Source organism: Cherax quadricarinatus, chromosome 52, assembly GCF_038502225.1.
Source record: "Cherax quadricarinatus isolate ZL_2023a chromosome 52, ASM3850222v1, whole genome shotgun sequence".
Taxonomy (NCBI): Eukaryota; Metazoa; Arthropoda; class Malacostraca; order Decapoda; family Parastacidae; genus Cherax; species Cherax quadricarinatus.
The window spans coordinates 6216059-6288147 of NC_091343.1; positions in this window are offsets into that span (position 1 = coordinate 6216059).

Sequence of the window (72089 nt, forward strand, 5' to 3'; positions counted from 1 at the left end):
CCCAGGCGACCATCCCATTTTAAAATTAGTCCGTAGTATGCAACGCCTCTGGCGACCATCCCAGTCTGAACTTTGTCCATACCAAGGTGGTCCAACTTCTTCAACACCGTGGGCCACTTCAGCATTAAATTTAAAAGCCGAGGGCCACATGCAGGGGACTTTCTGTTGGCTGTTCCCAACTCAAGCCTTGGCACACGCCTCGACCCACAGACCATCCGCATCGGTGTTGCCCTTCGACTTGCCGCCCCTGTTCTTGCCGAACACAGGTGTATTTGTGGCAGTGAAGCAGCAGACTGATTCAGGTACCATGGTCTTGTGTGCCGTAAATCCGAGGGAAAGATTGCAAGACATGAGGTTAATGACATCAAGAGGAGCTCACAGCAGCTGGATGCTCAGCAGTAAGGGAGCCACCCCAGTTATGCAGATCTGATGGCAGCCAGAAGCGTCCAGATGGTATCACCCTTTAAGCCTGGACAGACGGGAAGCAGGTGGTGTGGGACTATACATGTGCATCTACCTTGGCTGATACCTATCTCCAATACACCAGGGAGGAAGGAGGGGCAGTTGCCAGCTTCAGGGAGTCCCAGAAGTCTAAGAAAATATGAAGAACTTGCCCATCACTATATGTTTGTTCCCATAGGCTCAGAGACCCTTGGCTCATGGGGAAAGAATGCATCTAAATTCCTTAAGGAGCTGGGAAAAAGACTCATCAGGGTAACTAGGGATCCCAGGGCAGCTAGTTTTCTGTTCCAGCGGCTCAGTGCGGCTGTTCAAAGGGGTAATGCCTGCTGTATTTTGAGCACACGCCCCAGCTCTGAGGAGCTGGTTGAGATTTTCGCCTTATAATCAGTGATACACACGTAACAACATGTACCGTATATGCCACCTTTATATCAACAATGTATTTCTTAAATCTTTTTGTACCATATTATATAATAAAATATTCCTATTGGTAAAAAAAAAAGAATGAAAAGATGGGGTGGTAGGGGAAGTGCAATATTCAAACGGCTTCAGGAAGAAATCCAAGTGTTCTTCCTTGAAGCCTTTTTATCCACTTCTCCGAGGCTATGGGTCCCACAATTTACACCAGAGGTGGACCCCATCCTATATATATATATATAATTATATATATATATATCTATATATATATATATATATATATATATATATATATATATATATATATATATATATATATATATATATGCAAGGAATTCGCAAGAGCAGGCGAAATATACACAAACACTGATCTCTGGCCGAAGGAGACTGGAACCTACGAACCTTGAAACAAGGTACGCAGTGCCTTACCATTCTCACCACACTGGACCAATACCTTGGCGTCCAGCTTGCACTAGACGTTTGATCCAAGGCAACCAGCTTTCAGGGAGAAGGCTTACAGCTTTTCATCTCATCCCCAAGGTTCGTAGGTTCGAGTCTCCTTCGGCCAGAGATCAGTGTTTGTGTGTGTGTATGTATATATATATATAAATCTATATATATATATATATATATATATATATATATATATATATATATATATATATATATATATATATATATATATATATGCAAGAAGATCACAGTAAACAGGTGATTTCAGAATATGCAAAGCAACCACTGTGAAAGAAAAATGAAATTCCAAGCGCTTTCGTGACTGGTTGGTTTGCTTTCGTGACTACTCACATTATAATGTGAGTAGTCACGAAATCGCTTGGAATTTCATTTTTCTCTGACAATGGTTGTTTTGCGCATATATATATATATATATATATATATATATATATATATATATATATATATATATATATATATATATATATATATATATATATATATATATATAGGGAGGTACCACCTCTAGAACTGTTATAGGGACCCTCATCCTCAGAGAAAAGAATAAACTTGCTTCAGGGAAAACTCAAGGTTCTCCCTGAAGCTGTTTGAGAATTTTGTCCTACCACCCCCTATATTTTATGTATATTTTATTTAAAGACAAAATACATTGACAAAACATTCACAAAAATACGATAGAAAGTAAAACAACATAGGTAACTCAGAGCTACATCTTGAATACTTCGTCCAGCTCCCCGGCGGTGGGCCGCGTGCCCAGAATGCTGCAAGCATTTCCTCTCTGGATTGCAACACTGAGTTTCTGAAAGAGGAAGCTGGTCGCCCTGTGGTCCTTGGTTTCTATGATGAGCTTTTCACCCAGCTCTATTAGGAACTTTAGAGCACACTTGCCCTATGCTCCAAGGGTCTCCGACCCTATTGGGATGAAGTTATAGCAAGGGGAAAGGTCTTCATATTTGCGCATCTTCTGGGTCTCCCTGTGGCTGGCAGCTCCACCCCCTTCCACTATGGAGTATGGCAAGTAGGTGTCTGCCAATGTGGCGGCACATGTGTACTCCCAGGCAATCTGCTTTCCATCCTTCCAAGGTAGCATAGTGGTTCCATCAGGACGCTTTTGACTTCCGTCCGACCTCTGCACTTGGGGTTCCCGTTGAGCTGGGCAACGGGCTGTGGCGAGGCTTCTCTTTATGATGTCATTGACCTCCTCATGCCTGGCATACTTCCCTTCTGCTGTGTGACACACAAGACCATGAAGTCCGAATTGATCAGCTGTCGCCCTGCCGCAAATACACCTATGTTCGGTGAGGATGGGGGCAGCTAGGCGAAGAGCAACACCAATCCGAATGGCCTGTGGGTCTAGTCGAGTGCCCAAGGAGGAATTGGGAACAGCTAACAGGAAATCTGAGCGTGGTGCCTTCACTGCCAGGAGACGAGCTTTGTCCTTTCCTGAGGCATTGGAGAGCATTGTGTTGGCGATTTTTTCCATGATCGGTTTGTCCCAGTGGGACTGTTTGTGTTCTTTGGGAGGAGCTGGTGTACTGGAGGAATCTGTAAGGGTGTCCCACCGAATCGCTGCTTCAGTAAACCTGGGGTTTTGAGCTCCTACCACGTCTCTCAAGCGTTCGGGAACAATCTTCTTGACTAATGCGCTGGAAGCCAAACACGAAGACAGAAAAGCAGGTAAAGCAACATGCGTTGCTTTGCGCGTCCCTATACCTCCCAGTCGCACTGGGAGGGTTGACTGATCCCATTGCTGATCCTCTAGTGACAGGTTCAGTGCCTTCTTAAGGGTTGACCTCAGGTGTGCGTCATATTCGTCGAGTGTTGGGTTGTCAAAAGAGGGTGCACACCTCAGGAAGTAAGTGAGTCTTGGAATAGTAAGGCACCTTGTGAGGAGATACAGAGCATCATGGGCATCAAGATTGCTTATTCTCTCCTCCATTCTCATCAGGTCATTCAATTTGTCCTTGAGGACTGTGTCGATGGCCTGGTGACCCAGCGGTGCTCCCAGGAGGGTACTGTTGGATGGAGTGGTAGTAGAGACTTCTGGGAGGATTCTTCGCACAGCAATGACTATTTCCTGGTTCAATGTGATTTCACACTTGGAGGGATTGAGGATGAGTCCCAAGTCTTCTCCCTGTGTTTTCACCAGTTGTAGGTCCCCTACCAGGGACTCTTCAGTACCTGCCAGAGTGCCATCATCCAGGTACCAGATGTTGAGCTCGCTGCGTAGGCTGGAAGTTAGTTCTCTTACTGCCAAGCAGAAGAGAAGCGGAGCTAGTGGGTCACCCTGCTGAACACCTTCTGATGATTGAATTTCATGTTCTCCAAACAAAAGAATTGAGGGTTTGCTATAGCCAGCTGAGATGAAGGGAAAAAGACTGGGGAAGCGATCCCGAACAGCTGGCAAGACAGCATCTCTCTTTACCATATTAAAGGCATTTCTAAAATCAAGTTTGACTACAGCCTTGTCTTCTGGTAGGTCCCTGATGTAGGCCCTTGCCACATGAGCTGCAGCTTCACTGCCTTGAGGGACCCCAAAGCTCAGTTGGTGTGGCTGGAGTAAACTGGCAGCTTCTAGGCGAATGTTTCTTACTGCTGCTTTGGCAACGAGACGGCGAAGAGTGTTTCCAACCGCAATGGGTCTGATTCCCCCATCCTTCTTCTTCAACGCACACAGTGAGGCTCTGAAAAAGAAAGGTTTAATTTCTTCTGGGATTCGCCCAGCCAGGCAGTTGTTGACGAAAGTTGTTAACTCGGTGAGAAGAAGTGATGCAGATTCACCAAGTACTGGATTTGTTAGGTAAGACACATATGCAACAGTTAGGTATCTTTATTTCGAAACGTTTCGCCTACACAGTAGGCTTCTTCAGTCGAGTACAGAAAAGTTGATAGAAGCAGAAGATACTTGAAGACGATGTAATCAGTCCATCACCCTTAAAGTTTTGAGGTGGTCAGTCCCTCAGTCTGGAGAAGAGCATTGTTCCATAGTATGAAACAATATGGAGATGAAGTGACAGGATGGAGCCTTATATAGCGCCAGGAGGTGAGATGTAGGTCACTAGAAGAGGTAAGAACGCAGATGTTGGGAGGTCAGGTCCCTCTCAAATCCAGCCGTTCTCACTAGTACAGGTTGTCGAAGTTGATTGCAGGTCTATACCAAGATACCCTTGTGTTGCAGTGTCTGACAGATTGAACATCAAAATGGCATAAAATACCGACAGGTTGTTAGGTAAGACATATGCAACAGTTAGGTATCTTTCGAAACGTTTCGCCTACACAGTAGGCTTCTTCAGTCGAGTACAGAAAAGTTGATAGAAGCAGAAGATACTTGAAGACGATGTAATCAGTCCATCACCCTTAAAGTTTTGAGGTGGTCAGTCCCTCAGTCTGGAGAAGAGCATTGTTCCATAGTATGAAACAATATGGAGATGAAGTGACAGGATGGAGCCTTATATAGCGCCAGGAGGTGAGACGTAGGTCACTAGAAGAGGTAAGAACGCAGATGTTGGGAGGTCAGGTCCCTCTCAAATCCAGCCCCTCTCACTAGTAGAGGTTGTCGAAGTTGATTGCAGGTCTGTACCAAGATACCCTTGTGTTGCAGTGTCTGACAGATTGAACATCAAAATGGCATAAAATACCGACAGGTTGTTAGGTAAGACACATATGCAACAGTTAGGTATCTTTATTTCGAAACGTTTCGCCTACACAGTAGGCTTCAGTCGAGTACAGAAAAGTTGATAGAAGCAGAAGATACTTGAAGACGATGTAATCAGTCCGTCACCCTTAAAGTTTTGAGGTGGTCAGTCCCTCAGTCTGGAGAAGAGCATTGTTCCATAGTATGAAACAATATGGAGATGAAGTGACAGGATGGAGCCTTATATAGCGCCAGGAGGTGAGACGTAGGTCACTAGAAGAGGTAAGAATGCAGATGTTGGGAGGTCAGGTCCCTCTCAAATCCAGCCCCTCTCACTAGTAGAGGTTGTCGAAGATGATTGCAGGTCTGTACCAAGATACCCTTGTGTTGCAGTGTCTGACAAATTGAACATCAAAATGGCATAAAATACCGACAGGTTGTTAGGTAAGACACATATGCAACAGTTAGGTATCTTTATTTCGAAACGTTTCGCCTACACAGTAGGCTTCTTCAGTCGAGTACAGAAAAGTTGATAGAAGCAGAAGATGCTTGAAGACGATGTAATCAGTCCATCACCCTTAAAGTTTTGAGGTAGTCAGTCCCTCAGTCTGGAGAAGAGCATTGTTCCATAGTATGAAACAATATGGAGATGAAGTGACAGGATGGAGCCTTATATAGCGCCAGGAGGTGAGACGTAGGTCACTAGAAGAGGTAAGAACGCAGATGTTGGGAGGTCAGGTCCCTCTCAAATCCAGCCGTTCTCACTAGTAGAGGTTGTCGAAGTTGATTGCAGGTCTGTACCAAGATACCCTTGTGTTGTAGTGTCTGACAGATTGAACATCAAAATGGCATAAAATACCGACAGGTTGTTAGGTAAGACACATGTGCAACAGTTAGGTATCTTTATTTCGAAACGTTTCGCCTACACAGTAGGCTTCTTCAGTCGAGTACAGAAAAGTTGATAGAAGCAGAAGATACTTGAAGACGATGTAATCAGTCCATCACCCTTAAAGTTTTGAGGTGGTCAGTCCCTCAGTCTGGAGAAGAGCATTGTTCCATAGTATGAAACAATATGGAGATGAAGTGACAGGATGGAGCCTTATATAGCGCCAGGAGGTGAGACGTAGGTCACTAGAAGAGGTAAGAATGCAGATGTTGGGAGGTCAGGTCCCTCTCAAATCCAGCCGTTCTCACTAGTAGAGGTTGTCGAAGTTGATTGCAGGTCTGTACCAAGATACCCTTGTGTTGCAGTGTCTGACAGATTGAACATCAAAATGGCATAAAATACCGACAGGTTGTTAGGTAAGACACATATGCAACAGTTAGGTATCTTTATTTCGAAACGTTTCGCCTACACAGTAGGCTTCTTCAGTCGAGTACAGAAAAGTTGATAGAAGCAGAAGATACTTGAAGACGATGTAATCAGTCCATCACCCTTAAAGTTTTGAGGTGGTCAGTCCCTCAGTCTGGAGAAGAGCATTGTTCCATAGTATGAAACAATATGGAGATGAAGTGACAGGATGGAGCCTTATATAGCGCCAGGAGGTGAGACGTAGGTCACTAGAAGAGGTAAGAACGCAGATGTTGGGAGAAGCCTACTGTGTAGGCAAAACGTTTAGAAATAAAGATACCTAACTGTTGCATATGTGTCTTACCTAACAACCTGTCGGTATTTTATGCCATTTTGATGTTCAATCTGTCAGACACTGCAACACAAGGGTATCTTGGTACAGACCTGCAATCAACTTCGACAACCTCTACTAGTGAGAACGCGCTGGATTTGAGAGGGACCTGACCTCCCAACATCTGCGTTCTTACCTCTTCTAGTGACCTACGTCTCACCTCCTGGCGCTATATAAGGCTCCATCCTGTCACTTCATCTCCATATTGTTTCATACTATGGAACAATGCTCTTCTCCAGACTGAGGGACTGACCACCTCAAAACTTTAAGGGTGATGGACTGATTACATCGTCTTCAAGTATCTTCTGCTTCTATCAACTTTTCTGTACTCGACTGAAGAAGCTTACTGTGTAGGCGAAACGTTTCGAAATAAAGATACCTAACTGTTGCATATGTGTCTTACCTAACAACCTGTCGGTATTTTATGCCATTTTGATATTCAAGTACTGGATTTACCATCTCCTTGAGGTGCTGAGGTCGAATTCCAGTGTAACCTCCTGCAGATCCTGCAGGAAATGACACGATCGCCTCATAGACTTCCGATTCAGGCAAAATTAGTTGTTCAGTGATGGGGTCTTCCTCAGGGTTGTTGTTGATGGTTATGGTGTCCCTGGTTGGATGCTTGTCTCTTAGTGCTTGGGCTGTGGTCTCATCTTTGGAGGCTACAGTGTCGTCACTTGTAATTATTCGGATTGCTCCCACTGTGTTACCTTCTTCAATTTTTTTGCTAACCCGTGCGCAAATTTTCTCGTTTTCAGTAGGGCTTTTCTTGGGTCTACCTTTGTGATTCCTGCGATGATGGGGCAGAGGGACACAATTATCCGCTCTTGGGTAGTTGCGCACTGCCTTGATAACTGACGTGGTTAGCAGTTTGCCTCGTCTCTCAGGAACTGCAAGACAGACATTGCCGAACAGGAGCAGGTTGCGCCATGTTTAGATGGTGCCTCGGGCTTCTAAGTTGGTGGAACCTCCATTCACCTGCTTAAGAAGGTCTGTGAATTTCCCTGCTGCATATGGGCGAGCCGCTTTAGGGATGTGGGATAGGGTACTGTTAGCAGTGGATATATAGATATATATATATATATATATATATATATATATATATATATATATATATATATATATATATATATATATATATATATGTCGTGCCGAATAAGTAAAACTGGTCAATTAGCAAGAACTCATTTAAAATTAAGTCCTTCCTAAAATTTTCTCTTGTACGTTTAAAGATACATTTTTTCCATTAATGTTAATGTAAAAAATTTTAATTTTGCACCAAAAGAATCTTAGAAAACTTACCTAACGTTATTACAACAAGAACAATTTATTTTAGCCTAACCCAACTATATATATTTTAGATTTGTTTACAATAGTTTAATTCTAAACAAACACAGTGAAATATATTTTTTTTCGTTACGTTCAGAATGATTTTGGCGAAATTATTGCATACACAAATTTTCACTTGTCTTATATGGCAAGATGAGCGTTGCTATTTAAGCCAAGATCGCAAGTTCTGCCTATTCGGCACGACATATATATATATATATATATATATATATATATATATATATATATATATATATATATATATATATATATATATATATGTCGTGCCGAATAAGTAAAACTGGTCAATTAGCAAGAACTCATTTAAAATTAAGTCCTTCCTAAAATTTTCTCTTGTACGTTTAAAGATACATTTTTTCCATTAATGTTAATGTAAAAAATTTTAATTTTGCACCAAAAGAATCTTAGAAAACTTACCTAACGTTATTACAACAAGAACAATTTATTTTAGCCTAACCCAACTATATATATTTTAGATTTGTTTACAATAGTTTAATTCTAAACAAACACAGTGAAATATATTTTTTTTCGTTACGTTCAGAATGATTTTGGCGAAATTATTGCATACACAAATTTTCACTTGTCTTATATGGCAAGATGAGCGTTGCTATTTAAGCCAAGATCGCAAGTTCTGCCTATTCGGCACGACATATATATATATATATATATATATATATATATATATATATATATATATATATATATATATATATATATATATATATATATATATATATATGCGCAGAACAACCATGGGAGGAGTTGAATGATATTTAAGATCTAAGTCCTATACTAAGATGAGAGTAAGACACTTGTGCAACATCTGGGTATCTTGTTCGTACACAACTTGTCAGACACTGCAACATCATGGAATCTTAATTCTGAGGACATGTACATAACCTTCACGACTACGACAACTACTACTACAACTAACCCATCTCTTTGGGAAGGACCTACTTCCACTGGGGAATCCCGCCTACCAGTGAATTTGTCCTCGTCTGCTTCACCTGACGTTACTATATAAGCGCCAGGATTCTTTCTTCTGCTTCAGAATCTCCACGACTATGGTGCTGTTCGCACCTACTCCTAGGTTGAGGGACTGATTACCTCATCTTCTGTACATAGTTCTACTGTCTTCAAGTTATGTCCTAGAATTTGTATTGATAAAGCCACTGGATGGCGAAACGTCTACAATAAAGATACCCAGATGTTGCACAAGTGTCTTACTCTCATCTTGTCGGTATTATATACCATTCGTACACAACTTGTCAGACACTGCAACATCATGGAATCTTAATTCTGAGGACATGTACATAACCTTCACGACTACGACAACTACTACTACAACTAACCCATCTCTTTGGGAAGGACCTACTTCCACTGGGGAATCCCGCCTACCAGTGAATTTGTCCTCGTCTGCTTCACCTGACGTTACTATATAAGCGCCAGGATTCTTTCTTCTGCTTCAGAATCTCCACGACTATGGTGCTGTTCGCACCTACTCCTAGGTTGAGGGACTGATTACCTCATCTTCTGTACATAGTTCTACTGTCTTCAAGTTATGTCCTAGAATTTGTATTGATAAAGCCACTGGATGGCGAAACGTCTACAATAAAGATACCCAGATGTTGCACAAGTGTCTTACTCTCATCTTGTCGGTATTATATACCATTCGTACCTATACTAAGATAAAAGAAAATATTGTATGATCTTTTATTGATACAGAGGTTCTGTGTAGGACCTGCAAGTAAAAAAACAAAAAAAAGTTTTTTTAAAGGCTCTGAATTTATACAAAAATATTCTTACCTGTAGATGAATGGTTCAGAGAACCGACATGTTGATAAATTAGACACATGTGCAACTCTTGGGTATCTTTATGGAGGAAACGTTTCGCCACACAGTGGCTTCATCAGTCCATACGTAGGAGAAACTTGAAGAACAGGAGGAGAATGAGGTAATCAGTCCCTCAACCTTGAGTCGATGTGTTCAGTCCATCAATCTTGAATAGAATACGGCAGATGAGCGGAGAAGCAGCTATAAACCGTATGGCAGGAGAGGTGCAGCAGTCATAGGTGGTGTTACATTTGTTCAATGTGGAAGTAGGTCGTGCCCAAGAATTAGGCAAGCGAAGAATTCCTAAGTATTAAGATCCCAAGAAGTTGAAGTGTCTGACAGGTTTGTGGATGAATGGTTCAGAGAACCGACATGTTGATAAATTAGACACATGTGCAACTCTGGTTGCACATGTGGATGGTTTATGTCTGCGTGTATTCTATGTATGTAGTAGGCACATGAATAAGTATGGATGTTCTTAATGGTGAGCAGATTTAGACTTTTGAATATTGGTGGAATATGCTGTCGGGAGTGGGAATTTGATATTCTGACTGCTGCCTTTTGCTGGGTTATTAGTGGTCTTAGGTGATCCCCATGCACAAATTCTGTATGTGAAATAAAGGTAGATGAGCGAATGATACAGTGCAAGGAGAGCTGACTGTGGAACATAGTATCGTATCTTTGATAGTATACTTACAGTCTTAGAGATTTTCTTGGTAATTTGTTGTATATGTGTCTGGAACTTGAGGCTAATGTCAAGGTGGATTCCCAGGAGTTTTCCCTCCGCGAGTCTTGTGACAGGTGATCCGTTTATCTTCAATGTGTCCAACTAGTTGAGAAATATTTTGTTGTTTGTCTTGTAAGCTCAGATTCGGCATATTTAAGTAGACTTTTGTCTGTTAGGAATGTTATGGTGCAAAGAAAGTCTATCTTGCAACTGAGTTTGGTACACCTGTGTATTGCCCAGATGTTCATTTTGAAGACATGAATGGCTATCTTTCCGAAGAGCAAAGATATGTTGGAGCATTTTTCCAGCACTCATCCACCTGATACTTGAGTGCAGTGGTAGGTCATAGAATTCTACATTCAGTTCTTCAAGGAAAGATATGAATTTTCTCTGTCTGTGACTTATTACCGCATTTTATTAAATTTACTATGCTGACAACAGTGTATGACATCCCTCGTCTGTAATACCTTGTCCCATAATGCTTCTTGGTGGATAATGCAGCGTAGTGTGATACAATTAACTGTATTTTCCTTCAGCAAGTCAACTGACCCCACACTGCACCATCTATTACAATACAGGAACACTTTTCAAATCCTCCATATTCATTGACAACTGACGTGAGAGCAATATAAGTATCTGAAGCTCTTGTACCACCACTCAAGGGTTGTATCTTGACTAGTTCTTCATGTACGAAGAAATTACATCTACAGTACGGGTGATTATAAGCAACTGGCTTGTGTCACTGATGTCTCTACTCTCGTCTTAAGCCAATGAAAAGTATTTGCAGTGTTTTATTATATATTTCAGTCTTAAAGAAATATTTACATTAAGTTCATTTACTCTTCTTGCAAATGTTTGATGAGATAATAACACGGTGGTCTGGTGGGTGGCCCGGTGGTCTGGTGGCTAAAGCTCCCGCTTCACACACGGAGGGCCCGGGTTCGATTCCCGGCGGGTGGAAATTCCGACACGTTTCCTTACACCTATTGTCCTGTTCACCTAGCAGCAAATAGGTACCTGGGTGTTAGTCGACTGGTGTGGGTCGCATCCTGGGGGACAAGATTAAGGACCCCAATGGAAATAAGTTAGACAGTCCTCGATGACGCACTGACTTTCTTGGGTTATCCTGGGTGGCTAACCCTCCGGGGTTAAAAATCCGAACGAAATCTCTCTCTCTCTCTTTCAAATTTTCTGGCGACATTTTCTTCCCCAAATATCTGTGCCACTTTCACTGCACACTGTTTTAAAAATTGTTCAATCTTAACTGACTTGTTGTTTGTCACAATTATTATAACAACTTTATATGATGCTGTAAGACTCGCTGTTTGAGGTTTCCCAAAGTTACTTAGCACTTCTTTCTGTTTACGTTTACTCTATACGTTCTCTGTATTATAACTGCAGCATTATCCCACATACTGGACATAGTGTGTGCTGTACAGTGTCTCATAATGCCGCATGACATTATATTCTTTCATCACAGAAACTGTCTGTTGACACACAAGATACAATGGTTTTCCATTATTTTCTATGAAAAGAAATTCTTCCTCCCATTTCTTATTAAACTCTCTTCACCTCAAGAAACTTTCTTGTCTGTGCTCATTGTGAAGGATAGTGTTAAGACGCAGTATGACGCAACTATAGCCTAGAGGCAGACTGACGCATCCCGTCCAGTGGAGCTGGCCGTGGGGCACAACTTGTACAGGTCACGTTCCTACTCTGTACTAATCATGGTCATGGAGTGGGATTTTCACTCTACTGTCGGGTTGTCATTCTAGTAACTTAGTATTATTTCACATAACTTTATCGTCACATATATTTTAATGGTTTTTACAGAAGAAAATTCAATAAATCAATATATTAATAAAAGTGCTCGTGAGCCTCAAAAAATCAACCTGTGGCCCATGGGCCTCTAGTTGGACCACCTTGGTCCAGAGTAACTGTTCAGGCGTTATATACTATGAGCAAAATATATACAATCATAACTATCGTTTCTATCAAACTACAGTTGAGGTTCTGGCCATCTTCCAAGCACTGTTGAGTTACAGAGCTTTCATGTTTATACACAAATTACTGAATTACTGGGAACACCTTAAAGTCTTGAGCATGTACTCATTGGAGCGGAGGAGAGAGAGATACATGATATTATATACCTGTAAAGTACTCGAGGGCCTGGTCCCAAATCTGCACACTGCCATAACATATTGGAGTGAGCGATATGGGAGGAAATGAAAAAAAAAAACGTTAGTGGTGCGGTGGACACCCCAGACTATTCAACATCTTACCAAAAGATATCAGAAACACGACCGGAACAAGTGCAGAAGCATTCAAGAGGAAACTGGACAAGTATCTTCACCAAGTACCAGATCAACCAGGTTGTGATGGATGGATATGTGGGGCAGTGGGCCTCCAGTAGCAACAGCTTGGTTACCAGGCAAGCACCAGACGAACTTGGCCCATGGGCGGGCTCCGAGAGTATTGAGACTCTCGAAACTCATCAAAGATATATCAAAGGTAAAGGTACATATCGGAGACATGCGACTCACCCAGGGATTCCACACACAGGTACGAACAGTACCACTCTCCAGAGACTGTTAAGTCACACTTATTGCCATATCTTAATGAAGACGCTCTGTTTATCAGCAAGCTCGCAGAATTCACTTCCGATGTCTACACCGCCCAACACATTCATGTTTACTGTCTGTCCACATTATGTAAGTGCTCTTGCAGTACTGTATGACCCTAGTGGGTTTAGCGCTTAGTTATGATTGTAATAATAACAATAATAATAATATGTAACTTCTCAACAGACCCTCCCAGTCTGAACTTTGTCCATATGTAACTGCTTGGGATGTCTGAGAGGTTATAACAACGCTTAACGTGTTTCATGAACATGGCCTCCCTGTTCGTGGCTTGGACCTGGCTGTCTCTCATCCCTCAAGTGCTATATTACCCCTATGGATTTAGCACTCCTCTTTATTAAAATTAGTGATGAAACACAGAAGATCTAAGAGCCTCAAACAACTCGTGCTAATGCATCCTATGCTTGCTTAGCATTGCAATGCTGAGACATAAGTGATTGGTTGACAGAAACCCCTATGCTGCTGCTGCTGCTGCTGCTGCTGCTGCTGCTGCTGCTGCTGCTGCTGCTGCTGCTGCTGCTGCTGCTGCTGCTGCTGCTGCTGCTGCTGCTGCTGCTGCTGCTGCTGCTGCTGCTGCTGCTGCTGCTGCTGCTGCTGCTGCTGCTGCTGCTGCTGCTGCTGCTGCTGCTGCTGCTGCTGCTGCTGCTGCTGCTGCTGCTGCTGCTGCTGCTGCTGCTGCTGCTGCTGCTGCTGCTGCTGCTGCTGCTGCTGCTGCTGCTGCTGCTGCTGCTGCTGCTGCTGCTGCTGCTGCTGCTGCTGCTGCTGCTGCTGCTGCTGCTGCTGCTGCTGCTGCTGCTGCTGCTGCTGCTGCTGCTGCTGCTGCTGCTGCTGCTGCTGCTGCTGCTGCTGCTGCTGCTGCTGCTGAAGAAGAAGAAGAAGAAGAAGAAGAAGAAGAAGAAATTAAGACACATGTGCAACATCTGGGTATCTTTATTGTAGACGTTTCGCCATCCAGTGGCTTTATCAATACAAATTCCAGGACCATTTTCACCTGACGTTAGTATATAAGCGTCAGGCTCCTTGCTTCTGCTTCAGAATCTCCACGACTACGGTGCTCTTCGCACCTACTCCAAGGTTGAGGGACTGATTACCTCATCTTCTGTACATAGTTCTACTGTCTTCAAGTTATGTCCTGGAATTTGTATTGATAAAGCCACTGGATGGCGAAACGTCTACAATAAAGATACCCAGATGTTGCACATGTGTCTTAATTTCACTGATGCTGTTGCCTCTGCCTTTGCCGCCGCCGCCAGCGCCTCGACATGCCAGTAATAAATGTCTTTAGAAAAGCCAAGAAGTTGATAAATGAGACATTTGTGCAAAATTTGGGTATCTTTATTCGGTTCTAAACAAAAATAGAGAATATTTTTGTCAGATTACCACCCAAAAGAATCTTCAGTCGATTTTTTTTATAAATATTTTTGTCTGCTGGCTCCGGGGAACACGTCTTGAGGACTTAAGAACCACGTAAGTTGCACTCTCTTTTAATAACATATTCATTTTTCCATTATAATCTACCTTGTCCATAATTACTATCGCATTTGCTTTGTTTCGTAAGGTGAAGTTTAGGATCCTTCCTAAATTCATGGTATAACTTAACAAATCTTTGAGGACAATTGTGTTGTAGAGGTCTGAGCGTCACTCAGACCTCTCTATAACACAATTGTGCTGGTGAAAGGCTCTTAATCCATGGAATTTGAGATCTCCCTTTGCCTAGAACCAAACCTTATTATCCTTCTCCCACTCACCCCTCCCCTCCCCCAGTCCTTACAAGTTTAGTGGTTCCTGTGAAAATGAAACAATTGCTGTTATGATTGTTTTAACACGAGTCAAACGTTTAGTGGTAATCTTGATTATGTTAAAACAGCTATTTATGTCAAAGATGTAATTTGATTTGAAAAAGTTTACGGTCATAGGAATATATAAGAACAAAGTTTAAATAGCAAACAGAAAACGGGGACCCACCGAGCACATTATGAAGATAATCACTTCATTATTAAAGCTCGTTTATATGAACCTTAGCCCTGGCTTCGTCTCTGTAGATGCCTTCCTCTCCCACTACACTGCAAAATGCTCCAAACTTCAGAACACCCGTGACTTAACCTAACTCCTTATTTTTTCTTTTTCTTTTTCTTCTTCTCCCTCTTCCCCTTTCCTCTTTCCTTTTCTCCTCTGGGTTGTCTTTCTCTCTTCTGTCTCGTGTTTCTGTTCCTTCTTCATTTATTTCCCACTTCCCCTTTCACGCACCTCTGTGCGCTTGCTCTCCCTCAGTGGGCATCTAGCTCTGGAAATATAAACACATATGCAGTATAATGTGATCCTTTATTGACAACGTTTCACCCACACTGGGCTTTTTCAAGTCACACACAGATCTACCTGGGGTGGAAGGTACGGGAGTATTTATAGTCATGTTCAGAATGTTGAGGTCAGGTGGAGAATGCTGCATCTGATGATCTACCTGGTGGAGTTATAGAGTCTTGGGTAGCTTGGCAGGGGTATTGGACAAGTTGTGAGTAGACCTTCTGCAGTGTTCTATGTTCTTATGTGGGATAGCGACGAAGAAGTTTCTTGGCGAGTGGTTCAGCTATGTTATAGAAGCCGTTGTTCTGGTTGAAATTGTTGGTTATAGAGATAAGCGATGATTCCAGGATTCTTCGGTATTGAGTGTTGTCTTCTGTGGCGATAAGTCTTGAGTTTCTGTAGTTAATGAAATGGTTGTGTGAATTGCGATGTTGTACACAGGCATTCCTTGTATCGTCAGTCCTGGTTGCATATTGGTGTTCTGAAATACGTGTTTGGAGGTCTCTTGATGTTTCGCCCACATATAATTTGTTGCAGTCATTACAAGGGATTATGTATACCCCTGCAGAGGATGGAGGCTTGTCCTGTCTACTACTGGTGATGTCCTTGATGGTCGTGGTTGTGGAGGTAGATACTTGGAATGATGTATTGGAAAAGATGTTGGAAACACGTTTGGCAATGGAGTTGGTGGGGAGGACTATGTATCTCTTCTCGGCAGTGTCTTCTCTGGGTGTGTTGAAGATGTTTAATGCCCGCCGTCTGCAGTCTCTGATGAAGTGACGAGGATAGTGGAGTTTAGAAAATACTTGTTCAATTATAGTGCATTCTTCCTCAAGGAACTCATTGCTGCAGATTATGAGTGCACGCAGAAAGAAGCCTATAATTACACCACGTTTGGTTTTGGTGTCGTGGTGAGAGTGGAAGTGGAGAAGATCGTTTTGGTTGGTGGGTTTTCGATAGACTTTAAAACGAAGTTCGTGGTCAGCTTTGCAGAGCAGAACATCAAGGAAAGGAAGAGTGTTGTCGACTTCTTCTTCAAGTGTGAACTGGATTGAAGGCTCGACCTGGTTGAGCTTGTCTTGGAGAGCTTGAACGTTGAAGCGTTTAGGAGTTATGAGGAGAATGTCGTCAACATAACGGAGCCAGGTGACAGACGAAGGAATAATGGTGGAGAAACGTTCGGCTTCTCCACCAACTCCATTGCCAAACGTGTTTCCAACATCTTTTCCAATACATCATTCCAAGTATCTACCTCCACAACCACGACCATCAAGGACATCACCAGTAGTAGACAGGACAAGCCTCCATCCTCTGCAGGGGTATACATAATCCCTTGTAATGACTGCAACAAATTATATGTGGGCGAAACATCAAGAGACCTCCAAACACGTATTTCAGAACACCAATATGCAACCAGGACTGACGATACAAGGAATGCCTGTGTACAACATCGCAATTCACACAACCATTTCATTAACTACAGAAACTCAAGACTTATCGCCACAGAAGACAACACTCAATACCGAAGAATCCTGGAATCATCGCTTATCTCTATAACCAACAATTTCAACCAGAACAACGGCTTCTATAACATAGCTGAACCACTCGCCAAGAAACTTCTTCGTCGCTATCCCACATAAGAACATAGAACACTGCAGAAGGTCTACTCACAACTTGTCCAATACCCCTGCCAAGCTACCCAAGACTCTATAACTCCACCAGGTAGATCATCAGATGCAGCATTCTCCACCTGACCTCAACATTCTGAACATGACTATAAATACTCCCGTACCTTCCACCCCAGGTAGATCTGTGTGTGACTTGTAAAAGCCCACTGTGTGGGTGAAACGTTGTCAATAAAGGGTCACATTATACTGCATATGTGTTTATATTTTCCACTGTGTCGGTATTTGATACCATTTATTTCCATCGGGCATCTAGCTCTCTTGCAGTGCTCCCCTTCCTTTGTATTCGACTGGCTCGTCCTCCTTATTTCCCACTTCTACCACTACCACTACTACTACCTCTACTACTACTACTACTACTGATGAAATTAAGACACATGTGCGGCGTCTGGTTGTCTTTGTTGTGGACGTTTCGCCATCCAGTGGCTGGCTGGATGGCGAAACGTCTACGATAGGGATGCCCGGGTGTTGCGCATGTGTCTTAATTTCATCTTGTCGGTATTATATACCATTCTTGTACTACTACTACTACCATCACCTCTTCCTGCCTATATATAGCCGTCCTACTCCACTTCTGGTTAGTGTGACTTTGTCAATGGTCCAAGTCGGACCGAAACGTCGTCGTAAGCTTCTCTCTTTTATGTGCGGGTTATTTGTGTATCTCTAGTCTATGAACGTCAAGCTCAAACTTCAGTGATAGTCCCTCCTGCTCACAACTAAGGGACCCTTGTTTAATAATGAAAATCAAGTGTATAAATCAGTTTCCCTTAAATATATGCCTGAATATTAGCTTAGTGTTGTTGATAGAATCGTAGGAAGGAAGGAGGAAGAGCTTTACGACAACAAGTTTTATCCTGTGAACTTAACGATGTAGAAACACATTGTCCCAGCTACTTCATCTTTCAAGGGGTTGCCTTCATGCTGGTGAAGGGCTTTTGATCCAAAGAATTAGAGCTACTCTCCCCTTCCTCGGATCACACCTGATTACCTCCCAATTTTTATGAGCTGTATGATCCTTACGGATTTACCTCTTCCATGTGAATATCATAAATAGTGTAGTTACTGCGGTGAGAGATGTCAGCAGCATCTATCCTAGCACGAGGATCACTGCTTTTTCAAGTCTTGCCTAACATGTATTATTTATTATTATATTTAGAAGGAGACTGCTAAACCCATAGGGGTAATACAGCTCCTGGGGAATGGGAGGCATTCAGAGTTGATCCAAGGAAGAGGAAAGAAGGTTCAATTTTTTGGATCAACAGCCCCTCACCAACTTCCAGGAACCTTGAGGTGATGAACAACCTCTTAATCAACCCGATTTATAAAAAAAACTTAAGGGTTTATTTCCTTCCCAGTGATCTTGATTATTATTGCATTACGACAATCATAATGGATTAACAAACATATCTGAGTACCTAGTATCCTGATGTGGTTCAAGCTACTTGAGTTGTACTCCGTCATCTATTTCTGAGGCTCAGTTGGATTGCTCTCAAGAGGCAGCTGGATAAGATGAGATTTCGTTCGGATTTTTAACCCCGGAGGGTTAGCCACGCAGGATAACCCAAGAAAGTCAGTGCGTCATTGAGGACTGTCTAACTTAATTTTTAATGAGGTCCTCAATCTTGTCCCCCAGGATGCGACCCACACCAGTCGACCAACATCCAGGTACCTATTTGCTGCTAGGTGAACAGGACAACAGGTGTAAGGAAACGTGTCAAAATGTTTCCACCCGCCGGGAATCGAACCCGGGCCCCCCGAGTGTGAAGCGGGAGTTTTAGCCACCAGGATAATTAACTAGTGTGGCTCATTTCCCTTGGCTTTACTCGGCGCTCTTAGACGACTGACTCCTTGGTACCTACTTACTTCTTGGTAACCAGTGACTACAGGCGCAAGGAGACACTCGTCGCTAGTCACTTGGGGATCGATCCTGGGGCATTTCGGTTGTGAGACGAGTTCAGTACCATCGAGCTCAGAGTACAGACTCATCCTAGGTATGGAGAAATAGATCCAGACTCAATACACATAAAAATATGAAACACTGTAGTCCAGACAGAGGGGCTCTTGATCCTAAGGATTGGATTTGCTCTCCTTTTTGGAGCGAACCTGATCGCCCCCCATTCCTCAGGTGCTGTTTTGAGCCGTATGGGTTGAGCTGTTCCCCTAAATAAAAATGATAATAATAAAAATAATTTTAATAATAATAAAATAATAATAATAATAAAGGAGGGGGTCAAGAGCTGGGTATCGACCCCCAGAAACAACACTGGGTATGTACAGTGTCAATGCACTACACCATCTCGCATCCAGCAGCTACACGTAATTTATTTGAACGTAGTTCACCAACATTGATGTCGTAACTGGTGACGATACTTCAATGGGTCTTCATAGGACATTTATACGTCATTATAATATATATATTGAGCCTGAAGGTAAAATTATGAATGAATTTTTAACGCCAGAAAGCCTGGGTGTCATAGCCTGAGGAATTTTGGGTGCGTCTTCCAACATTGCCATTTACTGATTTTTTTCTATTTTTTTTTAAATCTCAATGGAGCTGAAAAAAGTCTTCAAAGAAAATATAAGAAACACACTTTCTAAAATTTATTAATGATGATAAATGTATTTATAATTTAAATTGAGGGATAAGTAATGAAATAAATGTTAATATATGTGTGGTAAGGATAGTCATGGTGTCCACTTGTTGGGTTGCCTGTCAGAAACTCTGGCTTATTTTTATCCTGGAACATTAGTAGCCTCTGGCGCTGGGCACGTGGATTTCCTTCTATATAATATATACGTTTCTTATATATACAAACTAAAAAGCTTTAGCTTCCCAGTTCTTTATCATGGATCTATAAAGAAAACTTGAATTCACAGTTTAAGAATCTTGAGATATATTGTACGGAGTAGTTTAACTTTGTTTTATGGATACGGGCTATATAAAAATGCGTTAATGGACACAAAAGAAAGCAAGTGAAGAACGAAGGAAAGAGTTAAGATGCTCTCATGTCAGGATTTAAGACCAGAGACCCGCCATCAGGAGTTAGTGTTGCTGGTGAAGCCGTGGAGGAAGGTACAGGCTACGTGTGTGCTCTCCCGCTCGCCTACCTTGAGCCTCTCGTGTTTTTCTTACATTCCTATTTCAGTGTTCGTATAACCGCTTGATAATGCGTGCTTTATGAAACGTGAGTTGTTTGTGTTTACCGTGAATGTTCACCTTGTAAGGTGCAGTGTTTAAGTTGACAAGTGCATGGTTATACCTGGAGGCTGTTCAAAGGTAGGTGACGTGAGGCTTTATTGTCCTAGCTAACCTGTTGTTGTATTATATATTAATTACACAAAAATATAAATAAATTACCATTACATCTATTATTGTTGTATGCAAAGGCTTTGTTTATGTATAAACATAACGTCTTACGACTTGATATAAACTCAAATTCCCTTCAAGAAATTTTTAGGATATGTAAGTTGGTTCCCCCACCATCACCTGTCTTATGTTCATAATGTTTGTGTAAAACGAACATGGATGGATAACAACATCCGCTGTGTTGAAGTTAACAGCGGCATTACTAGGAAACATGTCTTAGTACTGGTTTAACAATGTAGTTCACTAACGTTAACAACAGTGCCTTGTAGTTTACAAATCTATTGGATAAGGGGCTGTATAGCCCTTGTGGCTTAGCGCTTCTTTTTGATTATAATAATAATATTGGATAAGGGCGATGAAAATTATGTCAGTGTTAAAACGGAGCTAATAAGGGAAAATATTGTTATTGAAACACGAAACTTAGGACAGCTGCCATGATCAAGATTTTGCAGTCTTGTTATCAGTAGTGTTATGTCTTGGGTATAAAGAAACCATTAGTGATACAGATCTGATGTTTTGCTCCTCTGAAATACATACTTGTAACTGAAAATATTGGTTCATACAAGTTTCTCGCCTTATATAAGCCAGGAGCTTCACGAGAACCCTCTCGAGGGAGGTTCTTTGACACTGGTGAGGGGCTCTTGATCTAGGGAATTGAATCTGTGCTCCGGTTCCCAGAATTGAGCTTGAATGCCTTCCATCCCCTCCCACATGCGCTGTATAATCATACGGGTTTAGCGCTCCCCCATGATTATGATAATTCACGAGAATCAAGATCTGTGATGCCAAATTACAACGTAAACAATAATGTTAACTAAGATAAGATAAGATTTTGTTCGGATTTTTAACCCCGGAGGGTTAGCCACCCAGGATAACCCAAGAAAGTCAGTGCGTCATCGAGGACTGTCTAACTTATTTCCATTGGGGTCCTCAATCTTGTCCCCCAGGATGCGACCCACACCAGTCGACTAACACCCAGGTACCTATTTGCTGCTAGGTGAACAGGACAACAGGTGTAAGGAAACGTGTCGAAATGTTTCCACCCGCCGGGAATCGAACCCGGGCCCTCCGTGTGTGAAGCGGGAGGTTTAGCCACCAGGCCACCGGGCCACCTATATGCAGAGATATTATGTATTTGTTTATCAGCTGTCCAACGTTCAGCCAAGTTACGAAACTAATGTTATTAAACCCGTCTTGAGTTACTGTACACAGTGAGCAAGAAATGAAGATGAGCTGACGTGGGATGTTTTCCCAGAATTGTAGAGTAAATCTGAGTCGTCCAGTTACTGGAAGGAATGCAATGTCCTGGACTTAAGGTAGCAATTAGTGTAGGGTGAAAGGAATCACAATTTAGAAATTTATCACGGTTACTGATTATTAATGGTTAACGAAAATTAGAAGAACATTTTTCAACCTAAAAAATTGTCGCATTATCGGTTAATTAACATTGGCCGTGGACAAGTCGCTTATGAAAAAATATGTAAAGGATAGACCGAAATAAATTAATGACTGATCAACCAAGGACTACAGTGAAATACATAACATTGCTTAAGCAATTCATCAAAGCTTGCAACAGGACTGGTAAGAATGGAGGGCGGGAGGTGGGTGAGCATGGGAACTAGGTACTAGTATATAGTCAGGTTTAAGAGTAGATAAATAGTAGAGGGACGCTAAGTGGCCCATTTATTTTAAATTTGAAGTTTGTAGAGCGATTAGTAAACTGAGGATCGACAAGCCACCACTCCTTACGTTGAGTCACCTGCATGAGTTATAATGTGTGTTAACATGTATACATGTCTTCCTTTCCTTTGACTGGCTTGACAGAAGTTGGTTGCCATACGGCTTATAGCAGAAACTAGTTGACACCCTCTTTGTTCTTTTTGTGGGAGGTGGTGGTGCTGGCAGGTGCTGGGGTGTGAGTGATCCCAAACATCGTGGAATGTGGATTGTTTAAAGTCTTGCAGACAGCTTCTCCAGGAATCATCTTCATCTGTTGTTTCAGCCAAATGCTTTCTCTTTTATGCTGTGCGTTGAGTTTGGTCTTGGGGTCTGATAGGTTTGACGTTGTCATTTCGATTAATAGAAAGTCAACGATATTGGGGTTTTATATTTACCACCAGAGCTCAGTTGTCAGTGGCAATCTGACCTCCAAATGGGACGGGCGTTTTCATACACATTGCATTTTCGTTGATTCCTTCTTTATCTTCAACATCTGTAACAATTAAATATTTCTTATTCCAGATTAGGTTAAGGTAACCTGAATAAGCCTGTATTTACTTATACTGTGAAATTACACAAACGGGCAGGTTACGTTTGGCAGCGAGGGACATAGAGCTCCTTAGAGCGTCAATATTCCCACGCACACTAAGTCTAGGACGAGCAGTTATCAGTCTGGTAGAATACGCTAAGGGATTCATATATGGGGGAGGGGGGCATTTTTAAGAACACATGAATGACATGAACATCGGAGTAGCAATAATAATATCGTTATTTCTACAAGTACATGTACATGGTATACAGTCCTAGCTGACATCAATGACATACTGCTATATAGAAAGCCGCTTGTTATGCAGAGCATTTCGGGCAAATTAGGTCAGTTTTGTCCCAGGATGCGACCCACACCAGTCGACTAACACCCAGGTATCCATTTTATACTGATGGGTGAACATGGACAGCAGGTGTCTTATGGAAACACGTCCTAGTGTTTTGCAGCTGTACCGGGGATTCGAACTCCGGACCTCAGTGTGGGGGCCGAGTGCGCTAGCGATCGAGCTACGGGACCTACACTTGCTGGCCCATGCTAGACAGGTTCAACTTTATTTTTGGCGTCTATCACTCAGTCCTCCGTGCTTGGTTCTTATGTTTGTGTATAAATGTTATGAGTTTTTTTGTTAGTGACGTCCTGCGAGTTTTGTGAGGGGGGAGGCGAGGAGGGGGTGGTTGTTGGCTTTCATAGTAGTATTGTATCTAGTGATGTATAGCACTACTGTATCTCTCTCCAGGAGCTGATGCAATCTTGTATTCGTGAGCTCTTTAAGCTGTGGTTGTGTCCTATTATCATCATTCTCTTTTTTTTACTATGGCGTGTTATAATAGGTTTTCTTGAGAGGGTTGGTGTGCAGAGAGGACTAGAGAGCTGAGAGGACTAGTGAGCTGAGAGGACTGGTGAGCTGAGGGGGCTGGTGTGCTAAGAGGGCTGGTGGGCTAAGAGGGCTGGTGGGTTGCACTGTACTCTTGGGAGGTATCTTCCTCTTAAAGCACTTCACTAATATTCATCTGAAGATGTGGGAGTAATTACAAGAGTGCTGAGAAACTCCCAGGTAATTCACTCGTGGCTGATAAAATTCAACTGTCTTATGCCGTCTTCATATAATTGTTATATATATTTGTTAGCGTAAATGATTTAGCTTGTGTTAAGTAAATTTATTTAGGCACGGGTACACATACATACAATTATCATACATAGTGTAAAGCACTCATAATTTTTTTTTTCTATTGGTTGACTGGGAAACGCAGCTAAGTTACTACTGATTGTAACGAGATTGGTGAAGTGTCCAGAAATACTCATCAAGGGAGGTTCCTTGATGCTGATGAAGTTCTGTTCTGTTCTAGATTCGCCGGTATAATCGCCCGGCTCAGGCCTTTTCCAAAAGGTGGCCGGGCCTTGGCTCTCTGTCGAGGGAGTGTCTTAGACCAATGTCTGCCACGGGAGGAGGTACAAGTACCTCCTCGTCTTCTGGGACCAACTGTCCCAAGGCCTAACCCCATTCCCCGACCCCACGGAGCTCGGAGGGAGAAGCTATGCACCTTGGGCTGTCACAAACCCCGCCCACACTGGGCTCGAAGGGTGCGGCAACTGCATAGCAGCAGACGATGCCAGGAGGTGCAAAGGAAGCAAATACTACAGGATTTTGGAGTCACACCCCAGCTTTAGGCATTAAGCCCGAGCACTGGGGAAGCTCAAGAATACCTCTTGTGTGTGTGTGTGTGTGTGTGTACACTCACCTAGTTGTACTCACCTAGTTGAGGTTGCGGGGGTCGAGTCCGAGCTCCTGGCCCCGCCTCTTCACTGATCGCTACTAGGTCACTCTCCCTGAGCCGTGAGCTTTATCATACCTCTGCTTAAAGCTATGTATGGATCCTGTGTGTGTGTGTGCGTTTCTGCTGCTTCTCCTACACTTGTCCGTTGCACTCTGCTGATGAAGTGATTATGATTTAAAGAATTGCCCAGAAATAACAAAATTAGTAAAATAAAATAAAGACGAGCTGCAAATTTATTTTTTATTCGTTCTGTTGATCTGAATTCTGAGAAATTGCGATAAATTTTGGGATTCGTGATAGAACTTAAGTATCTTTTAGTATCAGTCAAGCACATGGAGCTTAATAATGTTGGTGTTTTTGCTTTAATAGTTCAGCAGTAATAAAACTGTTGTGGGATAATTGCAGGATGTTCTCCGTTTTTTATTTTTTTTAGTTTAACCGATATAAATTAACACAGTTTCTAAGGTTACAACAAAATTGAAAGACGCTTTAGAACACGTTTTATTTTTTTTAATAGGTTTTGAAGCAGTGAGGTTTAATTCCTTGTCATTGAAATTATGTTAAAGCCTCGCACCTGCTGCCTCTCAGGCGAGCCTCGCACCTGCTGCCTCTCAGGCGAGCCTCGCACCTGCTGCCTCTCAAACGAGCCTCGCACCTGCTGCCTCTCAGGCGAGCCTCGCACCTGCTGCCTCTCAGGCGAGCCTCGCACCTGCTGCCTCTCAGGCGAGCCTCGCACCTGTTGCCTCTCAACCTAGATTCGCTCCTGCTGCCTCTCAGGCGAGCCTCGCACCTGTTGCCTCCCAACCTAGATTCGCTCCTGCTGCCTCTCAGGCGAGCCTCGCACCTGTTGCCTCCCAACCTAGATCCACACCTGCTGCCTCTCAGGCGAGCCTCCCACCTGCTGCCTCTCAGGCGAGCCTCGCACCTGTTGCTTCTCAACCTAGATTCGCACCTGCTGCCTCTCAGACGAGCCTCGCACCTGCTGCCTCTCAGGCGAGCCTCGTAATTGCTGCCTCTCAGCCGAGCCTCTCACCTACTGCCTCTCAAACGAGCCTCGCACCTGCTGCCTCTCATACGAGCCTCGCACCTGTTGCCTCTCGGGCGAGCCTCGCACCTGCTGCCTCTCAGCCGAGCCTATCACCTGCTGCCTCTCAGACGAGCCTCGTACCTGCTGCCTCTCAAACGAGTCTCGCACCTGCTGCCTCTCAAACGAGCCTCGCACCTGCTGCCTCATGCGAGCCTCGCACCTGCTGCCTCATGCGAGATTAGCATCTGCTGCCTCTCAGGCGAGTCTCACACCTGCTGCCTCTCAGGCGAGCCTCGCACATGCTGCCTCTCAATCGAGATTCGCACCTGCTACTTCTCAGGCGAGCCTCGCACCTGCTGCCTCTCAAACGAGCCTCGCACCTGCTGCCTCTCAAACGAGCCTGGCACCTGCTGCCTCTCATGCGAGCCTCGCACATGCTGCCTCTCAATCGAGATTCGCACCTGCTACTTCTCAGGCGAGCCTCGCACCTGCTGCCTCTCAAACGAGCCTCGCACCTGCTGCCTCTCAAACGAGCCTGGCACCTGCTGCCTCTCATGCGAGCCTCGCACCTGCTGCCTCTCAATCGAGATTCGCATCTGCTGCCTCTCAGGCGAGCCTCACACCTGTTGCCTCTCAACCTAGATTCGCACCTGCTGCCTCTCAGGCGAGCCTCGCACCTGCTGCCTCTCAGGCGAGCCTCGCACCTGCTGCCTCTCAGCCGAGTCTCGCACCTGCTGCCTCTCAGGCGAGCCTCGCACCTGCTGCCTCTCAGGCGAGCCTCTCACCTGCTGCCTCTCAAACGAGCCCCGCACCTGCTGCCTCTCATGCGAGCCTCGCACCTGCTGCCTCTCAATCGAGATTCGCATCTGCTGCCTCTCAGGCGAGCCTCGCACCTGTTGCCTCCCAACCTAGATCCGCACCTGCTGCCTCTCAGGCGAGCCTCCCACCTGCTGCCTCTCAGACGAGCCTCGCACCTGCTGCCTCTCAAACGAGCCTCCCACCTGTTGCCTCGGGCGAGCCTCGCAACTGCTGTCTCTCAGCCGAGCCTCTCACCTACTGCCTCTCAAACGAGCCTCGCACCTGCTGCCTCTCATGCGAGCCTCGCACCTGTTGCCTCTCGGGCGAGCCTCGCACCTGCTGCCTCTCAGCCGAGCCTATCACCTACTGCCTCTCAGACGAGCCTCGCACCTGCTGCCTCTCAAACGAATCTCGCACCTGCTGCCTCTCAGACGAGCCTCGCACCTGCTGCCTCATGCGAGCCTCGCATCTGCTGCCTCTCATGCGAGATTCGCATCTGCTGCCTCTCAGGCGAGTCTCACACCTGCTGCCTCTCAGGCGAGCCTCGCACATGCTGCCTCTCAATCGAGATTCGCACCTGCTGTTTCTCAGGCGAGCCTCGCACCTGCTGCCTCTCAAACGAGCCTCGCACCTGCTGCCTCTCAAACGAGCCTCGCACCTTCTGCCTCTCAAACGAGCCTGGCACCTGCTGCCTCTCATGCGAGATTCGCATCTGCTGCCTCTCAGGCGAGCCTCGCACCTGCTACCTCTCAGGCGAGCCTCGCACCTGCTACCTCTCAGGCGAGCCTCGCACCTGCTGCCTCTCAGCCGAGTCTCGCACCTGCTGCCTCTCAGGCGAGCCTCGCACCTGCTGCCTCTCAGGCGAGCCTCGCACCTGTTGCCTCTCAACCTAGATTCGCACCTGCTGCCTCTTAGGCGAGCCTCGCACCTGCTGCCTCTCAGACCAGCCTCGCACCTGCTGCCTCAGACGGGTACTACACTAAAGACGTGGGCGAGGCAGTTACAGTATTAGCTACACTTGTGAATCGTTTCAAGACAGCCATTCTCCTGGGTCCTGGGAAAGTGGCTCAGCTGGTTTTGATGTTAATAGTTGACAACACTTGTGCTTGTATAGTGTTAGTTGACAACACTTGTGCGTTTATGGTGTTAGTTGACAACACTTGTACTCACCTAGTTGTACTGACCTAGTTGAGGTTGCAGGGGTCGAGTCTAAGCTCCTGGCCCCGCCTCTTCACTGGTCGCTACTAGGTCACTCTCCCTGAACCGTGAGCTTTATCATACATCTGCTTAAAGCTATGTATGTATGTTGTTTCTTTATGGTGTTGATAACACTTATGCCATTATGATGTTAGTTGACAACCCTTGTGCCGCTATGATTCTCGTGGATTCTGATTCCTCCAAGTAGCCAGAGTCGCGGGTACACTGACTGTACTGGCGCTTGCTGACAGGTGAACTTATTTAAGCACTGACTGATGCAGACTGAAGCACTTGCTAAGGTACTTACTGAAGCACTGTTACGAACACAGGTAATTTCAGAAGGCCCGTTGTTCCTGGCCGTGAAAAACACTATCGTAAACGCAATTTATTGAGCAGTCAGGAATTTGTTGAATATACTGTAGTTGTTTGCTTCTGAGCACCTGTATATTCCAACCACTAAAACTTACATAAAAATGTGTACACTGGAAAAATTGACACAAATGCACTCTAATGCGATCTTTGATTGACAACGTTTCGCCCACAGTGATTTTTATCAAGTCACAAACAGATCTGTGACTTGATAAAGTCCACTATGTGGGCGAAACGTTGTCAGTAAAGGATCGGATCATACTACATTTGTCTTTTTCCATCTTGTCGGCATTTTATACCACTTCTCTCCATTATGTACACTGCGCTAGGTTTGACTAGTACGAGTACGTTTTTGACAAGGGAGAGAAATAAGTAGAACTCTGAGGAGTTACTGCTCACCCATACAAAGAACTGAACTCTAGTATGGTGCAAATATGCCACAAGCACTGACTGGTGCATGGACTAATTAAAGGACTGACTGACTTTCTAAAGGACTGATTTACATTGACTGATACATTGATGCATTTACTGAAGCACTGAGCAAAACACTGATTCATACCTGATGCATTGATTGATGCGCTTTCTGTTGCAGTGACTGATGCAATGATTGATGCACTGATTGATATATTGCTGAATCAGTGATTAATGCACTGATGCAATGACTGCGTTTACTGAAGCACTAACTAAAGTACTGACTGATACGCTACCTGGAGCATTGACTGATGCACTGCTTGATGCGTTGTGTGAAGCATTGACTAATGCACTGACTGATGTTCTGCCTGAATCATTGATTGATGCACTGACTGATGTGCTGCTTGAAGCATTGACTGACGTTTTGTCTAAAGCATTGACTGATGCGCTGTCTGAAGCATTGACTTATGCAATGACTGATGCGCTGAAGCATTTACTGATGTGCTGCTTGAAGCATTGACTGATGTACTGACTGATGCAATGACTGATGTACTGACTGATGCAATGACTGATGTACTGACTGATGCGGTCACTGGTGCGCTGCCTAAAGTATTGGCTAATGCACTGATTGATGCACTGACTGATGCAGTCATTGATATGCTGCGTGAAGCATTGACAGATGCACTTACTGAAGGGCTAACGCACTGACTGATACACTGACAGGTGCACTGACTGAACCACTGATGCACTGACTGATGTAATTGATGCACCGACGGGTGCACTGAAAAATTAACTTGTACAGTTACCGATGCATTATCTTAGTATGCACTGATTGACACGTTTACTGAAGTACTGAATAAAACCCTGACTGAAGCACCGAGGCACTGAAGCATAGGCCGATGCCATCTCCAGGGTTACCTGGAGGTTACCTGGAGGTTATTCCGGGGATCAACGCCCCCGCGGCCCGGTCCATGACCAGGTCTCCCGATGGATCAGGGCCTGATCAACTAGGCTGTTACTGCTGGCCGCACGCAGTCCGACGTACGAGCCACAGCCCGGCTGATCCGGCACCGACTTTAGGTATCTGTCCAGCTCTCTCTTGAAGGCAGCCAGGGGTTTATTGGCAATTCCCCTAATGCTTGATGGGAGGCTGTTGAACAGTTTTGGGCCCCGGACACTTATGGTGTTTTCTCTTAGTGTACCAATGGCGCCCCTACTTTTTATTGGCGGCATTTTGCATCGCCTGCCCAGTCTTTTACTTTCGTAGGGAGTGATTTCTGTGTGCAGATTTGGGACCATTCCTTCCAAGATTTTCCAAGTGTAGATTATGATATATCTCTCCCTCCTGCGTTCCAACGAGTACAAGTCAAGTGCTTCCAAGCGTTCCCAGTAGTTAAGGTGCTTGACAGGGTTGTCGACACTTCTTCAGGATAGGCTTCAAGGCTGTTACAAGGTTAAGGCAGACAGCAAGGAAATAATTCTTAAGATCTCAAGGCGGTTAGAAAATGGAATGACTTGCATGAGGCAGCAGTGGAGGCAAACTCGATACACAGCTTCAAGAGTAGATATGGCAAGGTTAAAGAGGTCAGAATTCTATGTTGAATTAAGTAGTCAAGGAGGTTGGATCACAGGCTGAGTGTCGACTCTCGCGAACAAATCGTCGAGTACAAACCAGTGAGTATAAATCAGTGAGTACAACTCTGAATACATCACCTTGCCTATAAGAACCTGGTAGTTAACGAGTCTTGGGACGCAACGGATGCACTGTGCATACTGGCTTATGTATGACGATTTTATTATTTAAATTAAATAAGTGAATCTTGACAACTGACCAAGACTTAAAAAAGTGCTTTTGTATACTTTATAACGCTTCGGTTAGGGCGACAAGTGTCCACATCTGTGTAATCTTCGAAGTTGAAGAACACAGGTGTTGAGACGCAACACATGAGAGAGGGTAACCATTGTGTGGTGATGGGTGTTAAGTAAACACAGTTGTTGATTCAACCTTGTAAGATATCATACTGATCAGGAGAGCCACAATGTGGTGTATCTTATTAGCGCAATATATATTATGCTAAAACCTTTGTAGTTGAATATTTCCTGGTGGGGTCCATAAACTGTTGGTCGTGTACCGTGTTATACTTAAGACTCGTCAGTGTTGTGTTACTAACTATAGTGTTACACTCAGGACCCTCGTTTGTATTGTGTTACTAAAGTGTTACACTCAAGACTCTTAGTGTTTTGTTAATAACAAAAACTGAATCTTCAGAGGTTTTTCCATATTTTTAGTGCAGATTTAATCATCGTGGATAAAATAAATAAATGTTTCAAAACTACTTAGGATTGTTTTATTATGTAAATTCTTGCATGAGTCGTATACACATGTCTGTCTTGTACACACATGTCTGTCTTGTACACACATGTCTGTCTTGTACATACGTGTCTGTTTCTTACTTGTGTCTTGTCTCATGTATGAGTATCGTACACACATACCTGTGCATTTTATATAGGCACCTATGTCTTAAACACATGTCTATGTCATTTACACACGTGTTTGTGTGTATTACATACATACTTTCCTGTGTCTGGTACATAAAGCTCTGCATAAATGAATATGTATAGGCAGTATACTGGGCCAGTTACATATAAAAATAAAAATAAATAAATTGTAGGGATGAATATTTGTTTTGTGGGAGAGAATGAACTGGTACGTAGGCAACACTGTTTCCACAGTGAGATATGTTGCCGAGTCGACAAGGTTATATACACAGAGAGGTGTACATCTCGATGTATATATGCTGAGAGTTACTTTAAGAATTAAGGTGTCCATGGCTGGTGGTGTGCAGGTGACATGCAGCCATAATAACCCTCATGCAGACAAAAGACAAGTTTTGCTTTGTCGACAAAGCTGTTGACTTAGTTTAACTAAGTTTGCGAAGCATTTCGGTACACATGGAAGAGATAAGGAAGGGGGGAGGGTCTTCTCTGTAAGCTTCTAACTTAGTGGTATTGGTCGACTCTCAGTCTAGAAACGAAGGTATAATCCTGGGAGCGAGCAAGAAGTATGGGCAGTTTTCCTAACATTTACTGCTTATTACGTACACAGGTATAGTATGGCCTGCGACCTGGTCGTAATGGGTTTCAAAGTGGCGCAAACAAACTCAGCAGTAGTATATAACTTGTATTTCCTTCAGATATAATTTGCCAGTTAAATACATATACACTATGTACAGAGGTTGAATAGTAAGTGTACCACACGATGGCAAAAGCAGAAGCCAGAGAGTGCACCATATCAACCAGCAGCTCAGGCAAGTCTGTCATTGTTTGTGTACGAATGGTATATAATACCGACAAGATGAGATTAAGACACATGTGCAACATCTGGGTATCTTTATTGTAGACGTTTCGCCATCCAGTGGCTTTATCAATACAAATTCTAGGACATAACTTGAAGACAGTAGAACTATGTACAGAAGATGAGGTAATCAGTCCCTCAACCTTGGAGTAGGTGCGAAGAGCACCATAGTCGTAGAGATTCAGAATCTCCACGACTATGGTGCTCTTCGCACCTACTCCTAGGTTGAGGGACTGATTACCTCATCTTCTGTACATAGTTCTACTGTCTTCAAGTTATGTCCTAGAATTTGTATTGATAAAGCCACTGGATGGCGAAACGTCTACAATAAAGATACCCAGATGTTGCACATGTGTCTTAATCTCATCCTGTCATTGTTTATCACAAGTGAACCACGTTGCTTCAGCATTGGCGGGTATGCCTGTGATTGGTCAGTGAACCGAGGTACTAATTTAACGACGGGTACCCTATTGATCTTCAAACCCTTAGCACCCAGTTTGCTAGTTAGGAGGCAGCCTATATGAGAGTGCGACATACGCCGAATAAAATGTAACGCACTCTTAGCATGCTACACTGGCCCTTCTTACCTAGTAGCAAATAAATAGGAACTTGAATATTAATAGACTGTAGTGGGTTGTATCCTGGAGTAAAGTACCTAAGAATCCCAGTGAAAAAAAAAGAAGTTGCTTGGGTTATCAACCTTTAGGGGTTGATAACTCAAGTATTATCAACTCTCAGAGGTTGATAATATGAGTAGTCTTATCTGTCCAGAGAGTGCAACGGACAAGTGTACTAGTAGCAGCAGCAACACATAACTTCCCCAGCACTCGGGCCTAATGCCCAAAGCTGAGGTGTGATTCCAAAACGATCCTGTAGTGCTTGCTTCCTTTGCACTTCCTGACATCATCTGCTGCTATGCAGCTGCCACACCCTTCGAGCCCAGTGTGGGTGGGGTTTGTGACATCCCAAAGGTGCCTAGCTTCTCCCTCTGAGCCCTTTGGGGGCGAGGAATAGGGCTAGACCTAGGGACAGCTGGTCCTAGAAGATGAGGTGGTACTTGTACCTCCTCCCATGGCAGACATTGGTCTGAGACACTCCCTCGACAAGGAGCCAAGGCCGGGCCACCTCTTGTAAAAGGCCTGGGCCGGGGGATTATACTGGAGAATCTACAACAGAGCAACAGAAATTCATCTATCCATTTATTTGGGAAGACAAGAGAGATCAAGATTCAACTTGAACTCTTTGCACTGCTGGACCTGGTCACTTGCAGGTCTACTTGACCTGGTCACTTGTAGATCTGCATGACCTGGTTGCTCTCTCTGCTTCTTCTCGGGTTGTATCTGCTGGAAATCCCAGCCAGGTGTGTCTGGACCACCAGGGCTGAGAGAACTGGATCATCGTCTGTGTTGTGATGGCAGTCAAGAACGTTTGTCAGTCAAGTTTTGCCTATATCATGTGTGTCTAAATTCCTGTCGGTCATTTAATATTAACTCTGAACAGAGTGACGAAAATCTTAGCTTCTTTTTTTGTTTTACTCTTCATGCTGTTGAAGGACTCTGGTGTTCCGGGGAATGGGGAGTGACCGCCTAGCTTCGGCTAGGCGCCCTTACTTATCTGGGATCTGGCTGAGTGGCTAGAGTACTGTGTACTTTGATGTATGCAGTTTCGAATCCTGCTGTGGACTGAGAGATAATGTTTGTAAATAATTTCCCCCGTTTGCGAGTTGTTAAGCATTTCAAAATCTCTTTCCAGCCCCAGGAAGCTAGAACTTCAATCCCCCTTCCTTGGAAGAGATTTAAAGGATAACTCAGCTTTTTTTTTCTTGAAGAGCTTTTATTCTCTTGTCATAGTAAAAATGCTGTTTGTTACTCTGTCCAACACACACACACACACACACAAGCTTATTCATCATATGTATCAGGTTTAACTGATCTTGATTACTGGGAGTGTACTCGTTTGTACAAAATTTTAGTGCCTCGTAATTTATCTCATCTTGAATGAGCACGAGAGAGGAAATAAAAAGCAGTTTTGCGATTTAATAATGTAAATATAATGTGATTCATCGAGCTGGCTTGAGCAGGAGGTATTATGGTACGTACACAATACATTGTATGCATCGTCAGACACTCTAGTACTTCCCGCTGCTTCCAGGCCGCCTCTAACAACCACCAAGACTTGTTTTTTTTATTCTTTTTAAATATCCATTGCGCATAAAGTAAATAAAAAGTAAGAGCGACATGTGTTTCGTCAGATAGGCCTTCTATTTCCATGTTTTTGCGTCTTCAAGTTGCTGAGTGACCTGGTAAGTTGCAGTGATGGGTCTCCCGACTGGCTAGGGTGTCGCCTAAGAAATTCAAGTTGCGGTATCAAAGGCCTGAGATCAGAGGTCCTGATTCCAGTAGTATTTGGTAATTGTCATATCTGCCACCGAACTTATCATGCCCACTTAAAGAGAAATAGTCAATTACGTTACGTAATTGTCTATTCGCAAATATTTTCCTGAGTGACGTACCTTATAATGTTTTCTTATTCATTTCTTATTCATTCGTTTACTTTGGACAGACTTGAAAACCATTGCAAAGTGCTGAAAATGAGAAAAAGGAATGAAAAGAAAGAAGCTGAAGAAAAAGTAGGAGAATGGTCTGGGACTAAACATTGCACCGAGTATATCACCAGCAGTACATATCAGTCGGTATGTACTGCAGAGCACACTATTGGGTCACCTTAGTACGTGGTGAGGTATGAGTGGTTTATGCCTAGTAGTTACAGCTGCTTCTCTGGGAGGGTTTCCACTCTTCACATAGGGTGCTTGCTTGACTAAGAATCCAGCATATCTTTCGGCATAAATGGTGGAGATATTTCCCAGTGTGTCTAAATTTGCTGACATGTAACGAATTATGGATATTAGTTGCAGAATGTGAAGAACTTTTTAAACATTTTTGCTTATTTAGTGATGATGATTTCAACAGTGTGAGAGTAAATTAATCACAATAATAGCAATGTCTTAAAGATAGTGTAAATTTAACATTTTTATAAACAATATGTTTTGAGGTGCTGAATAACCTAGCAGTTCTAGTACTTTGCTTTATAAATAAACAAAGATACCAGTCATATAATTTCAGGAGCATATGCAAGGCTAGCTGACGTAAGAAATGTTTTCAGGACATAAACAAAAGATTCAGGTAGGGCATTATAAACAACGTAAGTTATACACATCTTGGAGTATGTGGCGCCAGCATGGAACTGTCATCTGATCAAACATATGAAGAAACTAAAGGAGTTGCCAAGGTCTGAAGGGAGTTGGGGCCGAATCTGAATGAATGGACAACGAGGAGACTTTATGAACTTAAACAACACTAGAACAATGGAGAATCAGTGAGAACATTACCATGACATACAAAATACTCCCAGGATTAGAATGATAAAAGGGATAGGAACAGTCTGAGATGGTGGGAGAGGGAGCCGGGGGACACAGATGGCAGTCAAGACACTTGACAGTCCACAAGGACGTTACGAGGTACTTTTTTAAGGTTTTGGTTGCAAGTAATTCTTATTCATTAGATTCAAAGAGTAGACTTGATTCATCCCTGGAGGCCAGGAATCAGTAAAATCAGTCGATAAGAGTTAGCATGTGGGGCCAGGAACTATAACTCGATCTCTACAAGGACCACTAGACGAGTGCAAAAGGTCGCTCATATATGAACATCAGTGCTCATCTATTTCAACACATGAAAAACAGTCATGAAATTCACTGGGAGAGTTATACAAATATTTATTCTCTAAAGAATAGTCATTAAAAGAATATTATAGGATATACTTTTGCAAATAATGATGTAAATTATATCATTTAGCCTGGATAGTTAACACAGCTGTGCTGAGACTATTACCTCAAGACTACCCTGACTACCTCCCCCGCTAGGGGAGAGGTAGTCAGACAGCCACCTCCTTCCTCTCACTCTTATGAAGACCCAAATATTTATTTCATCTTATTTTTCCAAATAATGAGTTTATAATGAGCAGTGCATTGCTGTGTAGGGGTCACAGGCACAGTCATCCCTCATGGAGATGGTCAAACATACGCAGGTGAGTACTCTACTGTATATATTGATCTCGCTCTGAGGTCCTCGTCAGCAGAAATGAACAAGCTACAGGACGTTGTATATACAAGACTGGTCATGTGACCTAAAGGTGGACCATAAAGTCTGGCTGTGGACATAGAAAGAAACTTAAGCGGAGTCCTTGAGTGAACTATCTTACTATCTGAAGAACTAAAAACACGAAACAAATAACTCTCACATAGAAAAGTTTGCGACGACGTTTCTGTCCCACTTGGACCATTTAGAAAGTCACACTAACACAAAAGAGTGAGGGAATCAGTATATATAGGCTAGGGGGACAGCAACGGGATCGTCCCTGTTTCCCTAGCCTATGTATACTGGCTCCCTCACTCTTTTGTGTTAAACGGAAGACCTTGGTCAGATGACCAAAAACTCCAGCTGCGGGTCGTCAAATGACTAAGACTTGCGTCAGGAAAGACTTGTCCTGTTTCCTGACAAATCTTAACTAACGTATCTTTTGTTTTAATGTGACTTTGTAAATTGTCAAAGTCGGACTGAAACGTCGTCACAAGATTTTCCCTCTCCTATGTGCGGGTTATTTGTGTATTGTTCCAGTCACGATATTGTGCCTTTTTGTTCTAAAAAGCACGAAGCTTAATATAGAATCATTTACAGTTTTATACTCCAGTATACGTGTGATCCCTCTTAGAGAAAGCTGCACCTGCATTCAACTTACACCTCATTAAGTATGCTAAGACACTCTAGAAGATACAAAGGTTCGTGATGAAACTGTGTATTGACTGAAAGTCGTTCGTTACCGCCTATTTTGGGTTTATGCGTTATATGGCTTTTAGGGTTATGAGAATAGATGTTTCGTGAAAGCTTGAGCTGTAGGAAGAGACAGTATGGTGACAGTTAGTGCTGTTGATACAACTATCGTAATTTCAGACATATAAGGCGGGTTTTTTTCCCCACAAGTCTTGAAAAATCAGCCTGCGCCTTATATGCTCAAGGTCAGGGTCACGAGTATGCTTTGGGTTACGCTTTAGCATTTGTTTACTGACGTTACGTTACAACTGCTTGCGAACATCGTTTTATATATCTCACATGATCGTGCGTCTTGTATGCAGGAAAACACGGTAAATCACAGAAGTGGTGGTTGTTAAACCATCCTGTTGTAAGCTCTGTGGTTGAGTGCTTCGTTGTGTGTGCTATGTGCATGGACCACCACTCAAGTCTTAATCCATTCTTCAGGTTATACAGTGAAAGTCTTATATTACTACCTCTTTTTACGTTTATTAACTGAGTGAGTATTTAATCAGTGGACTTTAAGACGTAAACTTGTATTGTCTTGGGACTGTGTCGTGAAAGACTACAACTTGGAAGCATCAGCGATGTTAAATCCATGTTTTTATGTTATATAGATATTATGTAACCTAATATGTAATATAGTAGTGTATGGGAGTACATGGACATGTAACAGTAGTGTATGGGAGTACATGGACATGTAACAGTAGTGTATGGGAGTACATGGACATGTAACAGTAGTGTATGGGAGTACATGGACATGTAACAGTAGTGTATGGGAGTACATGGATATGTAACACAGTAGTGTATGGGAGTACATGGACATGTAACAGTAGTGTATGGGAGTACATGGACATGTAACAGTAGTGTATGGGAGTACATGGATATGTAACACAGTAGTGTATGGGAGTACATGGATATGTAACACAGTAGTGTATGGGAGTACATGGATATGTAACACAGTAGTGTATGGGAGTACATGGATATGTAACAGTAGTGTATGGGAGTACATGGATATGTAACAGTAGTGTATGGGAGTACATGGATATGTAACAGTAGTGTATGGGAGTACATGGATATGTAACACAGTAGTGTATGGGAGTACATGGATATGTAACAGTAGTGTATGGGAGTACATGGATATGTAACACTAGTGTATGGGAGTACATGGATATGTAACAGTAGTGTATGGGAGTACATGGACATGTAACACAGTAGTGTATGGGAGTACATGGATATGTAACACAGTAGTGTATGGGAGTACATGGATATGTAACAGTAGTGTATGGGAGTACATGGATATGTAACAGTAGTGTATGGGAGTACATATGTAGCAGTAGTGTATGGGAGTACATGGACATGTAACACAGTAGTGTATGGGAGTACATGGATATGTAACAGTAGTGTATGGGAGTACATGGACATGTAACACAGTAGTGTATGGGAGTACATGGATATGTAACAGTAGTGTATGGGAGTACATGTATATGTAACACAGTAGTGTTACCATCGTGACATACGAAATCGTAATAGCACGACTGCAAACAAATCACAGAATGGGTGAGTTTTGAACCTATGACTTACGCACTGGCCTGAATCTTTACGATTCACTCGCCGTGGGTTCAAATCCCACCCGTTCCGTATTTTTTTTAGCACAGTAGTATATGGGAGTACATGGTAAAGGCAAGCAGCAGGAGTCTTATGGTTCATGTCAGTAATATCTACCGAGACGAATCCCAAATCTTCACAGCAAAAATCATTCGCCACGAAGTAAGAAGCTTGGTAGACGGTGCAAAATACCCTCGATGAAAAACAGGGATGCAGTGAGTACACTAAGGACCTAGACTTTTTAATGTCCTCCCTTCAGATATACGGGGAATTATCATCAACCCGCTGACTGTGTTCAAGAAACCGGAGAAGTTTCTGAAGTCAGTGCCTGATCAGCCAGGCTGTGGTGCTACGTTGGATTTCGTGCAGCTAGCACCAGCAGTCTGGTTGATTGATCAGGTCATCCACCCGAAGGCATGGTCTGGGACCGGGCCGCAGGGAAGTTGACCCCCGGAACTCTCTCCAGGTAGACTCTAGGAAGGTAGTCTATGTATCTCTAATAATGTCTGAATACTAGAAATTAGGACTATACAGCAGTAGGCTCTTGCCCTGTCCCACACTACCTAGGTCCATACTGCCGGCTGGAAAAAATAGGTTAAATGATTCGTCATGCTTACAAAAGATGCATACGTATTTAATAGCATAACATAATTCCAATAAAATATGTAGAATATTGTTTGTTTATGGTCATACCTGTTGGCATGACGTCTACATCCACTGTCACTAATACTACTACTATCATATTCTGAGTACCTCATTGTTAACTGTTCGTCCTGAGGTAGGTAGTGAATTACCGTGAACATTACGTTGAGCACAACCAGCCCCTGATATTGTGTGTTACAGTGGTGGTTTACCAATTGCTTCGGGGATTATCGCCTGTCTCAATCAGGCATCCTGGTTGACATCCTGGTCATTCAGGCTGTTGATACTCCCTGCACGCAGTATAAGTTAGGAATCATAATTTTGCTAATCAGGAACTATCTGGGGTAAGGTCTCTCCCGAAGACAGTTTTGGATCTATTGGTAATTCTTCTTGTATTTAATGGGTGTCGATTTTTTTAACCCCTTATGCTTAGAGAGTAATGTCTTGTGTATTTATTTCATCGTTGCTTTACATTAGGGCATTTTTGCATTGTCTGCTATACCTCCGAGTCTAGTCTACCTGCTTGTTGTTAATTCCAGAGGTCATCGTCCCTTCGCACAGTTACTAGACCAGGCCTCTTGGTTAATGACTTGACAAGGTGCTGTTGCACCCAGCCCAGTGTAGACACAACACTCCTGCCTGATCAGAAACTGACTGTAGGAACTCATCAATTTTCGTGGTGAAGACAGTTAGGGGTCTGTTGGTATGCACTAATTTTGATGAACAGCTTTGAAAGTACACTAGTTCCGTCTTGAAGGCAGGTGGTGTGTTTGGTAATTGGTATTATATATGATGGAAGGGCGAGCTGTGTGGGTGTCAGCGGTTAATGCACCTGCTACTTGAGCTGTCGTATTCTACACCTCACACCGTTAACATCACTAGCATTAAGTGGACACTTCCTGTGTTGTCCGCTGCTTACTTTTCCAAGCAACCAATGCTAGCAACAACCTTAGTTTTCGGACGAAGAGGAAGGGAAGTAGCGTGTACATCAAAGGATCCGCGGGTGTTATCGGAACTGTTTCTATAAGGTTCGTGAATCTTACCACTTTGTTTCTATGCTTCCGGGTTTACTTCTGTGTCACTTAATGAATTATAAATGAAGTGAAGAAATTATTCATTTCATGCGATTCACTAAGCTACGCGTGTGTTGGTCACTCAGAACAGTGACTGCTGGAGGCTTCATCCTCCGCGTATATGGGATGCTAGACACGCTACATATTTACTTGTTGACCACCTAAAATATACATTAGAGAAGTACCAAAGACTAAATGTACAGTACTGTGTTTATGCTATGAGATGAATCTCAAGTTCTCTGAGAGGTATGTATCTGCATATACAAGGAAAGTTGTATATCTGTTATACACCAAGAAGTGTGTATATCATTGAATATTCACCAAGAAGTGCGTATCTCATTATATTTACACCCAGAGGTGTATCTTGATGTGTATACGCCGATAGTACACGTCTATCCATATTTTTGAAATTCGAGTGAACTACATATTTGTGACTAAGTAAATCTCTGTTTTAATGACTTGTGTAGTCCATAGCTCTTAGACTAACAACTCAGAATTTTAATAGCAGTGGTGTGTGTGGTGAGTACACGAGAGATGAGAGCGGCGTTCAGGTGTGCAGTTGCAAGCGGAAGTGCGTGAAGACGACTCGTCAAGCATACACCGCGTTGCTTGCTGGCCACTCCTTCGTATGCAGCCCCCATCCCCTTTTTACCTTACCCCCTTTCTACCTTACCCCCTTTCTACCTTACCCCCTTTCTACCTTACCCCCTTTCTACCTTACCCCCTTTCTACCTTACCCCCTTTCTACCTTACCCCCTTTCTACCTTACCCCCTTTCTACCTTACCCCCTTTCTACCTTACCCCCTTTCTACCTTACCCCCTTTCTACCTTGCCCCCTTTCTACCTTGCCCCCTTTCTACCTTGCCCCCTTTCTATCTTGCCCCCTTTCTACCTTACCCCCTTGCTCCCTCCCCCTACACACACACACCTTGTTTGTTCTTTTCTAGTGAATAACATTAGATACATCAACATTGTGTTGTGACCTAATTTTATGTTATAGTTATGTTTAGGGAAGAAATCACAATAAAACACGTGATTCCAAATATGAAAAAATACCACAATGAAAATAAGAAATAAAACCTGAGCGATTTCATGTGCTTACACACACATCTTCAGAGGAATAGGAAGAAGAGGCAAGAGAAGCACGTTTTAAATGTAAACCCCTGAGGTGACACCTCACTCAAAGAGGGTGACAACACCTCACAGAAACCCCTCCCGCTTTTCCTCGCCAAGATTTTATTGATCTCATCAAATTTTGTCAGTTTCAACTATTTTTCCTTTAATGGCACCTTCTACCGTACAATAAAAATGTGGAACGGCAGTGAGCGTGTCTGTCAGTGGTCTCCTTGACATTCTGTACTTACAGTACTTTGAAACTGAGTGCTTGGCAGACATCGTCCTGGTTTAAGTGAGATGGTTATGTCGACAACATCCTCATCATTGCCTTCAAATAGCTTAATCCGGAAATGTCTCATAAATAAACTGTATTCTGTGGAACCCTCATTCCAGTTTACACAAGAAAACAGGACAGTCTCAGCTTCTTTGATGTTAAAATCCTAAAAATCAAACACAGCTTGAGGTTTCCTTATGCAGAAAACCCACCAATCAGCATGTTCAAATTAATAAATAAATAAATAAATAAATTTGTTTTTCCCACTATAACAACTGTACTAAATGTGGCGTTGACAGTGAGTTTTCCTCAGTGTTTATAGAATCTGCAGTGCCGAATTTTTCAGTCTGGAACATAATAAGTTCGCAGATACCATCGTGAGGTTCAAGTTCCCTTCTTATTTCATTTTTGATTGCCAACCCAAATCAGAGTATTCTTCAGACCTCCAAACCCGACAAACAACAGTGACTCATCCTTTGCACTGGTGACACGGGTAACTAGATTTCCTAGATCCTTCACTAGAATAATGTCAACATGGTGGTTGTCACTTCTAAAATCATTCAGGATACAGTACAACCAACGTAGCCGCACCAATATTGAAGCAGGTTTATATATAAATCCCTGTGGTTGAAGTGACGACGTATACATTGGTAAGTGCACAGAGCCTTCACACAGTAATTCTTGAACACAATTACACTGGTAGGTCATGTAACCAGAACAGCTCTTGCATCATTCATAGGCAGAAAACAAGCGCATGTAATGTACTGCAAAAAGTACAATAATTATAAAAGAGGAAAGTAGAACAAAAAAAACGGTGTTTAGAAGCAACAAGTAAAGTCTTTCAGTACCATTGAACAGGATCAGGGGGCATTTAACTGTGTGAAGCCTTTAGCTATACTTATAAATTCTAGAAAAGAGTTTAGGTGACCCAAAAACCTGACTGTCACCCTTACGTCATTCATTACCGACCATACCTACCTCCACCTGGCCATCTTCTGCATAATGTCTTGTTGCGTGTGGCATATATTCTCTTGATAATGCCTCTGTGTAAGGAAACATTGTCTTTCGGTAATAGTTTACCCTATACATAGTGTTCTCTTGCCATTCTAAAACAAGCTGCTGCCCTATTCTATACGATAGGAATATTCGCAATGTGACCATAGAATGTTACTCTTTACAGGATGATGGTTACATTGTGGGAACATCCACACACTACAGTGTGTTGCTACCCTATATATAATAGATATATCGTGGGAACAAAAACTAGCCATGTTTTCCTGTTATATTCCATCACACAGGATGAGTTACTTATTTTAGGTAATAAAATGTCAGCTTGAGCTGGAAGACTTCAGTAGATGTCTACCTGTGATGTACCTACACAACATATAAGTGATGCCTCAGTAGTGATGTATAGAGCTATAAAATAACATTTGAACTTTTGTTACTCATATTTCTTGAACTAAATCCTAGTAATCTTTTAGCCTTATTGCGTACACTTAGGCACTGTTGTCTTGGCTTTAGGTTTCTGCTCACCATGACTCCCAAGTCCTTTTTACACACTGTGTGATCAAACTCTACTTCACCTAGTTTATAACTGAGGGTTATTTTCATTCCCAAAGACTAGGACTTTATAATTGTCCACTTTTCAGACCAAGACATTAATTTGTCCAAATTCTCCTAGTGTTGGTATCCTCCTCAGAATGAATCATACGGCCTATTTTTGTATCATCAGGAAATTTACTCATGGCACTTGTAATTCCCTCATCAAAGTCATTAATATAAATTATGAGCAACAGTGGGCCTAAAACTGATCCTTGTGGGACGCCACTAGTGACCGGTCCCCGTTCAGATTTGGCCCCAGTAATGGAAACTCTACTTTCTATTGATAAGCCATGCCTCGATCCATCCTAGAACTTTACCTCCTCTGCCATGAACTGCCACTTTTCTTAGAAGTTTTTTGTGAGGTACTCTATCGAAAACTCTATTGAAAACCAAATAAACATCATATTCTTTATCGTTATTTACTGCCTCAAATGCTTTATTAAGGAATGTCAGTAAATATGTCAGGCAGGAACGACCCCTCATGAACCCATACTGAGACTCATTAATCAAATTATGCTCTTCAAGGTGACTTCTAATATTATCAGCTATAACTGATTCCAGTAATTTGCCTACTATAGACGTCCAGCTTATTGGAGGGTAATTTGATGGAATGGACTTATCCCCTGCCACATCTCTGGCACAATACCATTTAGGATGGACGCATTAAACACGCTCATTATCGGCTGACTAAGTTCCATCTTGCATTCCTTAAGTACCCTGGAAAACAACTCGTCGGGTCCCGGGGACTTATTTTGTTTCAGTTTATCTATTTGTTTGATAACCATGTCAGTCGTGACAGTAATATTAGTTTATTTGAATTCTTCAGGTAGTGGATAATTGCTAATTGCTGGAATCTCATTTACGTCTTATGTAAAGACTGACAAAAAATAATCATTAAATAGAGAACACATTTCCATTTCGTTGTCCGTCATCTGTCTATCCTCAGTTTTCAGCGGTCCAACTTTTTTCCCTCACCTTCGTCCTATACACTTGAAAGAATCTTTTTGGATTAATTTTTGATTCATTAACAACCTTAATTTCATAGTCACGTTTAGCCTTTCTAATCTCCTTTTTTTACTTCTCTCTTAAACTGAACATATTGGTCAATAAGGTCACCTCTCCTCTTTTGATGCGCCTATAAATTCCTCTTTCTCTCCCAATAGATGCTTTAGCCTCCTCTTCATCCATTTGGGATCGTTATTATTTGACCTAATCTCTCTTTTGGGAATATATATATACTCTGAGCACGTTGTATATTACAAAGAAAAAAAATCATAAATGCAGATTCCTTCGTAATCGTAAGTATAACTATCGTCAGTAAAATTATTAGCTAGATTACCTAAGTCGAGATTAGACAGGTGTTTCCTAAGTTCATTATAATCGGCAGAACGAAAATCGGGGGCTTTTACCGTGTTGTTATTCTTCTCGTACTCCCAGGTAATATTAAAAATAATGAATTTGTGATCACTTGCGCCAGATCTTCAGTGATCTCCAGATTATTTACGAGGGTTTCTTTATTTGACAAGACTAGGTCGAGTAAATTATTACCTCTGGTAGGCTCTGTTACACACTGTTTCAGGAAACAGTCCTGAACTACTTCCATAAAGTCATTGGACTCCAGATTACCGACCAGAGAAGTCTATGCAATTTGACTAAAGTTAAAATCCCCTACTATCACTACGTTATTGTGTCTAGAAGCCCTAACAATTTCGTCCCAAAGAAGTTTCCCTCTTTCGTTATCCAAGCCTGGAGGTCGGTATATTACGCCTAGAATTAGTTTTTCTTGACCTAGAAATTCTACCCAAGCAGATTCTGTTGCTAATCCATCCATTTTTATACCTGTTTTTATGCAACAATTTATATTTTCTCGTACATGCAATACAACGCCACTCCTTTTCCTGTTATATCTATCTACATAGAACAACTTAAACCCTTGAATATGGCACTTGGCAACCATATATCGACTCGGTAAATTATACCATGTTTCAGTTACTGCAATGACAGCAAAGTTCCCAACACATGCTACCAAACGTAATTCATTAATTTTATTTCTGGCGCTTCGACTATTAGCATAAAATACATTAATATGTTTTTTCTTCACCTTTTTCCTGTTCAGCTTTGCTTTTACACAATTTCTGTTATTATCATTACTCAGTGACTGTTATTATTAAGATTCATAATACCAAAGCCTAAGTCAGTATTTCCACACACAATATTTTCCATTCCTAAACCCATACCTCTAACTAATCCTAGTTTAAAGTCCTAACGACACCCCCAACTGAGCTAGCAAGAAAACCCACACCTACCCTGCATAAGTGAACCCCATCCCTGGCATACATGTCATTTCGGCCATAGAAGTGGTCCCATTTGTCAATGAATGGTACTGCATTATCCTTACAGTGTTTGTCCAGCCAACAATTAATACCAATTGCTTTGGACAATCATTCATTTCCAACACCCCTTCTTGGCAAAATGCCACATATAACAGTTGTCTTTTGCTGTCCTATACCTTCTAACTAAATCCTCACTTTTATGCTTGCCTATGTTATTGCCTCCAGCACAGAGGCAGATAATAGGTATGTCCCATTACCATACATGATGTCAAGCCGGGTGACAATATCATCCATCCCAGCCCCAGGCAAGCAAACCCTCTGTCTCCTTCCCCTATCCTTCAAGCAGAAGGCCCTATCCATGTACCTAATCTGACTGTTCCCAGCAAGCACAATGTTCTTACGTTGTTGTTCGTCGTGATATTTCCAGTAAATGGCTCACATTCGTCGGGCAGCACCGAGTTTGGGTTCGAAGTTTCCACAGTAGCTTTCCAGTTCTTCGTTGTTTCTACCTCTCCATCCGTCCTCTTGATCCTTAGCTTCGTTCCATGATGTCCGGCAACTGTCCAGGTTCCTTTCTTGACTCGAGGATTCACAACAAGAGGATTACTACAAATCCTTTTGTTTTCCTCAGTCAGTCGCTGTATCTAATGCTTAGCCACCCTCAGATCCTCCTTAAGCTGCTGGTAAAGTTGCTCAATTGAGGACTTCTTGGTTCACTTCCACAAAGAGCACACTAGACACGACTTCACTGAGCAAGGTACCCAATCATGTCTCCCCTCATTGTCAAGGAATAAGCTTTAATAATCCTAATTAACTCATGTACATAAGAAAGGAGGAGCACTGCAGCAGGCCTGTTTACCCATACTAGGCAGGTCCTTCTAAATCCATCCCACTAACAAAATATTTGCCCAACCCAATTTTCAATGCTACCCTAGCAATAAGCTTTGATAATTCAATTCACTTATGTGCAAATCCCACTCAAATCAAATCGTGTGTGCGGGGAAGTAGCCTGGCTGGTTTGTGTGGGAAGTACCCCGTGATCACTCGTCCACAGGCAGTGCCACACTGACCCCTGAATGTTGTGTGGGAGCCTTTGTGTAAGCCCAGCCACTCCCGGCCGGACAGACGCGAGGCTTTATTTTGACGAAAAAAGTTGCCGAAAGTCGAAATTCACGAAGCGCGAGGATCACAAAACTCGGGGGTCCACTGTACATTGTTTCAATGTTTTCCTTATGAAACCAGTGATCTAGTGCAGTTAGCCTCACAAACACTCCGTTTTCAGAAGGGGAAGAATGAGAAGATATGGTCAGAGTGGGAACATTTTATTCATTCTAGAGTATATATCATATTTCTATGTTACTTATATTGTTTACCATGTCATATTAGATCAATTGTGATAGATAAACAAGCCGTAGAGTTGATGTAAGTGTTATATTGAAGTATTTTCTCCTGCCTCCCGAGAGCAGGAATTCCGCTGGAATGGATTAATGGCATTTCAGGTAATTTCAGTGAGGAAAATTGATTTGATATACGAGCAAATTGAGTTACGAGCTAGGTCACAGAACGGATTAAACTCGGTAAGTCAAGGTACCACTGTACTGTGCAACTGAGCATATGAAAGTTTCAAAGATCTTGCCTGGATATCAAAGTAATGCTCCTTTCATAACTGTGTTGATCAATCATTTTCAAAGCAGGTATTTCTCGGTCAACAGAGGTGGCCTTGGTTAACCTGCTCCTCAAGAAGTCTTACTCAATTCAGAAAATGTCAAACAGTCATCCTGATTTTAATCTTATGTTCCTTTCTAAATTGATGGACAGTATCTTGCTGACATGCTTCTACCTTTAACACTGGGTTCAGGATTGTTCCTATGTATTGTTGCAAAACCCTTTCAGGCTAAACGAACCTTTTGCTGTTGAAGAGAAATCACTCGCAGAAAGAGCCTTCCTTATGTAACTCCTAGCTTGTTCAACAGGTTGCCAGGTCTGTTAAGTCAGGATTATTCTTGCTTTCAAGTCTCTGTTGAAGGCACATCTCATTTTTAGAGCTTACAATCCTGATCATACTGTCATTCTTAAACAGACTTTAGTATTACTGCATTAATGTTGTAGTTATGGTTTGGTGTATGAGTACTTATGTATTTCTTTAAAGAGGTACTCAAGAATATGTACACGTCCTCTTCTCATCACAGCCTGGTTGATTCAGCTTTCTTTTGAAGACTCCTACACGTTTTCCTCCTTTATTTCTGACACCTGCTGGTACCAGGGTGAGGTTATCGTCAGGTATTGCACTTTGATGGACAGTATCCCACATGTGCTGGGTGTGGCGTGTGTCCAGTAAGCTGATGTATTAGTACCGAGTACCAGCACCCCTAGGGAGAGCCCTAGGTAGTTCACTGTAATGGCGGGTTGTACCCCCCTCCCTTGGTTCGACACCCGTGCCCACGTGTGTGGGAAGTGGCGTAGTTCCCTCAGGGCAAGTATTTGTACCCCGTGCCGCCCTACACAGCCCGAGACCTTGTACGCTTGCAGATTTATACGTGAAAAATGCACAAGTTTTAGCATAGCTGGAAGCCACGCCACGACCTGGCTGAGCAGGAGACGCAGTATAGAATGACTTGTCAGCTTCTGTATGCAGGAACAAGAGAACACTGAAGTACACTGTGTGAAACCACGGAACGGATGGGGTTTGAACCCATGGCAAGTGAATCCTAAAACTCTAATTGTGTTATTACGATTTCGTGGGGACACAGTGTCACTTCCTCCACCATACAACCAGTGGACAAGTGATATACTTGAGTATACATTCCATTCCACCACAAAACATCTCCGCGGTCTTCAGTCTCCTCGTTGTATTATGCAAGACCATGCCTCATTGACCATGCTTCAAAGACCATGCTTCAAAGACCATGCTTCAAAGACCATGCCTCATTGACCATGCTTCAAAGACCATGCCTCACTGACCATGCTTCAAAGACCATGCCTCATTGACCATGCTTCAAAGACCATGCCTCACTGACCATGCTTCAAAGACCATGCCTCATTGACCATGCTTCAAAGACCATGAATCATTGACCATGCTTCAAAGACCATGCCTCACTGACCATGCTTCAAAGACCATGCCTCAAAAACCTGGAGTCCAGAAGTCAAAAGACCCAGCCGATAAGAAATAAGAGTCGGGGCCACAAACAAATACTCGACCCCTGCAGGAGCAAGTAGGTGAGTAAGGTGTGTGCAAGTAGGTAAGGTGTGTAAAAAGTAGGTGAGTAAGGTGTGTACAAGGAGGTAAGTAAGGTGTGTACAAGGAGGTGAGTAAGGTGTGTACAAGGAGGTGAGTAAGGTGTGTACAAGGAGGTGAGTAAGGTGCGTACAAGGAGGTGAGTAATGTGTGTACAAGGAGTAAGTTGTGTACAAGGAGTAAGTTGTGTACAAGGAGTAAGTTGTGTACAAGGAGTAAGTTGTGTACAAGGAGTAAGTTGTGTACAAGGAGTAAGGTGCGTACAAGGAGTTGAGTAAGGTGCGTACAATGAGGTGAGTAAGGTGTGTACAAGGAGGCGAGTAAGGTGTGTACAAGGAGGTGAGTAAAGTGTGTACAAGGAGGTAAGTAAGGTGTGTACAAGGAGGTGAGTAAAGTGTGTACAAGGAGGTGAGTAAAGTGTGTACAAGGAGGTAAGTAAGGTGTGTACAAGGAGGTGAGTAAGGTGTGTACAAGGAGGTGAGTAAAGTGTGTACAAGGAGGTAAGTAATGTGTGTACAAGGAGGTGAGTAAAGTGTGTACAAGGAGGTGAGTAAAGTGTGTACAAGGAGGTGAGTAAAGTGTGTACAAGGAGGTAAGTAAGGTGTGTACAAGGAGGTGAGTAAGGTGTGTACAAGGAGGTGAGTAAGGTGTGTACGAGGTGAGTAAGGTGTGTACAAGGTGAGTAAGGTGTGTACAAGGTGAGTAAGGTGTGTACAAGGTGAGTAAGGTGTGAGAAAGGTGTGTACAAGGAGTAAGGTGTGTACAAGGTGAGTAAGGTGTGTCCAAGGTAAGGTGTGTACAAGGAGTAAGGTGTGTACAAGGTGAGTAAGGTGTGTACAAGGTGAGTAAGGTGTGTACAAGGAGTAAGGTGTGTACAAGGAGTAAGGTGTGTACAAGGTGAGTAAGGTGTGTACAAGGAGTAAGGTGTGTACAAGGTGAGTAAGGTGTGTACAAGGTGAGTAAGGTGTGTACAAGGTGAGTAAGGTGTGTACAAGGTGAGTAAGGTGTGTACAAGGTGAGTAAGGTGTGTACAAAGTGAGTAAGGTGTGCACAAGGTGAGTAACGTGTGTACAAGGTGAGTAAGGTGTGTACAAGGTGAGTACTACCAGGTGAGGTTACTATCACGTTGATAAAATTTCTTCCATTGAGAGGTTGTTCTTTTTCGATAGATTATTGTACACTCGTGTAACTTTGGTTCCCTCGTGTACACACGTGTAACTTTGGTTCCCTCGTGTACACACGTGTAACTTTGGTTCCCTCGTGTACACTCGTGTAACTTTGGTTCCCTCGTGTACACACGTGTAACTTTGGTTCACTCGTGTACACACGTGTAACTTTGGTTCCCTCGTGTGTTCAGTAATTTACTTCAGTTTTCGTAGATAAATCAGTTATCCAAAAAAAATCTACTGGAATAAATCCTAAAATTTATCCTTGAATGCAATGCGGATTTTTTCCTTATACTCTCTTTGTATGTGTCTGTGAGAGTAAGAGCTGATATATGTAACTGTTGTTAGCTGTTACCTACGTCAGGACAGGTACACGTAAGTACAGTTATCTTACATAGTGTAAATTACCTAGGAAAACCTAAAAAAAAGGCAAAGGACTTACTTCCACTGGGGTTCTTGACCTCAAAATAAAGTTAGGAAACCTAAGCCTAACCTTGTAGAGCCTTGTGTAAAGAGAGAGAGAGAGAGAGACTCAAGAAATCGTAATGACACGATTGCAAACAAACCATACCCCCGGCCGGGATTGAACCCGCGGTCATAGTCTCAAAACTCCAGCCCGTCGCGTTAGCCACTAGACCAGCTAGCCACAATAAGATTCATCCAACTAGGTATATTTCTACACCATAGGAAGGTTAGCACAGACACCACTGTTACCACAAATGCAAGTTTTTACAGACGAATCTCCAGCTAGCGTGGCCGTGACGAACTCTAGCTCAAGTCCCTTCACTGCCGTCAACATGACTCAAGAAATCGTAATGACACGATTGCAAACAAACCATACCCCCGGCCGGGGGTATGGTCACAGTGGTGCCTGTGCTAACCTTCCTATGGTGTAGAAATATACCTAGTTGGATGAATCTTATTGTGGCTAGCTGGTCTAGTGGCTAACGCGACGGGCTGGAGTTTTGAGACTCTATGACCGCGGGTTCAATCCCGGCCGGGGGTATGGTTAGAGAGAGAGAGAGAGAGAGAGAGAGGAGGAGGAGGAGGAGAGAAGAGATGGAGGGGTGGAGAGGGGGAAGGAGGAGAAAACAAGTAGTTAAGTGGGAAAATTCACTCTATGTTTTTCCACGGGACCAGAGTGACCGTAGTGTAATTACATAGATGAGTTTACTTATTTTAAGCTTCAGAGACCGCCTATCTTCGCTTGACTGACGTGATGTGTGTCTGTTGTTTTCAAAACTGAACGGTTTGAGTACATTGTGTGGGCAGGTGTGTACAGTTGCAAACTTACAGTTGTAAGACGGTCGGTTGGGTACCCAGTGTTCCGTACACCACTGTGTTACTAACATATTTATGACGCCTCTGAGTATTTTTGTCATCTTTGTTCCTTGGGTCTGCTTCTTCACATTGTAAACTTTGCTAGTTTTTCACTCTTCTAGTCTCTGGATTATTGTACCTTTACCTTTGATATACCTTTGAAGTTTCGAGAGCTTCTCTACTCTTTGAGCCCGGCCATGGGTCAGGCTCGTCTGGTGCTTGCCTAGTCAACCAGGCTGTTGCTGCTGGAGGCCCGCTGCCCCACATATCCATCACAGCCTGGTTGATCTCTAGCCCGGTAACGATACGTGTCCAGTTTCCTCTTGAAGGTTTCTACACTTGTTCCAACTATGTTTCTGATATCTTCTGGTAAGATGCTGAAAAGTCTGGGACCCCGGATGTTGATACAGTGTTCCCTTATTGTCCCCACCGCACCCCTGCTCCTCACTGGGTTTATTTTACACTTCCTCCCATATCTCTCACTCCAGTATGTTGTTATGGCAGTGTGCAGATTTGGGACCAAGCCCTCGAGTACCTTCCAGGTATATATTATCATGTACCTATCTCTCCTCCGCTCCAACGAGTACATGTTCAAGACTTGCAGGCGTTCCCAGTCGTATAGGTGCTTTACTGGCTCAATGTGAGCCGTAAACGATCTCTGTATTTGTTCCAGCTCCGATATTTCTCCTGCCTTGAACGGGGCCGTCAGCACTGAGCAATATTCTAAGTGAGGGAGCATTAGTGATTTGAAGTGTGTCTCCATCGGCATTATTTCCCTTATTTTGATAGTCCTCAATACCCACCCCGTCATCTTCCTGGCTGTTGTGATCTTTGTCTTGTTATGGTCTTTAAAAGAAAGGTCAGCTGACATAATTATTCCCAGGTTCATCTCCCTCAGTTCTGGCACCAACTTGGGAAAGATACTCTCACAAACACATACCCTTACAAACATATGCTCTTAGCTAGAAGTAAATTAAATCTGTATACAGTGTTAAATAAAACTGTTTTACATCACGAAGAATTTATTGTTGAATACAACACATGTGCAACGCCAGAGTATCGTTATGACGTCTCACCAACCAGTGGTTAGTAAGTAAGTAAGTTTATTCAGGTATACACAAATACAGTTACATAGAATTATCATACATAGCAGCATATGTGTAGAGAACCTGGGATAACCCAAAAAAGTCAGACAGAGTGACTTATTTCCATTGGGGTCTTTTTGTTAATTCAATACTATGGAATCTTGCTACTGAGGATATGTATAACTCTATTGGTAACCTGTGACTCAGGTCTTGGGCATGACATACTTCCACTAGTTACCCCACCCACTTGTACCATACCTTCAGTTGCTGCTTCTCTCTTCTGACTCCAGTATATAAATCTACATTTTTATACACCTCCTTTATTTTTTCAAGACTGAGGGGTCTGAACACCCATCAGGGTTGAGGAACTGAATACCTGTCAAGACTGACGGGTCTGAATACCTATCAGGGTTGAGAAACTGAAAACCTGTCAAGACTGAGGGGTCTGAATACCTATCAAGACTGAGGAGTCTGAACACCTATCAGGGTTGAGGAACTGAACACGAAATTACCTCCCCACTTTTTCCATTATCTCCAGTATATAATCTCTGTATTGAATTATAAATGCTGCTGGTGTTGCATGTGTGTCTTATTCACCAGCTTGTCAGTATCGTGTACTATTAATGCTGGACTTGTGCTGAAACTAGGGTCAAAGAATATGATAAATAGGTTAATTTTATTGGCTATGGATGGGTATTATCAATATTGAAAAGTAGGAAGTATATTTGGGCGTGATTTGTGGTGAAACTACGGTAAAAAAAAAATCATTAATGTTATAACTATAGATTAACCTCGTCAGGAGTTCCCAGGTTGGTGGGCACTGCGCATGCGCCCACCATAATCAACGTAGACCTCCAGAACTAACCTCGAGCCTCCGGGCTCCAGGGGTGCACACTTTGCACTCGCCTCTCGTCAAGACAAAAAATATCATTACCAAAATATATATAAATTGTTCAAGGGGTGGTCCGGTAAACCAGTGGAAGGCCTCGGTCAGATGACCAAAAGCTCCAGTGGCGGGTCATCATATGACAAAGACCCGCGTCAGGAAACACTTGTCCTGTTTCCTGACACGTCTGACAGACGTGTCTCCCTGTGGAGCATAGTAATACTAATATTATATACTACTAGTCTGGCCTCGGGCCGGGCTACGAAGGTAGAACCTTCGTAATAGTAAGCTTATTTAGGTACAGGTACAAATGAATATAGTTACACAAATTAACGTACATAGTAACATATGTGTAAATTGTCTAGGATAACCCCAGCAAGTCAGACAAAGTGATTTATTTCCATAGGCATGTTGTGATAGTGGATGCTGGTGGTGTCATGGTGGCAGTGGTAGCAGCAGCGGTGGTGCTGGTGGTGGTGTAGTAGGGTGGAGACCACCACCACTATTAGCAGGGTTAGATCAACTATTGATCCACTGTACACAAGACAGTGGTGGGGCTGTGTGAAGGTTGTGCTCTGAGAGATGTGAGGGTACCTGCTGAGAGGGGTAAACGTGGCCAGCAACTGACTCTGATATTGGGGCTGTGTGAAGGTTGTGCTCTGAGGAAGATGTGAGCGTGGGAGGCTTTCCTCCTGACTTTGATAAAGAAAGCATTATTGTCTCACCTTCCAACAGGTGATGCCGTTACACCAGAACTCTCAAGCGGTCTAAGGTATCATTACATCACGGATGTAATTCCGAGAAGTTGATGAGAAACACAGGTTTCGATTTTTTAATAACTTGAGAGCAGGGAAAATGATTACTACAGTATAAAAAATATAAATATTTGAAAATAGAAATATTACCTAAATGTATTATAGGCAAAAAAGACACCAAAAAAAAAAAGAAAAATAGACGAAAATTAGTTGCTAGGGTTACACCTCTACAAGAAGTTATAATGTAACGTATCAAAGGCAGTATAAACAGATAAGATTTGTTCGGATTTTTGACCAGGAGGGTTAGCCACCCAGGGTAACCCAAGAAAGTAAGTGCGTCATTGAGGACTGTATTTCCAGTGTGGTCCTTCAGTCTTGTTCCTCAGGATGCGGCTTACAATGGTCGACTAACAAACAGGTACCTACTTATTGCTAGGTGAACAGGGACAGCAAGTGTAAGGAAATTTGGCTTACGTTTCCACTCGTGCCGGGGATTGAACCACGGACACTCAGTGTTTGAAGCAAGAGCGTTGCCAAACGAGCCACGGGACACCCTAACCGAGCCGCGGGAATGAGTGCATGCTTTCCAAACAAGTGTACTCGTATGTACACTGCGAGGTGTGTGTGTTTCAATGGATATGCTCTGATACCCTTCAAGAGTAGTTCCTTGATGCTGATGAGGGGCTGTTGATCCAAGGAACTGAACCTGTGCTCCAGTTCCTTGAATCGAGTCTGAATGCATTCCATTCCCCCCCAGGCGTTGTATGACCCTCTTTAGGTTTAGTGCTCTCCATGAATATAATAATATGCACAAACAGCATATTTTAATCCCTATTTTAGGTATGAAACCATTCTTGGCTGGTGGTGTGAAGGTTACATGCAACCTTAGCGGCCCTAGTAAGGTTAATAGGCATTAAATCTAACAAATCAACCAAAAATTCGTTGCTGTGTATTACTCCCTTCTATCCTGCTCACCTTATGCTTTATTAATACCTTTCGTATGGAATTTATTCTTGGGGTACCAAGAGTATCAATAACACTGTAACAGGTGGGGCCATCCCTGGACCCATTATGTGCCTCTGTACTTTCTTGACCACTGCCCACAACACTACTGTAGTGCACAGCAAAGTTGCGAAACTATAAAGTTTTTCATTTTGTTTTAGCTTAGACTTAGAGATTGACTCAGTATGTTATTAGCATATCCGACTTGGACACACAGCCAGGGTAGTTGATTTTGGAGACGTGATAGTGGTGGTTTGTGCATCAGGGAAAAGTACGTCTCCTAACAACTTCTTTGAATACATTACACAATCTTGGACTGACGAAACCTTCCTGGGATGTACCCAGTTCCATTCTGTGTATCTTTCAGCAATTCTCTTGAAACAGTACTTCAGTTTTTTACTTTTTTTTATATTCATTCATCCCTGTTTATACTTTGCTGTTAACTACAACTCAAATAAATTCATAAGTACAAATAGTTAGGGTTTTGTTTTAGGCCCCTTTCACACAGATGATGATCAGAACGAAGTATGTGGCCAACCCTGTGGTCACTGTCTTGAGCACTGTGCTTAATTGTCCATTTACTGAGGAATATGGATATTGTATAATCTGTGATACTATGCAACTTCTCTTATTAATGAAAATAACACCAAATATAATGAACAAGTTTTTTAAATTTGCTTGTAACAGGTAAGTGAATAGTAAACATAAATCCAAGTGTATTCCTGTAAGCCCTTTTGGGGCCTAGTTCCTAGGCCTTTAGTGTATCCATATTCTCTTGCGCTACCGTCCACAGGATGGATGTAGGGTGCACAATAAACTAACCGCTGCAACGGTAAAATCTAAGAATCTTTCAAATCAGTGAAGGGTGAATACTGTACCATGCTCTACCCAAGAAAGATCGTGATGTAACGTGTAATGCTTTTAACATTCGTCCTATATTATATTAATCTATTCACTAATATTCTTCCTAATATGTTACATAAACATAACGTACGAGAGACAGGTCTGAATGCATTTAGCTTTTCCTATAGCAATAGAGATGATGGCCTCCATCTATTTTTAAGAGCGCCTTGATAAATAAGACCTGTTAAATGAGGTACATAGAGTAGAAGTTGGCCTTTGGCTTGAGTAAAAGCTTCAGTCAACCCATAGGTGATCTCAGTAGTAGTAACCAGTTACCAGTAACCAGTGTACCGTTGACTCAACGACCAACCGTCTCTGCCTGAGTCACTATCTGAACTCATATTGCGCTGACCTGGCATTATTCAAAGACCCTCTATGGGTACGTGGGCGGCCAGTCAGGCAGTCAGTGTTCGAGAGTGAGCGAGGAGACAAGGTAACGGCTGTCAGGGCTCTCTCCACATATCTGTAATTATACGTACTACCAGCCTACGTGAGTATTTCTATACCTAATTCCACGTGTCGAACTCCCACATGATAGTGATACCATAATCTCTAAGACCTGCTGACGGATCTCTTCAATTGCATTCCATATTTCGTGATCACTAATTGGCATATCACCATTATCTTCCCTACGTATTGCAACCTCCTTGTTATTGTTCTTTTCATGCAGTCGATTCTGCGCCTCCCTAACATCATCATGGTGATTCGTGAACCCATGGCTCCATTACTTTTGGGTTCACAATGGGTGAGGGGCAGAGCATGATGCTTCTATTTTTACATATAGCTGTTGGTAACTTTGTACTATCTAATACTGTTGAGGGTCCTCCTTCACCTTACTCATATAAACATGAAATGTTTAACATAATCTTCCACTGTGTGAGTGTAGCCTCCCACTGTGAGACTATAGTCTCTCACTGTGAGAGTATGGTCTCTCACTGTGAGAGTGTAGCCTCCCACTGTGAGACTACAGCCTCTTACTGTGAGAGTGTAGTCTGTCACTGTGAGAGTGTAGCCTCCCACTGTGAGACTGTAGCCTCTCACTGTGAGAGTATAGTCTCTCACTGTGAGAGTATAGTCTCTCACTGTGAGAGTAGAGCCTCTCACTGTGAGAGTGTAGCCTCCCACTGTGAGACTATAGCCTCTCACTGTGAGAGTATAGTCTCTCACTGTGAGAGTATAGCCTCTCACTGTGAGAGTATAGCCTCTCACTGTGAGAGTATAGCCTCTCACTGTGAGAGTATAGCCTCTCACTGTGAGAGTATAGCCTCTCACTGTGAGAATGTAGCCTATCACAGTGAAAGTGTAGCCTACTACCGTGAGAGTTTAGTCTCTCAATGTGAGAGTGTAGCCTCTCACTGTAAGAGTGTAGCCCCTCACTGTAAGAGTGTAGCCTCTCGCTGTAAGTGTGTAGCCTATCACCGTTAGAGAGTAGCCTACCACTGTAAGAGTGTAGCCTCCCACTGTGAGTGTAGCCTCCCTCTGTGAGAATGTAGCCTCCCACTGTGAGACTGTAGCCTCCCATTGTAAAAGTGTAGCCTCTCACTGTAAAAGTGTAGCCTCTCACTGTAAAAGTGTAGCCTCTTGCTGTAAAAGTGTAGCCTCTCATTGTAAAAGTGTAGCCTCTCATTGTAAAAGTGTAGCCTCTCATTGTAAAAGTGTAGCCTCTAATTGTAAAAGTGTAGCCTTTCATTGCAAAAGTGTAGCCTCTCACTGTAAAAGTGTAGCCTCTCACTGTAAAAGTGTAGCCTCACTGTAAAAGTGTAGCCTCTCACTGTAAAAGTGTAGCCTCTCACTGTAAAAGTGTAGCCTCTCACTGTAAAAGTGTAGCCTCTTACTATAAAAGTGTAGCCTCTTACTGTAAAAGTGTAGCCTCTCACTGTAAAAGTGTAGCCTCTCACTGTAAAAGTGTAGCCTCTCACTGTAAAAGTGTAGCCTCTCACTGTAAATGTGTAGCCTCTCATTGTAAAAGTGTAGCCTCTTACTGTAAAAGTGAAGCCTCTCACTGTAAAAGTGTAGCCTCACTGTAAAAGTGTAGCCTCTCACTGTAAAAGTGTAGCCTCTCACTGTAAAAGTGTAGCCTCTCATTGTAAAAGTGTAGCCTCTCACTGTAAAAGTGTAGCCTCTTGCTGTAAAAGTGTAGCCTCTCATTGTAAAAGTGTAGCCATTCATTGCAAAAGTGTAGCCTCTCACTGTAAAAGTGTAGCCTCTCACTGTAAAAGTGTAACCTCTCACTGTAAAAGTGTAGCCTCTTGCTGTAAAAGTGTAGCCTCTCATTGTAAAAGTGTAGCCTCTTACTGTAAAAGTGTAGCCTCTTGCTGTAAAAGTGTAGCCTCTCATTGTAAAAGTGTAGCCTCTCACTGTAAAAGTGTAGCCTCTTACTGTAAAAGTGTAGCCTCTTACTGTAAAAGTGTAGCCTCTCACTGTAAAAGTGTAGCCTCTTACTGTAAAAGTGTAGCCTCTTACTGTAAAAGTGTAGCCTCTCGCTGTAAAAGTGTAGCCTCTTGCTGTAAAAGTGTAGCCTCTTACTGTAAAAGTGTAGCCTCTCACTAAAAGTGTAGCCTCTTACTGTAAAAGTGTAGCCTCTTACTGTAAAAGTGTAGCCTCTTACTGTAAAAGTGTAGCCTCTTACTGTAAAAGTGTAGCCTCTCGCTGTAAAAGTGTAGCCTCATGCTGTAAAAGTGTAGCCTCTCACTGTAAAAGTGTAGCCTCTCACTGTAAAAGTGTAGCCTCTTGCTGTAAAAGTGTAGCCTCTTGCTGTAAAAGTGTAGCCTCTCACTGTAAAAGTGTAGCCTCTCACTGTAAAAGTGTAGCCTCTTACTGTAAAAGTGTAGCCTCTTAGTGTAAAAGTGTAGCCTCTTACTGTAAAAGTGTAGCCTCTTACTGTAAAAGTGTAGCCTCTCACTGTAAAAGTGTAGCCTCATTGTAAAAGTGTAGCCTCTTGCTGTAAAAAGTGTAGCCTCTCACTGTAAAAGTGTAGCCTCTTGCTGTAAAAGTGTAGCCTCATTGTAAAAGTGTAGCCTCTCGCTGTAAAAGTGTAGCCTCTTGTTGTAAAAGTGTAGCCTCATTGTAAAAGTGTAGCCTCACTGTAAAAGTGTAGCCTATCACTGTAAAAGTGTAGCCTCTCACTGTAAAAGTGTAGCCTCTCATTGTAAAAGTGTAGCCTCTTACTGTAAAAGTGTAGCCTCTTGCTGTAAAAGTGTAGCCTCTTGCTGTAAAAGTGTAGCCTCTTACTGTAAAAGTGTAGCCTCTTGTTGTAAAAGTGTAGCCTCATTGTAAAAGTGTAGCCTCTCACTGTAAAAGTGTAGCCTCTCACTGTAAAAGTGTAGCCTCTCACTGTAAAAGTGTAGCCTCTTACTGTAAAAGTGTAGCCTACCACTGTAAAAGTGTAGCCTCTCACTGTAAAAGTGTAGCCTCTCACTGTAAAAGTGTAGCCTCTCACTGTAAAAGTGTAGCCTCTTACTGTAAAAGTGTAGCCTCTTACTGTAAAAGTGTAGCCTCTTACTGTAAAAGTGTAGCCTCTCACTGTAAAAGTGTAGCCTCTTACTGTAAAAGTGTAGCCTCTCACTGTAAAAGTGTAGCCTCTTACTATAAAAGTGTAGCCTTTTACTGTAAAAGTGTAGCCTCTCACTGTAAAAGTGTAGCCTCTCACTGTAAAAGTGTAGCCTCTCACTGTAAAAGTGTAGCCTCTCACTGTAAATGTGTAGCCTCTCATTGTAAAAGTGTAGCCTCTTACTGTAAAAGTGAAGCCTCTCACTGTAAAAGTGTAGCCTCACTGTAAAAGTGTAGCCTCTCACTGTAAAAGTGTAGCCTCTCACTGTAAAAGTGTAGCATCTCACTGTAAAAGTGTAGCCTCTTACTATAAAAGTGTAGCCTCTCACTGTAAAAGTGTAGCCTCTCACTGTAAAAGTGTAGCCTCTCACTGTAAAAGTGTAGCCTCTCACTGTAAAAGTGTAGCCTCTCACTGTAAAAGTGTAGCCTCTCACTGTAAAAGTGTAGCCTCTTGCTGTAAAAGTGTAGCCTCTCATTGTAAAAGTGTAGCCTCTTACTGTAAAAGTGTAGCCTCTTGCTGTAAAAGTGTAGCCTCTCATTGTAAAAGTGTAGCCTCTCACTGTAAAAGTGTAGCCTCTTACTGTAAAAGTGTAGCCTCTTACTGTAAAAGTGTAGCCTCTCACTGTAAAAGTGTAGCCTCTTACTGTAAAAGTGTAGCCTCTTACTGTAAAAGTGTAGCCTCTCGCTGTAAAAGTGTAGCCTCTTGCTGTAAAAGTGTAGCCTCTTACTGTAAAAGTGTAGCCTCTCACTAAAAGTGTAGCCTCTTACTGTAAAAGTGTAGCCTCTTACTGTAAAAGTGTAGCCTCTTACTGTAAAAGTGTAGCCTCTTACTGTAAAAGTGTAGCCTCTCGCTGTAAAAGTGTAGCCTCATGCTGTAAAAGTGTAGCCTCTCACTGTAAAAGTGTAGCCTCTCACTGTAAAAGTGTAGCCTCTTGCTGTAAAAGTGTAGCCTCTTGCTGTAAAAGTGTAGCCTCTCACTGTAAAAGTGTAGCCTCTCACTGTAAAAGTGTAGCCTCTTACTGTAAAAGTGTAGCCTCTTAGTGTAAAAGTGTAGCCTCTTACTGTAAAAGTGTAGCCTCTTACTGTAAAAGTGTAGCCTCATTGTAAAAGTGTAGCCTCATTGTAAAAGTGTAGCCTCTTGCTGTAAAAGTGTAGCCTCTTGCTGTAAAAGTGTAGCCTCTCGCTGTAAAAGTGTAGCCTCATTGTAAAAGTGTAGCCTCTCGCTGTAAAAGTGTAGCCTCTTGTTGTAAAAGTGTAGCCTCATTGTAAAAGTGTAGCCTCACTGTAAAAGTGTAGCCTCTCACTGTAAAAGTGTAGCCTCTCACTGTAAAAGTGTAGCCTCTCATTGTAAAAGTGTAGCCTCTTACTGTAAAAGTGTAGCCTCTTGCTGTAAAAGTGTAGCCTCTTGCTGTAAAAGTGTAGCCTCTTACTGTAAAAGTGTAGCCTCTTGTTGTAAAAGTGTAGCCTCATTGTAAAAGTGTAGCCTCTCACTGTAAAAGTGTAGCCTCTCACTGTAAAAGTGTAGCCTCTCACTGTAAAAGTGTAGCCTCTTACTGTAAAAGTGTAGCCTACCACTGTAAAAGTGTAGCCTCTCACTGTAAAAGTGTAGCCTCTCACTGTAAAAGTGTAGCCTCTCACTGTAAAAGTGTAGCCTCTTACTGTAAAAGTGTAGCCTCTTACTGTAAAAGTGTAGCCTCTTACTGTAAAAGTGTAGCCTCTCACTGTAAAAGTGTAGCCTCTTACTGTAAAAGTGTAGCCTCTCACTGTAAAAGTGTAGCCTCTTACTGTAAAAGTGTAACCTCTCACTGTAAAAGTGTAGCCTCTCACTGTAAAAGTGTAGCCTCTCACTGTAAAAGTGTAGCCTCTTACTGTAAAAGTGTAACCTCTCACTGTAAAAGTGTAACCTCTCACTGTAAAAGTGTAGCCTCTCACTGTAAAAGTGTAGCCTCTTACTGTAAAAGTGTAACCTCTCACTGTAAAAGTGTAACCTCTCACTGTAAAAGTGTAGCCTCATACTGTAAAAGTGTAGCCTCTTACTGTAAAAGTGTAACCTCTCACTGTAAAAGTGTAGCCTCTTACTGTAAAAGTGTAACCTCTCACTGTAAAAGTGTAACCTCTCACTGTAAAAGTGTAGCCTCATACTGTAAAAGTGTAGCCTCTCACTGTAAAAGTGTAGCCTCTCACTGTAAAAGTGTAGCCTCTTACTGTAAAAGTGTAACCTCTCACTGTAAAAGTGTAGCCTCTCACTGTAAAAGTGTAGCCTCTCGCTGTAAAAGTGTAGCCTCTCACTGTAAAAGTGTAGCCTCTCACTGTAAAAGTGTAGCCTCTCACTGTAAAAGTGTAGCCTCTCACTGTAAAAGTGTAACCTCTCACTGTAAAAGTGTAGCCTCTCGCTGTAAAAGTGTAGCCTCCCTCATACTGTAAAAGTGTAGCCTCTCACTGTAAAAGTGTAGCCTCTTACTGTAAAAGTGTAGCCTCATACTGTAAAAGTGTAGCCTCATACTGTAAAAGTGTAGCCTCATACTGTAAAAGTGTAGCCTCTTACTGTAAAAGTGTAGCCTCTCACTGTAAAAGTGTAGCCTCATACTGTAAAAGTGTATTCTCATACTGTAAAAGTGTAGCCTCATACTGTAAAAGTGTAGCCTCATACTGTAAAAGTGTAGCCTCATACTGTAAAAGTGTAGCCTCATACTGTAAAAGTGTAGCCTCATACTGTAAAAGTGTAGCCTCATACTGTAAAAGTGTAGCCTCATACTGTAAAAGTGTAGCCTCATACTGTAAAAGTGTAGCCTCATACTGTAAAAGTGTAGCCTCATACTGTAAAAGTGTAGCCCACCAACGTTAAGACCTTAACTTAACATCACTTGACATTAACTCCATTTTCTACTGTGAATGCTTTCCTGTTGTCATTTTGGAGGAAATATTTTGGATATCATGGAAATCTTTCTTTGTATTCTTGATTCAGTGGTTTACACAAGCAATTCTACATCCACATTATTTTTCAGACGCATTTAATAAATTATCAGCTTGATAACAACATATTTCGTTAGTGTTGGACGATAATAGTGTCAATGATTCTTATTCACTAGGAAGCAAGGTAGAAAACTAACGCATTTTCCGGCATATAAGGCGCGCCTTTTTTCCAACAAGAAAGTCTTGGAAAAATCACCCTGCGACTTATATGCTCAAGGTCAGGGTCAAGGGTAGGCTTTGGGTTTCGCTTTAGCGTGAAATAAGAGAGTAATTAGCCCTTGAATATAATTGCTGATTTACCGTTATGATACTTTGTATCATTGACAATGATTTAAATTTTTTTATTTTTTTTAACACATCGGCAGTTTCCCTCTGAATCAGGGTGACCCGATAGAGAAGAAAAACTTTCATCATCACTCACTCCATGAGTATCTTGCCAGAGGCGTGCCGGTACCACAGTACAAAGACTGCTACATATCTCCACCCCTCCTTCAGAGTGTAGGCACTGTGCTTAAAAGGGTCATACAAACCTATGTATGTAGTGAGTGGTAGGAAAAGAAAATACTGAAACTTCTCCATGGAGATATTTCTAATTTGTTCCCAGAATGAAGCTTAATATCTTCCGGGAACGAGGGTCCCCAGTTAGCACTGGTGGTGGTGTTGCCCTCCTCTCGTAAATATACTGGCTCCCCTATCTTCGTGTGTTAGTGTTGGAGTAGTTAATGCTCCAAGTCGGACTGGAACGTCATCTCGAGTTTCTCTTATGTGCGGGTTATCTGTGTATTATTCCCTATCTGTATTGTTCCAGCTGTAGTTGGCACTTATGGAATGTTAGTAATCACGTAGAATGTGACCAGTAGCACAAGGCAAAATAAATTAAGTCAAATAATAGGAAATGAATATTGACAATGTACTGTTGATAAGATGGTGACTCAGCTAGGAGAAGTTAGAAATGAGTGGAGGTAATAGAAGGTGCGGCACGTAGCCGGGGTACGTGGTACTGGAGCGGAAAGAAGGTTGGTGAGCGTGTGGGTTATGGCATCCAGGACCAAGCATCCGCGTTCCACCTCTACCTTTGTTCCCCCTCCTCCCCTCCCCTCCCATCATCCAGACCTCCTCCTCCACCCTCCCATCATCCAGACCCCTTCCCCCATCCCTCCCAATATCCAGACCACCTCACCCATCCCTCCCAATATCCAGACCTCCTCACCCATCCCTCCCAATATCCAGGCCTCCTCCCCACCCTCCCATCATCCAGACCTCCTCCCCCACCCTTCCCGTCATCCAGACCTCCTCCCCCACCCTTCCCGTCATCAAGACCTCCTCCCCCATCTCTCATCATCCAGACCTCCTCCCCCACCCCTCTCATCATCCGGAGTCCGGACCTCATCCCTCACCCCTCTCATCATCCGGAGTCCGGACCTCATCCCCCACCCCTCCCATCATCCAGACCTCCTCCCCCATCTCTCATCATCCAGACCTCCTCCCCCACCCCTCCCATCATCCAGTCCTCCTCCCCACCCCTCTCATCATTCGAACCTCATCCCCCACCCCTCCCATCATCTAGACCTCCTCCCGGACCTGGCAGACATTCACACACTAGTTTTATTAAGACTGGCAACAGGCTGGGCATTCTCTTGTACCAGGTTGTCCTGTGCTGCCCTGCTGCGCACCTGGGATAGTCTGGGCACAGTTGTAGCTGCACGAGGAGTACTGAGGGTGAGGAATGAGAGTAGCAAGAGTACTGCAGGTCAGCACACTATGTAACTTATACGGCCTTGGCGCTTCATATTTAATATAATAATAATAATAATAATAATAATAACAATATGAATAATAACTAGATGTATATCAATTGTGCTATTCCAGAGAGGTATTCCTGTATTGCATAACCCTAATTCCAGGTTTGTCCCTCACTGTGTTAACATGAACGTAGATAAGTACGTTTATGGAGCAACTTGTAGTGTGAACAGACTGATGTAGTAGCCAGGCTTAGGCTTGGTTGTAAGTACTTCTGGAAGTTTGGAAGACAAACGTATAATCAGACCAAATATAAGCATGCAGCCAGCCCTATGGTCACTAGCTTGAGCACTATGTGCTTAATTGTCCACTTATTGAGGAATATTAAGATGGTATAATAACCTATGTGATATGTCAAGATAATGAAAAAAATAAAATACCTGATATATTAAGCAAAACTCCTAAATTTGCTTGTAGCAGATAAGTGAACTGGAGGTATAAATCCAGATGTACTCCCGTATTCCATCTTGGGGCCTAGTTCCTTGACCTTTTGTGTATCCATATGCTCTTATGCTACCGTCCACAGGATGGATATGGATATGGGGTGCACAGTAAACTAGCTGGCGAAGAGCACCTCTCTTCTCGGATTAAACCTGAATACTCTTCTGCTCCTACTTCCTGCAGTGACTTCATCAGTCCTATACAAAGAAGAATGGTGAAGATCAGAAGGAGTTTGAGGTAATCAGTCCTTCAGCATGGAGTCGATGTAATCAGTTTATCAGTATCGAAAAGATTAATGGACTGATTACATCGACTCCAGCCTGAGGGACTGATTACCTCAAACTCCTTGTGATATTCACCATTCTTCTTTGTATTGGACTGATGAAGCCACTGTGTGGCGAAACGTTTCCACACTAAACATACCCAAGTGTTGCACATGTGTCTAATTTATCAACTTGTCGGTTCTGTGAACCATTTATCAACACAGTCAGGTACGTCTGAGCACCTTAACGCACACCAGTGCTTGGAAACCTTGAATGTGGGATCATTCAACGTCTATATAAAACATTCTCCGCTTTGAAAGTCTTTATAGAAGAGCAGATATTGAACGAGAACGTAGAAGAATGTACAGAAAAAGAAAGCTAATGAATTTCTTAAGAGGAACGTACAGTATGTCACTACAATGTAGAGATAGTCTCCACTGAGAGGTAGGTACATCAGGTTCGTCAGGAAACAGGACAAGCGTTTCCTGACGCGGGTCCTAGTCAGATGATGACCCACCGTTGGAGCTTTAAGTCATCTGACCGAGGCCTTCCGCTGGCTTACCTGTCCACTGTAAAATTTATGGTCATAGTTATAACCATTTTATTATTAACACAGAGAGAGATTACTAGTATAGAGAAGAAACAAAAAATATTCATAGCAGACAGAAAAGCACTCAAGGAACAAAAAAGCCTTTCATTAAATATGAAAAAAAATCTTATATATATTTATTATTTTTTTTATTATCATACTGGCCGATTCCCACCAAGGCAGGGTGGCCCGAAAAAGAAAAACTTTCACCATCATTCACTCCATCACTGTCTTGCCAGAAGGGTGCTTTACACTACAGTTTTTAAACTGCAACATTAACACCCCTCCTTCAGAGTGCAGGCACTGTACTTCCCATCTCCAGGACTCAAGTCCGGCCTGCCGGTTTCCCTGAACCCCTTCATAAATGTTACTTTGCTCACACTCCAACAGCACGTCAAGTATTAAAAACCATTTGTCTCCATTCACTCCTATCAAACACGCTCACGCATGCCTGCTGGAAGTCCAAGCCCCTCGCACACAAAACCTCCTTTACCCCCTCCCTCCAACCTTTCCTAGGCGGACCCCTACTCCGCCTTCCTTCCACTACAGACTGATATACTCTTGAAGTCATTCTGTTTCGCTCAATTCTCTCTACATGTCCGAACCACCTCAACAACCCTTCCTCAGCCCTCTGGACAACAGTTTTGGTAATCCCGCACCTCCTCCTAACTTCCAAACTACGAATTCTCTGCATTATATTCACACCACACATTGCCCTCAGACATGACATCTCCACTGCCTCCAACCTTCTCCTCGCTGCAACATTCACCACTAATGCTTCACACCCTTATATATATATATATATATATATATATATATATATATATATATATATATATATATATATATATATATAATATAAATAAACAGGCGATATCAGAATATGCAAAACAACCACATTGAAAAGATAGTGAAATTCCAATCGCTTTAGTGACTTCTCACATTATCAAGGAATTATCATAGTTCCTTGGTCATGTGAGAAGAAGTCATGAAAGCGCTTGGAATTTCACTATCCTTTCACAGTGGTTGTTTTGCATATATATATATATATATATATATATATATATATATATATATATATATATATATATATATATATATATATATATATATATATATATATATATATATATATACACACACACAAACAATCGCAGACGGGCGATCTTAACTATGCAGGACAAGCCACTGGGGGTGAAAATCTTTAACTCAAGTACTTTCACACTTATCAGTGCGTCATCAGGAGCTGTGCAATGGTAAGGGTAACCGTGGCCAGCGACACCTACGCTACTCTGAGACCTCTCTCCCTGCTTTGGTTGCTCCCTTGTAACATTGCACAGCTGCTGATGACGCACTGAGAAGTGTGAAAGTATTTGAGCTAAAGATTTCCACCGCCAGTGGCTTGTCCTGCATATATATATATATATATATATATATATATATATATATATATATATATATATATATATATATATATATATATATATATATATATATATATATATATATATACACATAAAAACCAAGTTAAAAGTCACGTCTAAAATTGGCCCATAATTCACACAAGGTTCATACACCTATGACGAAAAAGAAATGAACGAAATTTGAAACACCGGTATAAATCAGTGTTCAGCAAGCCACTAAATCATAGAAGAATTGAGGATCCGGATAGATTTTGTTCATTACCTCTCCTGTCGTACAAATCACGTATCCGACGTAAGCAGAACCCCCCCCCCCCTCCGAACTCTAAAGGAAAGTTGAAAACACGTGCAAACACTTGGGCCGAAATCACGGAACTCGTGATTTATAAAGTGCAAATGCCACTAGCAGGAGCACCCAGTATTCCTTGGAGAAAGAGCATAGATACCGGTCACATCCCAGTGGCCTCAGTAAGTGCAGATAGCTCCTCTGCACTAAGGAGCTTTGGCCAAAAAAAAAAAATACAGACCAGTACCAGCAACATCACGCATCGTAAAGTCTTTGAAAGGATGTTGATACTCTTAATTATTTTTGATAGAAAAGTATGACCTATACAACCTAAGTCAACATGAATTTAGAGGGAGAAGAAGAGCAAAATGCAGATGTGATTTACACGAATTAGTTAAGGCATTTCACAGTCAGATCATCGAGACAGTCCATAAAAAGTCATTAAGTCTAACGGGAAAAGTAGGAATAGAACACGAAGAGTAGCCTTAACAAAATAAGAAAAAAAATTAAGTGCCCCTAGGCACGGGCCTGGCACCTTTTACTGTTTCTCACCCTCAACAGACTAGTCACAGCTTCGTATACTACTTTGCGGACGTTACCACAACAAATCTGAAAGTCATTTATGTTGAAGACAGAAAATGTGCAACATGATGTTTAACTGTGACAAATTCCAACTGCTCAGATGTATCAAGAATAACAACAGCTCAAAGGGATCAGTGGATACAAAATATAGAGCAGCCAACCATCTCATAGAATGAGAGGAATATTGAAAATTCTTTGGTATAATAATGTTAGATGTTATCATCTACATTACTTGTCTGGATAATAAAATTCACTCTTAATAAGAAAATTAAAAAATAACCTGCCGTGACAAGTTTGGCAACGTATTTACCGAGAATACCAAAAAAAAAGTTTAAACCTACAGGAGTATCACTCGTGGTGCCAGAATGGTTTAGTGAGGCAGGAGTACCACACTTGTAGAGTGAAGAGTGCATCACTTCCCTCACTCAGTGCCTGAGTAGCCATGCGGGTGCTGGCATCTATTGTCACTCATCTTCTGGACCCCATGTTATACCCCCCTCCCTCCCTGTGGCACCCCCTTCACTAGTGCCACTTCCCTCTTCGACTCTCCCTCCTCACTCTCATGTGTTGTGTGGTACGTAAGCTTGCATGAAGCTTCTCTATATACTGCCTTTTTTTTGTGAACATGATTGAAAAAATGCATCCAAAATTGTTTAGGTTTCTTAATACTGTTCAGTTTTGGATACTCTTTCTTGTTCTCATTTACAAAGAATCACACTACATAGAACATCTTTATATCTTGTTATTTCTGTCCAGTGCCATGCCATCACTGTATCATAACTTGGAAGTGCCACTACTTGCCAGCACCAGTGCCAGTAGTTGTCATTTTTCTGTTTAGCCTCTTCCTCGGTGCCAATACTCGCAGGTGCCATCCATCCACTGCTCCCTGTAGCAGCCTAGAAGCATATTGGCACACGGGGAGCGTCAGTGATGTATCACTGTTGTCAGTGATGGTATCAGTGTTGACGTCACTGTTGTCAGTGATGGTATCAGTGTTGACGTCACTGTTGTCAGTGACGTACTTCGTACTCGTGGTCATAGAATACACAGGTAAGTTTTGAGTTTCATAGACTATATATAATATTGAGAGGTTGGGTAGATGATACTCTTACTGAGAGGTTAGGTAAGGTAGGTCAGGAAACAGGACAAGTGTTTCCTGACGCGGGTTTTAGTCATATGACCCACGCTGGAGGATTTGGTTATCTGACAGAGGCCTTCCACTGGCTTACCGGTCTTCCCCCTTTAAAAATTAGGGTTATAAGTATACCACATATAGTATTGCTGGGAATTATATAGTTGCTTTTAAGGAGTTATAAATATATACGTAAAAGGTAATGAAAACGCGTTGCAGGAGTTATTATTAAAACTATTTCTTCGTGTAGAGAGACTTTATCACAATAAAACCTTGTTCTACACCTGTCTTTTCTTTATTACTGTGGGTAGAAGTCCTGTGTATCCACGTGGTAGTAATACTGTCAAGTAAAGCAAAGTAAAGCTTATTTTCCATGTCATTACCTACTTTTACTTTTTTATATTTTTCTATCTTACTTCGAAAAGTACATAATTAATCAGTGCAGTTCCGGCAGACATAAATGAAAGTCGGACATAAGTACTCTCTTCTACGTTTCACTGTTCATTAGATGGATTAGACTCTTATAGCTTGAGTGCAGCACTGAGGATGTTGTTGGAAAACGCTAAACTCTTGATCAAACCACACATGAAATGTCTCCAGAGTACAGCTGAACATTCAGTATCATTGACAGTGACTAGCGTGAAGATCATCATCTCCGCCACTGTAAACAAACTCTTTAGTATACAAAGACGAAACACAATACTTTGCCTACAGGTCATTGCAACACAGTGAGTAACTGTAGCTTCGAAAATCTTTGTTGATATTTATGCTGTAACAGGATTATTTGTGATCAAGGAATGAGGAAAACACTGCCAGCCTCCGTGGTCCTAGACTTCAGCTTTCTACCAGTAAATAAGAGACATTACGTAGAAGCTTTGAAGAGGAAACCTAATCTGTCCTTGGAACAAGCCTCATCAGATAGGTTATGCTGGTTATGTAAGTCTGTGGGCAACAACTGCTTCGTTGATCAAAGAGTCGAGAAAATTAGACCTGATGCCAGGCTTTGAGTAGAACTGTAAACTGCTCACAAGAACGCCACCTATAGAACTGGGTATTTCAGTACTCGTGTGTGAAACAAACCTCAGGAAACTTACTATTATGAACACAGCTAGTAGTCAGATGACCCTGTTGCGCCTAATCCTAAGTAAATCAGCAAACTCTCAACTAAACTTCGCAGGGGAAAGGCAAACCAGCAGAAATAACTGTCTTAATCCATTTATTCCTTCATATATAAATATATGTCGTGCCGATAGGTAAAATTGGTCATTTAGCAAGAACTTGTTTAAAATTAAGTCCTTTCTAAAATTTTCTCTTATACGTTTAAAGATATATTTTTGTCATTTATGTTAATGTAAAAATTAATAATTTTGTACCAAAAGAACCTTAGAAAACTTACCTAACCTTGTAACAAGCGCAATTTAATTTAGCCTAATCCAACTAAATATATTTTAGATAAGTTTACAGTAATTTAATAATAAACAAACACAATGAAATATATTTTTTTACGTTAGGTTCAGAGTGATTTTTGCGAAATTATTGCATGCACAACTTTTAGCTTGCCTTATTCGACAAGAAGAGCGTTACTGTTCAAGCCAAAATCCCAAGTTTTACCTTTTCGGCACGACATTATATATATATATATATATATATATATATATATATATATATATATATATATATATATATATATATATATATATATATATATATATATATATATATATCGTATTTACACAACTTACACACAGTAAATGACATAATATTGTAGGAGCAAGAGCGACTGTGAAGACGGTATTGGACTAGACGAGGTGTCAACCTGCCACATTCTGCTCCATACGTTGAAGACGTCACTTTACAAAATTCGCTGATTTTCACGTGAATGGCTGTTGAACTACCAATTAGCATAGCAGTGGGGCCCCAGAACTGCTACACTCTTAATTAGTAGGTGACTGGTGGAAAGAGCGTGCCGCAGTGGGTGTGTGATGTACGTCCAGTAATATTTAACGTCCTCTTTGCTTGCCACACTCATTCATCTTACCATTTCATTTATTAGGTTTACCTCTTAATTAATAATAATAATAATAATAATAATTATAATAATAATAGTGATAATAGCCTACCCTCATAGCTACCTGAACCCTCATAGTAGCCGACCCGAGGCCCTCAATAACCTACCTTAGACCCTCAGAAACCTACCTGAGGCCCTCAGTAACCTACCTGAGGCCCTCATAGTAACCTACCTGAGGCCCTCAGTAACCTACCTGAGGCCCTCATAGTAACCTACCTGAGGCCCTCAGTAACCTACCTCAGGCCCTCAGTAACCTACCTCAGGCCCTCAGTAACCTACCTGAGGCCCTCATAGTAACCTACCTGAGGCCCTCAGTAACCTACCTCAGGCCCTCAGTAACCTACCTCAGGCCCTCATAGTAACCTACCTCAGGCCCTCAGTATCCTACCTGAGACCCTCATAGTAGCCGACCCGAGGCCCTCAGTAACCTACCTGAGACCCTCAGTAATCTACCCGAGGCCCTCAGTAACCTACCTTAGGCCGTCAGTAACCTACCTGAAGCCCTCATAGTAACTTACCTGAGGCCCTCAGTAACCTACCTGAGACCCTCAGTAACCTACCTGAGACCCTCAGTAACCTACCTGAGACCCCTCAGTAACCTACCTGAGGCCCTCAGTAACCTACCTGAGGCCCTCAGTAACCTACCTGAGACCCTCAGTAACCTACCTGAGGCCCTCAGTAACCTACCTGAGACCCTCATAGTAGCCGACCCGAGGCCCTCAGTAACCTACCTGAGGCCCTCAGTAACCTACCTGAGGCCCTCATAGTAACCTACCTGAGACCCTCATAGTAACCTACCTGAGACCCTCATAGTAACCTACCTGAGACCCTCATAGTAACCTACCTGAGACCCTCATAGTAACCTACCTGAGGCCCTCAGTAACCTACCTGAGGCCCTCAGTAACCTACCTGAGGCCCTCAGTAACCTACCTGTGGCCCTCAGTAACCTACCTGAGGCCCTCAGTAACCTACCTGAGACCCTCATAGTAACCTACCTGATACCCTCATAGTAACTTACCTGAGGCCCTCAGTAAGCTACCTGAGGCCCTCAGTAATCTACCTGAGACCCTCATAGTAACCTACCTGAGGCCCTCAGCAACCTACCTGAGGCCCTCAGTAACCTACCTGAGGCCCTCAGTAACCTACCTGAGGCCCTCAGTAACCTACCTGAGGCCCTCAGTAGCCTACCTGAGGCCCTCAGTAACCTACATGAGGCCCTCAGTAACCTATCTGAGACCCTCATAGTAACCTACCTGAGGCCCTCAGTAACCTACCTGAGACCCTCAGTAATATACCTGAGGCCCTCATAGTAACCTACCTGAGACCCTCATAGCAACCTACCTGAGACCCT